This window comes from Carya illinoinensis, chromosome 8 (assembly GCF_018687715.1).
Source record: "Carya illinoinensis cultivar Pawnee chromosome 8, C.illinoinensisPawnee_v1, whole genome shotgun sequence".
NCBI classification, from domain to species: Eukaryota; Viridiplantae; Streptophyta; class Magnoliopsida; order Fagales; family Juglandaceae; genus Carya; species Carya illinoinensis.
The window spans coordinates 31505092-31577180 of record NC_056759.1 but is presented as its reverse complement, the minus strand read 5'-3'; the positions used below and the strand labels follow the sequence as shown (position 1 = coordinate 31577180).

Sequence of the window (72089 nt, the reverse complement as noted above, 5' to 3'; positions counted from 1 at the left end):
CATATTCCGGGATTAATAAGCTCACAAAACCACGAATCTATAATTTTCAAGCTTGTGCAAGGGATTCAAACCTGATTAACTTTGTACTAAGGCAGGCCTTCTGTTTCGAGCCCAAGACCACAAAGCGGACAGACCTCAAACCCAGGCCATCCACACAAAGAAAGCAAATACTTTTTACTTGAACAGATAAAGTAATAATTTATGAAAAAGTTGGGCATACAGTAGTTCGCCTTCTACCCTCGCAGGCCATGACTCACGAGCAATAGCGATTGCTTTTCATTTTATCTATATATTTTTGTTCCAAAGGGTATAGGTATGAAAAAGTTGGGTATAGGTATGAATTATGATTTTGTATACACTTTGGCTAAAAAATTGACAGACAAGTTGGTAGAATATTTTGATTTCCAAAGGGTCAATCTTTAGATGTGCAAAATTAGAATATTCTAGGTCTTAAAAGACACACAAAGCATAATTAAGGGGGCATTAGCGACATTTTTCCTTGATTTTATTTTAAGAACATGATCATGTAATAGCTGATGTAGAAGTTGCCATTGTCAAGTGTCAAACTACTTATCATCCTCACAGTTTTTCATGCAAAATCCTTAGCAATAATCCTGCCATCACTTTGTCCTTGGAGATGATGCAGGATGTAGTTATTAGCATGCCATATATCTTTGATTTTCAAAGCATCCGAAGGTTTGCCATGCATGCATAATACTCATCCAATGTTGAAATTTGACTTGGAGGAAGGATTAATTAATCATTGCAACAATCAATGATTGTCTTAACTTGATCTGCATCGTAAATTTATTGCTTTGTCTTATTGTTGTTCTATCAAATTAGTTATGTTCAACGACCAAGCTGGCAGGCTAGTTAGTATGAGCTGGTATTTTATAGTAGAAATTATTTGAGATAGTAAAATCTAACTTTTAGATCATGAGATGAGTTTTAGACTAATTGAATATTTTGAAGGTACTATGATAATGGGCTCACCATTAGGGCGGTAGTTATGGCTCAAACTAGATATTTTGTAACGAGGAGAGACTCCTATGATCACACTCAAAAAATATTGTTATGTTGGACGCCCCACCTTCCTTTTTTTGCTTAGAAAAGAAACAATCAGTTCATGAGCTAACAGTTTAATCTAAATTGGGGAATTTAATTTCATATTTTTCACCGCTCAGTTACAATATGCTCGAACTATTGACTTTTAGCCTATTTTAATTTGGTATATGCATTAAGGCCCTATATATCAAAAGGGAAGGAAAAGCCATGATCACTTCGATCCATTAGTTTGTTTTTCCATGATCTCTTTCGGCGGACATTCATAATAAAAAATCATGATCTCTTTCGTCATTCTTTTATTATGTTTTTCCATTCATGCATGATGCTTTCTTACCTTTTCTTCACTCTCACTTTTTCTTCTTCTTCAATATTAATCCAGCCAAACAAAACCATATATATATATATATATTCAAGTCTTTTTGTTTGGCTCAAGGCAGACACCACTCATGAATTGGAGACCATTATTAATATCATCTTTCACGATCCAGTTAATAAGTATGCATACACGTGCGCAGGCACTAACAACATGTGTTCGTGAAAGAGATCGCTCGAGTGGATGGGTCGGGTCTAGTTTTAGCTGTTAGGTAAATAAATAAAGAAAAATATGATCATAAACACGCATCATCTTGAATCATAATGACCTTCTATTGACTAGCTAGCTCATTATCGATAATAATCGACAGGATTAATCATATTTATTAATAAGATAAATAAGTGGTGATTTAATGGAGTAGAAACGGTACTGATTTACGGTCGTAAACTTTCTCTTTATATGGAACTCATCTTGATGATCCTACATCCGATCGATCGGCAGATTGTTGGTGCCTTGGAATACCTCACATTCACGTAGCTTCCTGGCCTCCTCACCAGCTTCCTCAATCTAGCCGTAGCTATGTCTTGTTCAGACCCCACAAACCACTGTATGTGTCTGTACTTGTGCAGAACATCAAGTCTAACTTCTTGCGATGGACCCCTTCTCTCTCTCTCTCTCTGTGATATTGATTTGTCGTTTTTTCCCAAGTCATAGATATGATTCATGAACAAATTTAATCTTACTTTATATATAAGTCCACAACTTAGAAAGTGATGATTGATTTGTTTAAATATATATATATATATATAAATCTAGTTATAAGCAGAAGTACATTAATATATGTATTAATTTATTGTGATTAATTAAAAAATAAATTTTATTAAAAATAATATTAATTTAAATTTTAAATATAAAATATCAATATTAATATATAAATTAATACGTAATTTTTGTACCTAACAAAACTATATATATATATATATATGAAGTCTTACTTTGGAGGCTTAGTGATCCATCCCACTTTTAACCGTGAAATATTAGATCGGACACCATCATTTCCCTTTCTAGCTAATTCTAAATTTCCATCTCTATCCGCCTTGCATGCATGGCCGCGTGTAATTACATTAGAGGTTACTCTAATTAACCTGATCACGAATATTATCTTATTAAAGAAGCAAACTTTTTATGGTGGGTCTGAATATAAAATCTAGTAGTAGTAGGAGTGGACTAATTTAAAGGTAAGTAGACAGCATTATTAACATCGCTATGGTGCTATCTTGCTTATGATGTTGGTCCACAGAATTTTATCTTTGTTACACAATTTTATCGGCTAGAATTAATGCACGTTTACTTGGTTCCAAGGCCTTGAGTTCAACTCATGAGGGCAAAGGTTTTTTTATTGATCTTTGTTTTTTTCTCTACCGAAAAGTTTTTTATTCGCTTTACAGCTTTCGTTTGTGTCTCCATCTACCACTTTGGCACCTTCTTACATTACTGAAATTTCAAAGGTTATCAACATGAAACGAGAAATCACATCTTCCTTTTGCTTTATCCAACATCACCTCAAATGTCTCTCTATTCCCACTCCCATGCCTCGCATGATAATTTGCACTAAATGCGTTTCAACCAAACAAACAGAGGTGGGCCGGCTTGATAAATAAAGTTTCCAAACATTTTCCTTTTTCCTTGCTATTTTTAGTAAATAAAATCTAATTTAAAGAGTCTCAATTTCAATAAAATCTTTTAAATAAAGTTTTCGCATGAATACTAGTTTCTATAGTGTGTCAAAGTAATTCAACCTACCAAAGTCATAATTAGTAATTTAGTCGGTTTTGTAACTTCTAATTAAATCCAATAATCTTTCACAATATATACTAATTATAACACAAAAAAGGGCAGAGGTTAAGGAAGAAGTAATCAAACGTCAAAAAACCCTAGGCACCTACTTTTCCCTCCTTTTCTCTCTCTCTTGTAAATGAAGAATTGAAAGGGGAGGAGGCATCGGTTTTCTCCTCCTCATCCCTCTCCTACCTCCATTTATAGATCTTGTTTATCAAGATTTCTTTTACTTAATTTTATTTTATTTTTTTCAAAGTCGGAAAAAAACATATCTACAATGTTCTGGCAACTCTTAGGAGACACATGCAACATAAGTAAATTTACAGGTTAAAAATTGCTGTGGTGGTTTTGTAAAAATTATCGAGCGTGGTTCTCACGTGCCGACCACATCAGCGGATGGTTTTCACGCTCCACCCTTTCCAGCAATTCTTCTTGACACACACTCCAAATCACCAGACTCACAACTATCAGATCTTTTTAGATTTGATCGTTGTAGCTGAAAAAAGATAAATATGTTGCCTTCACGGGTTGTAACAAATTTCAAAACTATTGGAGTTGGTCTAAATTGTAATCCGTCTTTTTTCACATCTTTTTTTATTGTTTTCCTTTTTGGTTTCCTTATTGTTAATTAAAATAAAAAAAGAGTTTGTCTCTTAGACATTTATTTGTAAAGGTTAAGTCTCTGTTTAGACAGAAAATGTTGTCTCTTGAATGTTTGTCTGTATAGAGTATCAAAAATAATAAAGACTAGGCCAATCACAATAAGAAATAGTATAATGATAGGGTTCCAAATGCATTATTTTGATTTATGATGTCATATTTGATATGAAGATATCTCAGAATGTATCTGGTCATGGATGTAAGTTTTTCTGATGAATGAATGATGATAATTTTCCTTAAAAAATGGCAGAGGTTAAGAAAACAAAGATATGTGCTAAGTATTGTAAAAGATTTTATTAAAAAAGTTCAATATATACCATGATAGTATATATATATTAGTATTTAATGAAATGACAATATTTAAGATATAATTTAAAATCATGGGAGAGAAGATGAGAATTGCTACAAAATGGATGAATGCTAAAAAAAAAAAAAATAATAAAAATAAAAAAAAAATAAAAAAATAAAAAAAGAGAGAGAGAGAGAAAAAAAAAAAAAAAAAAAGAAAAACAAGAAAAGCTAGCCAATGTTTCCAAAATGTAGGGTATAATGTATTATGAAATTATAATATTTGATGAACCCGACATGCATGGCTTAATTTGTAGAAGTACCAATTCCAAGGCCTTTTTTTCCACGCTGCAGGGCGGACATTTTGGACTATATATTTCTGCCTCAATCTCATCTTTTATTCACTTTTCCTCGATCTGATAAAATAATACCAGGCCAGGACGCTTTCAAGAAAAAGGCATCCCACTTTCTCGTGGTCTCTACATCACTACATGGGTCCTTCGCTCTTAAAGTTTAAAAAGAGAAATAATAAAATGACTAAAAAGAAATATATTCCTACTCTCTTTTTTTTTTTTTTTTTTTTTTTGATAATCTAATATATATATATATATATTCCTACTCTGAACTGAAGAAAACGATATTATTGGGAGTTGTTGGACAATCATGTCATCTGCACTTTGATCGCTCGTTGTCGTTGAAGTTGAATTAAGTTGCAAAAGTGTTTACAATTCAGCATTGACGACGAGATCATACAAAGCAAATAGCCATTTTAATTCTCTCTCTCTCTCTCTCTCTCTCTCTCTCTCTCTCTCTCTCTCTCTCTCTCTCTATATATATATATATATTAGATCACAAGTTATACAAATATCCCTTTTAAAGCTCAAATTATCCATAATTAGTGGGATCGTTCGAGAATACATGCCGCATGTAAGTTTGGCAACCACACACTCACAGCTGGCTGAAGATCATGCATGTTGACAATTCAACACCAATAATTCTAAGTTTGAACCAAAGTCTAGGCCGGGGATGCAGACTTCTGTGTATATTTTTGAAGATATTGGCATATAGATCATGTTTTATGTAGCATACATGCATGCATCGTACGTACGTACGTATGGATATTTATTGTTGTCAAGAGTCTAATAATATGATCCGATTATTTAAATAGAAAATTTGGATTCGAAACCCATCCCTATATATAATATAAATTACAGTTGTACTATTTTTGTTAAATCATATTATATATATACAGTTTTATTTTTTCTGTTGCATTTATGAATTTGGGTGCAGTGTTTTACAAGGCAGTTCTTAATATGTACGTATAAATATAGCTGACATTTTTGGGACCAAAACATTAATTTAAAGAAGTAAAAGATCAAAGCAAGAGATCATGGCAACATTAAATTTGGTCTCTGATGTGGGTACGATATCAAAGTTGCATGTACCTACATCGAGGACTCCAGCCATCTCTCCTATTATATGCCTTTATTGCCCAGACCAATTTCTTTATATTAACATTGTCCTTCAAAATTACCTAAATTTGAAGGTATCAGAGTAGGAAAGAAGCCCATAGAACCGACATTAAATATATATATTGTCCATAAAATTCATAGATCGAGTAACATAAATACTTCAAGAAATCTACTTTATGTTAATTTCCTTTTTACTTTGATACTCTCAAATTCACAGACAACAACTTAGAAATGATCTTTTCTCGATCCTTCTAATATTTGACATGCAAGCTCCCTCTCAATCAGTCACAACCCCAGTACTCTTTCTCTATATAGACCGCCGTCCAGCATCGACTTTCTTCAGCTAATTAATTTATTTTCTTGTGAGATGTGTGAAAGCTTTTCTTGGTTCAATGAGATCGAGCTGGTAATTAGCAGCTGCATATTAAAATGCAACCTTTCTAGTTGTCTTTAATCATGAACGCCAGATGATCTGCCACTGTTAATCATGAACGCCAGATGATCTGCCACTATTATTACGGGAATGGAAAGGAGTGGCAATGCTATATATGAAATAGTTGTGAAATTATTATTTGTCCTTAAAGTTTAAATTGATGGGAAGAGATATATTTTATTATTTATTTTATATCTTAACACTCTTTTTCACGTATGGGCTAGACTTACTCTCAATGGATGGCCCAACACGTATAATATTTAATTAAATATAGTAGAGTGTAGTACTACAACATAATTGGTCTTTTGTAACAAAGGAAACCGTCGTAAAAAATGGAAAAAATGTCACTAAATATATTTGGTGATGGTTTGAAACTATCACCATGACTATCACCTAATGTGTGTCACATAAAACAATTAGTACCCATTTACCGTGCAATTGTCACTAAAAATATTTTTAGTGACGGTTGAAGGTGCTTCATTTGGTGTAACGTTTGAACGTAGTATTTTTTTGTGACAGTTGAAATCTGTCATAGAAAGTAACGTTTGAACGTACAACTGAACGTTTGAATTTCAACCCGACCGATTGACATTTGAACAATAGAAGTTGACGTTCGTTGGTGATTGTTCGAACGTATCATATTAACGTTTGAACATTTATACATCCAAACTTTAACTGCATTATACACTCGAATGTCTGATCATACGTTAACAGACGAATGTTCGAATATAACAAGTATGATGTTCGGATGTTTGGTTCAATGTTAATGGATAAGCGTTCAAATGCAACTGGTACGTGCGAAGGTTTGTTCAAACGTTAATCATTCAAAGATTCGAACGTTTTGTTCTTTTTAAGGTGAGTACATTCGAAAGTTGAATTGTACATTCAGACGTTATATTATATTTTTATATAATTACGTTCGAATGTTGATTCGAATGTGAACCAATGTTTGAACGTTTCTTATTTACATTCGAATGAATAAATCAGAAATACTAATTTCATAAAATTAAAAAATATACAAATTATATCATATTATACCATCATTTAACAGCTAACAATATCTTATAAAGTTTTAAAATTAAATATTAAAATTTGCATACAATGATAAAATTGATAAAAAAAATTTCTTTCCTCGCACACCCCAATTCTATTGCAGTGACATAACACGCTCTATTTATACTATCATTTGCCGCAACACTTACTCTTGGACTTCACTGCATATTATTTCCTCTTGTTCTCTCTGTTGCTCTTGCAATCACATCTCTATATCAGACTGGCGTTCCAAAAAAGACTCTAATTTTTGTTGTCTTGACGTCATATACTCATTTTCTCATCGTGCTACTTTTAAATTTTTAGTAAGATTATTAATTTGTGAAGTCGAGAAAATTGTCGAGGATGAACCGGGATACTTGAAAGAACGTCTCAAACCTCTTACTATACTAGATTTGGTTCCAAGCACTTGCGTGAATATATTAATATCACTAGGAGAGGATTTTTCAAAAGCTGACTGCATATCTATCATTTTTGCTAGCAATTAGAAAGAAAATGCACAATTACTCTTAAAAGAAATACAAATAAAAAATAAATTATTCACATATTGTATAATTTATTTAACAAAATTAACACTGCTTATATAATTATCTGCAGTGACAGGATCCATCCACTCACTACGCTCATTAGTGTGAGCAGCAGCATAGACATGAATGAGGAAAAAATTTTCAGAATCATCACATTTCTAACTAAGCCACATTAGCAATTTTAAAAGATAATGTTAGTACTTAAATAATTTGCATATTTACAATATCTCCCTAGTTTAATAATATAACACTACTATTTGTTTGACATTGTTAATTTATAAAAAAAAAATTATTAGTTATGGAAAAGAAGCTTCAGATTTTTCAACAAGCAACAAAGTATTTTAATTAAATCTTGGATTGGCTAGGAATATCCTATGAGAAATATTTCATTTATTGATCTCGGATTAGTATATATCTTAGTTACTTATTATGTAACTTTATATAAGTTGATTTATTTTAATTACTTACAAGTATAAGCACATATTAATTAAAATTAGTTATTATGTCTAAATACTTATTAAATTCATTAAATATTTCTTATCATATTAAATGTTAATATTTTAATCATTCACATATTTATCCTTAGTCTTAAATTAAGTTCCTAAACTTATAATTTCCCTAAGAGGCCATATACAAAATCAATGTTATTGTAATTGATACCTATGTAAAATATAATTTTATATATTTTATTATATATCTTAGTTATTTATTAATAGATACCTACTGTTAAATATTTTAATTCATATTTATTTCTTATTATTTATAGTATAAGTTAGTATAAGCTGATTTATTTTAATAATCCCTTACAAAAATAAGCACATATTAGGTAGAATTAGTAATTATGTCTAAACTGTTTACTAATATTTATATACTTAATGGAGTGGATTATTTATTTACTTACTATTTTATTTTAAATAAGTATATTTAAATATAAGTATATATATAGTCTAATACTATATATATATAGTATACTATAATATATTATATAATGTTTGAACGTTTTCATCGTACATTCTAAACATTAAATGTTATGTATGTATGTCAACAGTAACATTCGAACGTTAGTTATATATATTATTTATATATAATATTATCTTATTTAAACACATGGCTATGTTCGAATTTGTCACGTAAATGTTCGAACGTTTGCATCATACGTTCGAAACATTAAATGTCACATTCGAACGTTCAGTTCAAACATTAAGTAATGAACGTTCGAATGTTACGTGTATAAAAGACAATGACAGCATTGCATTTCTCATTTCTCACATTCGATATCCGTCACCGCTGATGTCAAAGACCATCACATCTGTCATAAACCAGATAGGTCTCTTCTCTTTAACTCATTCGAAGCTAAAAACCCTAGTTGTAGGGGTAGTTTCGGTTTCCATTGGTAGCAGAAACTTTAGCTTGATTTTTTGACCACCATGAGTTGCCAATTGATTTTTTGACCACCATGAGTTGCCAATGGCCAAATGGCTACAACCTTCATTGAAGTCTATACTTCATTTCTATGTTGAATTTTGGCCAAATGTTGTGTATTTTGAAATTTGACTAAGTCATTTCTATGTCTTAACATTCGAACATTACACAGAAAATTTGAACGTTACAACCGTTGAGTTTCAAAACATCTTGGACGTTCGAACGTTGAAACTAAGTAACATTTGAACCTTTAGGATATACATTTGAAACCTAATAGCGTTCCAAATGTATATTTATAACGCTCGAACGTAAGACCTTTTACATTCCAAATCACAATAAACATTGAAATGTTTCGTAAAACGTTTAAATATTACTCTCATGTTCAAACTTGGTATAATATGCTCGAATGATGACCCTTGGGCTTCAAACGTTGTAGTATTCTTTCGAACGTTAACCTTTGAGTTTCGAACAATGCACTTACGTTCGAACGTTTAAGTAGGAATTGTTCAAACGTAACATTTCTCCTGTTTGCACATGCATAAATTCTCATTACGTTCAAATGTTTAAACGTAAACACGTTCGAATGTTTTCCAGTTTAACAATCAACCTTGAATGCTTAGTATTATACGTTCGAGTTTTACTGATAACGTTCGAATGGTTACGTCTAAACATTCGAACGTTATGAGTAACAGTTTTAATTTTATTACAAAATATTTATAATTATGGTTCTAATGTTTTGTTCTTATTAATCCATGATATGGCTCATCTATTGACAACAAGGGAACGAGGTTGGGAGGAAGCCAACTCAGACACTGCTCAGCTTGGAGCCCAAACAGTTCTGGCTGAACGAGAAGTATTAATCAATGAGTTCGATGAGCTCACCTGGGAGCAGACGAAGTTCAGAGACATCTTCGTGATGGGTCTTGATGTGCTCATTGATGGGGAAGGTTTACCCCTCAATGGTCCGGGAGTTTTACATGGAGATGTGCTCCATGCCTCAAGATGCATCCTCCCACACTGTGACTGTACGTGGTGTACTATTCGAGGTCTCGGCAGATGTTATCGCCGGCCTGCTTGAGATCTGTTAGGTAACTGAGACAGGTGAGATTAGACCAGTTGCTCAGGCTAGAGAACGGGACCTAGAGCAGCCACAGGTCGTATGAATGTAGGCACATTTGCATGATCTACTAGCCCAGTTGAGGTTGAGGACACTATAGACGAGCCTGATGTTGAGGACCGAGATGAGGACTTCTAAATCCTCATTGGTAGAGATCAGGAGTAGCTGGAGAAGAAGAACTCCTTCAACCAGAATCAGCTGATGCCTTTCTTCTACATGTTACAACTTATTATTGCAAACAATCTAGATCCTATGACATATAAGACCATGCTCAACAGGGCTCGCATGCAATTCCTGATATGCGTGGCACTTGGAGAGCTGATCTACTTTCCATGTAGGATTTTTGAGAGGATTCGTTATGAGGCGAGTATTGTCTCGATGGGTGCATCTGCAGGGGATGTCCGACCAGCTTGGATTGATGTAGTGATCTCGAAGATGACGATGCATATGGACCGACAGATTGATAGACAGATCGCGTATGTAGAGCAGGCCATCACACAGATTGCCCATCTTATCAATATCATAAATCAAAAAATTGAGACACTTACAGAGGAGTTTCATACATTTGTGAACAACATGACATTCTGAGTGTTGTTTACAAAATGTTATTATCTTTTGTATTTTGTTTACAAAATATGTATTGTTAATATTATTTAATGTATCTATTGTCTACAAATTTCAATTCTCAATTTTCTTTCATGTTAGATTATCCAACTTTAATATTAAATCACTGCATTTCAAATTTCAATTTTTTTAAATTTATAATAATTGTTCACAAAGTATGTACTAACAAATTTAAAAATTACATAAAATTTAAATTATATTCATATTTAGTACCAAATACTCTATCCAACGCTCGAACATCACTTACTAACGTTCGAACGTTTGTGCCAAAAATTTTTACGTTTGCACTTAAATATCTTTAATGTTCGAACATAAATTTGCCTACATTCGAATGTCAACAAAATTCTCATCTGGATTTAGTGAATGTTTGTATAAATCGTTACAAAAACTGATGTTTTGTGATGGTTTGGGGACTGTCACTAATTCCAAACCGTCACTAAAAGACATTTTTGTTATTGTGTAGAGTCATGGTTCAAACTCAAGATCTCTACTCAACTCAAAACCTTTGCTCTGATACCATATAAAATCACAACTTCTTTCAAAAATTTAAACTGATAAAAAGACGTAGATTTTATTATTTATTTTATATCTTGACACTAGTATGCTAGAAAAACTTAGATAGTTCCATGTATCATGTTTTCTATGCTTTCATTAATAATTTTATTCACATCTCTTTTGCTCTGTCATGAATATTTCTGAAAAAGATAACAAAAGACAAGTAAATATCTTTAGTGAAACGAGCTCGATCATCATTCGAATATGAGAAGAAACATGAGGCTATAATTTGATATGGGCATGATATAGTTCCAAGCAAAAAGATCATGTTATGTTTCTTTTGGACAGAAGACAGGTTGGAATCCCATGCTTTCACAGATTTTTCGTAAAAAGTTGTTTGTCTGTTGGGAAATATTTTGTTTTCTTTTCCTTTAGTTATCCAATAACTTTTTAACTTTAACCTATATATGTTTATTTTTACCCGAAAGTCGAAAACCTCTCAAAAGGAATTAAGTTAATGCAGTCATCTCTTACATTGGGATCACCTTCTAAAATATGTTGCTCTTTTATTTTATTTTGGTCATTTTGTATGCAGAGTTTCTTGGGTGAATTTTATGTCCCATTTCATCATGATCGATCACAAATTAAGGAAATGATAGATCCATGGAGCTGCTATTTTCTCATTCAAATTCAGGTTAATTTAAAAGATCGAGGTTGGACTTTTTGTTCAATGATTAATTGTCAGTGTACGTGATCAGTCAATAAGAGTAGGTCGAGTTAGGTTTTTCTTCTTTGATTCCACTTTTACAATGATAAGCCCGCGTTTAAAGGACAAAACCATAGACCCCCCAAAATTCAGATCCTAGACATGAGATCAAATTAAGGATAAAGCTTAGAATATAATATAAGATATATTCATTTATTTATATTATATTCTTAACATAGCTTATAGATATAGAACATGTCGGTTTTTTTGGAACATCGTCACATGAGTATAAAAATAAAAACAAAAACAAAAACAAATAAAACATTAACTAAAATAAAAGAAAAGGATCAAGAAAAACCCTTTTGAAAGGGAAGGGGTGGTGCAGGAATGCTGCTTTGCGTAAACCCAAAAAAGAAGTAAAGAAATTGTACGTGAAATGTACACTCAGTGCATCGTCTGCATGTGGTTGAAATTCTGTGAAATATGATTAGAAGATTGAAGATTCCCTCCCAACACAAAGACAGCATCAGTCAGAGACGACACCACAACACTGATGACTGAACCTCAACACAATTTTCATGAGCAAGTCCCCGAGCAGTCTCAGAGATGGGACGCGCCATCACCCTTATAGGCTTCTCATACCATGAAATCAAACATGGACCTTCCATCTTTCAGCTAGCCTTTGAATAAAAAAATTCATTTTTTTAATCTAAAAAGACAAAAGCAAAACCCATCATTTTAGAATTCTATATATTCTGATTCTAAATCCTTCTTTCTATATAAAATTTTTCATAATTTTAAGAAAAGAAAAATGGGTTGCGTTTTTTTATGAGTTGTAAAATTATGATAAATATTTTTATTTTAAAATTATAAGTAATTATCCAAACAATTGTTGAAATTCGAAAGTGTCATAGAAATATTCTAAAAATTATAGAAGATCTTGCTCTATAAATTAGAATATACAATTCAAAGAGATCAGAGACCTGACCCGTGAGGCTCATTGTATATTCAGTGAGCAAGTTGCCTCCAAAATATCGAATTTCTTCTCAAACGTCATTTTCTAGATAGTAATTATTAAAGAAAGATTACCAAATGACCTAAACACCCCCATATAGCCTAGCTGTATTAAAAAAGATAGGCATTTGTGACATTATTGGACAGGACAAGTTGCCAAGATTCAAAAGTTTCAAGGAGCGAAGACGATGGTGGGCCTGTGTCAATCCAAACGTTTTGCATTGCATGTGAATCACTGTTGGGCATATGCCAAGTCTCATTTGTGGGGTCTACCTTAGAAAACGTCCCACAGTACCTACAATTCCCATTATCATTGGCGGGTAGAAGGTTAGTTCAAAAGTTCCTTGTATTGACAAGGATCCATATGAGAATTTCTAAATAACATGAACTATTTTTTTACATAATAGGGAAGAAAAAGTGTAATGCTCTATGTATATTAAAAATTTATCTTTTATCGTTTTAATAAATATATAGTTCATTTAAAGTGATTTCATATATCGAAATTTATACTATTTTTGTACATAAAAATTCTCAAATTCAAATATAAGAGACAGATATATGAAATAATTCACTATTCATGTCCTTTTTTAGATAATACTAAATACTCAATAAATATTTTAATGGCTGATTTAAATTGAGGGAAGAGATGAATTGATTTTAAATGAATGATAAAAGTTAAATAAAATATTATTATTATTTTGAAATTTGAAAAAATTAAATAGGATTTAAAAAAATTAAATTATTTATTATATTTTATGTAAAAATTAAAGAAAATTATAATAATAAAATGAAATTATAAGCTTTCTGAATCGAAACGAAATGTAAGATTAACTTCTTAATATTCTAACTTTTGACAAGATACATACAACCCTTTTAATAATTCTTTACACGATTTTATTTTAAATAAAATATTTTATAATATAAGTTATAAAAATAACATGGTTATAAAGTGGTAAACTTTTACTGCCATTTTTTAATCCACTCCACGATGAAGGGCCCCTCGATTTGGTCAGACAGTCTGCCTTTCAGTTTCCACTCGGTATATATGCATCAGGAAAACCAGTCTCGGAGGACTGGCTTTGACTGCACCCATCGTCCACCCTTGGGGGCTTTCAGTTTATCATTCATATCGACGAACATATTTTCTATAATAATACCCAACCCATTTAAATCATCTTCAGTTTCCCCCACTCACACCTCACAAGCACACCTTCAGAACGCTCTGGCTCACTCCACTTGATGTTTACAGTGACGAAGAAAGAAAATTTTATGCACCATATTATCATTCTATTTTCGTTCCATTAAGATGTAACACATTTATCACTATTAAATAATCATTTATTATATACTTCTTTATCATCTAATGATAATGAATATGTCACATCTTTCTTAGTCAAATAAAAATAAGATGAAAGTATGATGAATAGCATTAGCCGATGAAGAATCAGGCCCAGAACAGTAACAGCTAATTGCCATACACAAAATAGCAGAGGATGAAGCGCCAGCTAGTACTACTACATGATAAGGAGTAGAGGTATAAGAAAAAAAATACCCACCAATTGCTACTACTATACACAAACTTTTAAACATTTTGTGAAAAAGTGAAAACTCCTTAATAGTTAAGACCAAACTGGCCAAACCCACCCTCCAGATAACAAAAATTAAAGAACCCTGAAAAATAAAAGCTAATAGCACAATCCTGGAATTCAGAACAACGACTCCCATCATCTCCAACGAACCAAAAGCACTTCAAATGCTTAGCAGATCAGGTGGTGGTGATCGAGGTGGTGCGTGTTGGCTGTCATTCGAGTCTATGGTTGTTGTGGTGGTTGGAGAGTGTAGGGCAGTGCCTGGTGGTGGTGGTGATAATTCTGTGATTATGTTGTTATATGTTGAGTCTCCCTGTTTAGAGCTCGGTGGTTTTGGAAGCTCGGTTAGGATTTGAACCACTTCGCGCATTGTTGGGCGCTCCACTGCCTGCTCTTCAACACACATCATTGCAACGTAGAATACGTGCATCACTTCTTGGAGAGGAACTGAAGGTAGCCTTGGGTCGAGAATTTTGAGGACTCCTTCCTTGTTTGAGTCTGTAATCTTTCGAACCCATTGGACTATGTCCACACCATCCCCGAATTCCCCAACTGGTTTCCTGCCTGTAACCAGTTCTAAGAGAACCACACCAAAGCTGTAGACATCGCTCTTTTCATCGACCTTAAGAGTATAGGCATACTCTGCATGAAGAAACATTGATTTTTGCTTTAAACAAAATACCAAACTTGAGCAATCTACCATTTAAAAAGAAATACTAATGACACTGTAACTCAATGCAACCCCAGAACATTGACATATGGAATTGTTTTTTTTTTTTTTAAAAATAAAAAATTACTTATGATTGTCGACAATAAACAGTCTCGACCATAAATAAGATGCGAGAATTATGGTTCTGTGGCTTAAAGAGTCAAAACTCGTATGAAACAGACAGCAACTATCACAATAACGTAGAAACTCAATCAAACCCCAATACGAGACAAAATAAAAAAGTCTTGTTTTTCACTAGCTGAACATAATTAAGACTTTGAAACAAAAATTAGTACGTATATAAAGAAACACGATCACAAAAAGAAAAAGGAGTGCACCAAAACTTAATTGAAAGCATACCTGGGGCTATGTATCCGTAGGAGCCAGCAATTGCAGACATGCACTCGGAAGTGCCCGAATCTTGCAGAAACTTGGCCAGGCCGAAGTCAGCAACATGTGCTTCGAAACCGGAGTCGAGCAGAATGTTGTTTGATTTCACGTCTCGATGGACGATGAGTGGCGAGCAGTCGTGGTGAAGATAGCAAAGACCTTTTGCAGCCTCCACAGCAATCTTATACCTAGTATCCCAGAGCAAATGACCCCCTTTCTTGCCGTGGAGAACTTCACCCAAGCTCCCATTTGGCATATACTCATAAACCAGAAGATTGGTCTCGTGGTTTGAGCAGAAACCCAGTAATCTCACAATGTGACGGTGCCTAATCTTCCCCAGGGTCTGAATCTCCGCATTGAATCCATGGTCATGGGAAGAACCCCTGCTCATTACCGGTAGTCTTTTCACGGCGACATGCTCACCATTAGGCATCGATCCCTTGTACACGATACCAGCACCACCTTTCCCTATAATGTTATCCTCCTTCAAGCAATCCAAAACATCATCGGCCGTGAAGTCCAGCCGTTGGAATGCGGTCAGTTTCCACGCGCGAGCCTCGCTGGCCTTCTTCAACGAGCGGGCTTTGAAGATTGCCGCCACTGCGAAGATAATCGAACAAAGAAGCAACCCAATCCCAAGCAATAGCTTCAAAGAACCAGAGAGGGGGCCTTTTCCGTGCGCCTGGCCGGCAGCATTGGTGACCCCTTCCTTGCAAGGGCCCAAATAAGGACCGCAGAGGTCAGGGTTGCCCACAAACGACGTGGAGTTGAAGTAGCCGAATTGGCCGGTGGCCGGAACCAAACCAGAGAGGTTGTTATACGAAAAATCAACAGAGGTCAAGCTTTGCATAGTCGCTATTGAAGCAGGAACGCTACCAACCAGATGGTTTCTCGAAATGTTCAGGTAATTTAGAATCCTCATACCAGTCATCTCGTTCGGTATCTCGCCGGAGAGCTGGTTTCGGCTAAGATCGATGAAGGTCAAAGATTTGCATTGGCTGAGTTCGGGAGCAATGGGGCCTGAGAATTCGTTGTGGCTGAGGTCCAGCTTGGAAAGCTGCTGTAACCTCCCAATTTGGGGTGGGATTTGACCTGAGAACTTATTACCATCAAGGGAAAGCTTCTGAACACCGGAGAAGTTGCCAATGCTAGGAGGTAACGGCCCAGAAAGTCGGTTGTTGGAGAGGCTGATCTGGCCAAGACTCGCCGGGATCGAATCTGTATCCGGAAACTCCCCTGTAAGATAGTTATTCTGCAGCTCCACTTGGGTCAGATTGGGTAACCCGAAAAGCCCTCTTGGTATTGAACCGTTGAGAAAGTTGCCGCCCATTCGGATCCGACTCAGAGACTGGCATTTCCCGAGTGATTCCGGGATTGGACCGAACAAGAAATTCCCCAAAGAAATCAGAGTCTCAAGACGATTCCCAAAACACATATCTGGAGGCAGAGTCCCAGTCAGTTTATTCGTTGAGAGATCGAGAAGCTGAAGCTTCCCGTTCTTTCCCAGCCCCTGAGGAATCATCCTCGTAAAGTTGTTCTCCCACAACTGTAACACCTCCAGCTCCGGCATGTCTCCAATAAACTCAGGAATCGCGCCGTGGAGTTTGTTTCTAAACAAGTTCAGCAGCGTCAAGTTCTTTAGCTCCGCAAACGACGCTGGAATCTCGCCTGTAAAAACGTTATTCGACAAGTCCAAGGATTTCAAGCTCACCAGGTTCCCGAGCTCGACGGTCAAAGGCCCGGAGAGCGCATTTACTTGCAAAAATAGAGTGTCAAGCTTCTGGAGCCTGCTAATCTCTGGTGGTATCTCACCAGATAAGTTACAGCTGGCGGCGTCGAAACGAACTAGTTCCGATAGGTTCCCGATCTCCGGGGGTATGCCACCTTCGTACATATTGAAGTATCCCATGTAGAGCTCCCTGAGGTTGGTCAAGTTTCCGATCTCGCGAGGAATAGGACCTTGGAGCTCGTTACCGGATAAAGCCAAGTATTCTAGGAACTCCCATTGGCCGTACTGGGACGGGATCCGACCCGAGAAGAAGTTACCGCCGAGATGCAAATGGCGTAAGTTGGGCATTTCAGTGACGGCCAACGGCAAGTCACCCGTCATGTTGTTGTTGTAGAGATCCAACACCCGAAGGTTCTTGAGAAGGGAGAGCTGGGATGGGAAGGTGCCGTTGAAGCCATTGCTGGAGAGATTGAGGACGCGGAGGGCGGAGAGAGAAGAGAGCTCGGCAGGGATGGCCCCGGAGAACCGATTGCCGGCGATGGAAAGGTTGGAGAGGAAACTGAGGTGAGCCAGGTCCGGGGAAAGACTACCGGAGAGGTTAAGGCCGGAGAGGTCGAGGACGGTCACCCGGCGACGTGAGGGTTGACATGTGACACCCGACCAGGTGCAGTGGCTAGTGGAGGCGTTCCAGGAAGAAAGAGCTGATAGTGGGTCTTCGGTGATGGAGGACTTGACGGAGAGGAGGGCTCTGTATTCCGGAAAGATGTGGCCGCCGGAGAGGGCTGGATGTATGTGGAGGTGGAGCAGAAGGAGAAGCAAAAGGAGGAGTTGCATTTTGGCTTTCTCGTTGGTTCCCCGTTTTGGTTGAGAGAGAAGAAGAGAAGTAGATGGAGAGTGGGAGTGAAAGAGGGGCCGGAGAGTGTGATTTTTATTGTTCTTTCTGAGTATTGAATAAAGATTCGAAAATAAGCTAAATAGATTGATTGGCTTTTAGTTCTGAGCAGACGTGAGATTAGAATATGTCCCTTTTATTAGGATTAATTATCATTTATAAATTTTTTAAAATGATAAGTATATACTTTTTATATATTTTATTATTATAAGTAATCAATACATTTATTTTATATTAAAAGAATATATAAAAATATTTAATATAAAATTTTTAAATTAATAAAAGTGATATGGTTTTATATAAATATTTTTAATTTAAAATATAATTAAATAAAATATTATAAAAATGATTATTATTTTTTAATTTTTTTTATTAAAATTTATAAGAGAATGACCAATGAGAGAGATGGTTTAGATTTTGGGGAGTGCCATAGAAAATGTTTCTAACAATTTAAAAGGAGAAGACATATATAGGAAATTAAATAGAGCAAGATTAAGGTAATTAAACTTGAAGTAAAATAAGAAATTTTATATGTGGATAATGGAGGAAAAAGTATTAGGTGAGTTTGTGAATTGGGGACTACATGTTTGACTGTCATGATCATGTTGAATTGATGGTACCAAAATCCTCTGCAAAACTTGGAAAATTAACCCCAAAAAACTACTTTAGTTGAACCAAACTTTGGATCCCATTTCTCTCTTTTTTTTTTATTAAGAATTTTCTTTACAGCTTTTACCTTAATTATCATTTGATTTTGCTTTTGGTGTGTAGTAGGGTCAAACAAACTATTTACCAGTCTAATTTTTGAGGTCACCATGTAGACAATTCACATTGCAACACAACTAAAAGACACCAAAAGAACATAAAAAAGGCTTTAGCTTCCTTAATTAAACACGGTTATGAATAAAGCTTTGCTTGATTAATCATGATCAAGAGGTCACATATGGTTTTTCTCTCTCCAAATGCTACACATTACCCAACTGAACCGGAACACACGAAATGGATGGACAAGAGGCTTACCCCACTTTCACCCATTTTTCAAAAATCTTAGCTAAGGGGTGTGTCGGTCCAATCAATCTTGATGGAGAATTTTGAGCATAATCAAAATTTTCAGCTCACCAAAAGTTCGGATCCGACTAGATTGATAAATCCTTTGGGTCAGATCGAACCAAACCGCTTTAATTCATTCAATTTTTCTTATCGAGATGATTTAGTATGGTTCCTTTTTTCATTTATTTTTCTTTTTAAATTTTTCAAGTTTTTAATATGACTTATCGACTATTCTTAATCAGTTCGATCGAAGCGATTCAATCAAGTTGATATTTTCAATCCCACCCAAAATTCTTACACCCCTACCCTTATTATTACTATTTTGAAAACCTAATTTTATTTCTTTTTAATCTTCAAACATATCTCATTTATATATAGTTATTCATTTATTGCAATTCTTTTATTCGCAAGATGTTTAGATAATCCAGTATTTAAATATGGTGATAATAGGGAACATAGGTATAAGATTCTTTTCCAATAGTATTGAAAACAGTAATAATAGGGAATTATTAAGCATTATAATTTTGTTTGGTGGTTGGATAAAGCTGGTCAAACAATGTTGACTGACATGGAGAGAAACGAGACGGAGTGTTTTGGCATTATCACCGTTAAATTACCTTATCAACCTCCAAATGTTGTAAGATTTACATATATTCCTGGGTTGGACCCAAAGAATTGTATTGTATTGTACTGTAGGGGGGCTCAGCGGCTCACACTGCACAGTGACAGAGCTGGCTAATGAAGAAGGGTGAAGGCAGAGGCACGCGATATGATGGTCCCGACCGGAATAACCAGTGAAAAGAAAAGCAGATCAGATGGGTGAAATTCAAAATGACGAAGCAGTGCTGTTACCACTCCCTCCCCAAAAGAGGTCGACACAACGCAGTCGATGTCGTGGGAAGGGTTGTCGTTTAATGTGGTAAGACCATAGGACCCTTTAAATGCAAGTGTCTTTTCTGGTGGTAACGGAGAGCATTTTGTCATTTGGAAAGCAAGCATCCAGTTGGCAGGTCTTTATCAACATCAACACCGCTATTCGGCTCCTCTTCTCTACTCTGCTCAACACTACTCAAAACTACTAATAGTATTAGTAATGGTCTTAATAAATTTTAATTAAAAAATTTATTTTTATAAATTTTAGTTAGTCACTTTTTACAATAATAAATAATAAACTCAATAAATTTTTCACCATTCTGATTTTTAACTTTTTATTATTTTAATTCTAAAAATTCATTTTCACATAAAACTTAATCCTAAAGAAAAAAATGAAATTCTGAAATTCTAGGAAGGAACCAAATACTTTTCACATAATAATAAATTGCGACACGAAAATTTGAAAATCATTTAAAAACAGTCGCATACTACACCAATAGAATTATAAGAATTATCAATAGAGTTTTGCTACGTACAAGTAAAATTACATACTAATCTACATATCAATACTAATTCCTTTATATTCAAAATTTAAATTACCTATGTTTCAATAAAATTTACTTTTTGACCAATCACATTAGATTGGTGCACATATTAGTACACAGTTGTACTTGCAACTAGATTTTTCCTTATCAATGACCATGCAGACATCAAAATCCAATAAAAAAAAATTTATACATTGTACAAGAAACTAAAATGGAAAAGATGTTTTGAGCAGTAATAACGTTTTATGGCCAGAAGACAGAAAACTAATCCTGAGGACACCCTATGAAAGAACTCAATGGGAATATCATTTTTTAGTCCAAAAAAATATTTGATCAGCCCCTTCAGCTCAATAAATTTGGTCAGCCGTATGATTTAAAGTTAAAAATATTGTTCATTTGTTGAGCCCACTACTTCACTTTATTTGACACTTTAATTATTCTTTGACTAAAATTTAACTTTAGCTAACTCACTACTAGCGCTCTAAGATGCCAGTGAGTCCTTAAATTATAGTTAAAAAATATAAATGTCAAAATTGATCTTAATTGAAATAGCCAAACCTTTTTGAGCTACAATATTTTTGTTTATTTTTTTAAATTTAATCGGCCACTATTCATTTTTTAAATATTAATTTATTGATTAAAATACTCTCAAATATGTTTGTTAGAAAATTAAATTAAAAAAAATAGTTAAGAAATAATAATTTTAAGTAAAAATTAAATTATTAATTAATATATAAAGTATATTTGCAAGATATTAATTAAAATTAAAAGAATTATTATTAAAATATATAATATTATATTATTATTTTGACTTTAAAATAACTAGTCCAATATGAATTAATATCTCTATTGATTTTGCTAATTTTTGTCAAATTTTGAACTTGGCAATAGAAAATACTCTTATTTCATCATATCTCTTATGTTCATGACTAATCATATTTGGTGAGTAGATGAAATGAGATGAGATTAATAGTTGAATAAAATATCGTTAGAATATAATTTTTTTAATATAATTTTTATTTTTGAAAATTTTGAATTATTTTTTGTGTTTTCCTTTTTTAAATTTGAAAAATTTTTAATGATTAAATAATGATTAGATAAAAAGTTAAAAATTTGAAAGTAAAAAATATATCTATTTAAATGATATTTAGATGTTGAGATGTAATTAGATAAGATAAGATTAGATGAGATAATTTCAAAAGTTTGTGATACCAAACCAAACCTAAACCTCAGTCTGTTACCCGTTATAGACAAAGACAATATTTTTTTCTCTAGCATGTATTCAAAATGTTTTAACCGTAAAAAGATTATATAAAAATAAATTTATAAATTGGTTTGTCTTGATATAACATATTAGATTATAAAGTTAATTTTTTTTATTATTAAAATAGATCTAACAAATCATATAAAACTATATTAATTTATAAATTTATTTTTATAAGATTTTTTTTTAAAAAAAAATTGTAGCACTCCACTTTCAATAAAGGAATTATGTATTACAATAATTTAAAAGAATGAAAAGAAGGTGTGTGCTCAACCAACGTATGATATAGTACATGTAAGACAACTTTTCATTTAAGTTATTTCATATGTAATTTATTTACATTGAAGAAATTTGTTCAAAATATATAAAAGAAATATAAATAAAGATGACAAATAAAAATTATTTAGGAAATATCGGTCTTGATTGACGGATTGCAATATCAAGATTGGAGAGGGAATCTGTTGTGAAAAACGATTTAAAAAAGTAAAGTAAAACTAGAAACAGAAAATCTACACAGCAACTTCATACTTTTTCACATTATTGAAAAATCTAAATTTACTATTTCACCCTCTATTATTTTACACTGGTGTGTTGAGTGTGGGGCTGCTGTGTAGCAGTGCTCAACTAGAAATAGGCTATAAAGATTTAGTTAAACGATGTGTTTACATTCGCGAAGCTATAGTAAAGTTTATTATTTTAAGGTTAATTTACGATGCTAAACAGTAAACGGTCATACTGTTTATAATAAATATATATATATACACACACATATATATATATGTTTATAATAACTTTTTAGTCTGTTCTCTGATAAAATAATCAAAGGTTTTTCAACTATTTTTAAACTAATTAAAGCAGGTTTTTCTAAAACAGATTTTTCAACTTTTTCCTCTATACGGTCAAGTTGTTGACCTATTGTATGGAAGATCTGGTTGATCCAAAACATCGTTTTTCGGATCAAGATCCGAGATTTTAAAAGGTGACACCTTCACTGAAACAAGGATGGTTTCTAAAGGAGGGTAGCTGGTTTTAACAATAGTCCTGCTTTCTTCTTTAGTAAAACTTGTTTTTAAAACATTAAAACTGTTTTTTGAATCATCATTTGAAGCATAATGATTTTCTAGGAAATCAAAAAAAAGTATATGCTTGTTGAGTGCATACATCATTTCTTTTCATTTCCTTCGAATCTTCTATTTCTCAAGAACTGAAAAAGTCACATGTTAATTTTTTTGCTTATCACGGTTTTCAGCTGAATTGAACTCATTAAACAGAGAAACCATATCAATATCAAGTGCTTTGTCCAGCACTATTAATTGGTGATGAACAGGAGCAACCATATCAGAAGCGGTTGGAGATAAAGACTCAGTGTCTTCTCTAGCTCCTTCCTTTATGGATTTTCCATTTGGTTGAATAATAAGCCGAAGTAACTTGTGAATCAGTTGAAATTCCTTTCAACTTTAAATCTGAAATAGAGGGATTTTCCTTCGCAAGAAGTTCCCTAATCAAGATCGGACGAGTAGGATTTTCATGATCCTTCAAGTATCTTTTAAGATTATCATCTCTTAGATCTTGGTCCGAATTGAAGGAGGATCTGGAGCCAACAAAAGAATTTCTTCTTTCGTTGGTAATCGAAGGTCAGTCAAAATAAATCTTTACAATAACATCAAGATACTGTTGAATATAACTAAGATTGGGGTCTTCTAAAAGAACTTCAATAGGAGGAAGTTCTTGTTTAAGGATCCATTCTTTTGGTAGGTCAATATCTTTCCAGAAGAGCATCTTAGGGGTTCTAATATTAGCGTTTGAAGCTGAGCTATGCATTAGAAGGGTCTGGTTCTTCGGAGACTTATCTTAGCCTTGGGCTCAAGGCTAATGCTTAAGACTTGGTAGTGAATCCGATAAACTAAGGCAATATGTCTGCTACCTTTTACCATGTCAAAGCCATAAGTCAGTATATTCAGAGTTAAAACAAATAAAACATTATCATCAAACAAATCAACAGTTAAATTAGGATAGCAATCAAAATGAACAGGTCCTTCCATAAGAGAAGTTTGAACTACCTCTAGAACAATGTCATCAACCTTTTGAATCTACCATCTCGTAAACATAAAAGAACAAAAGCATTAATACCCTTCCTAATTAAAGGTCGGATAATATGCATAAACTTAAATTCTTTTTCTTTAAAAGAATGAATCATTTTCTTTTGTGCTCAAGAACGTGATGATGGAAATAGTTGTATGAAATATTGAAATGAAACTTTCAAAAGATTATTAATGAAAATAAATTAAAACTTACAAGCCTGGGGGAATCAAGGGGAAGGAAAGTTACAAGCTTTATAGTTGTATGACGGAAATAATAATTTTACAATTATCATTTTATTTGTTAGAGCAACGTGTCAAACTTGAGTTTAACTCGAGCGAATTTTTTATCTGATTTCTCAAGTCACAAAACGAGTAAAAAATTTATATTTCCAAGCATGCGCTCCATGGCCCAAGCCTCATGGAAATTCCACCAAAAAAATTGTAAAGAATTCTTGTCGAGTAATATTATCAAATTGGGCTATAACAAAAATAAACCAGACTCCACAAATAAAATGTCTGTCCTTGCCAATGAAGATGACTCTATTTCATAGAAACTCTTCAAAGGATAACCTCTTTGATTTGTAAAATGTATATTATGATTTTATTTGATAGTTTAAAGATGTTATGTGTCATAATGTGGAGAACTATATATATTATATATATAGTACAATATTTTTTCTAACAGCTCCTAATCCAAGGATCAACGTCATCCCATGTGTTGACATTTAGAATCAAGGGCCCATATTTGTTTGGACGTAGTTAGGCCGATAGCATTAAGAATTTGTAATTTTCTATTATAGTGAGAGTATGAAATAGGGTGACACCATTATTAATTTTGGGGGGAGGGAAGGGAGGAGATGACACAAATAATTTTTATAATCTCTTCTTGTTTAGTTTAGCAATATGTTTTTATGGGGAGTGGGGTTAGGAAGTTGGACAGAGTTAGTTGGGTGGAGACAGATTGGCTGGTTGTATCTACTTACCATAGTACTTTTTCAAAACAATTTCACTCTTATAAGTTAATAAAAAAAAGGAAATGAGCAAACCCCCCAAGCTCCATTCTCGAAGCTCTAATTCCCACCACATCTCAGAAATCACGTTGCATGAATTACTATTTAATGTATTGGGTGGTGTTCCTTTTGTGACTTTGTCCCTCCCTCCTTACCATCCGGACTCTCTTTAATTTGATCTTTACGATTCAGATGATCGAACAGTTTATTCTCCTGTTTTGCCCTTCTTCTAATAAAAAATAATACTTAATTCCAACCTACACAAAATAAATATATAGAATACATGAATTAGATGCACCGATAAAATAATTGTTTTATGAATCTGATCTTAAAACTCAGTGCCATTACAGTAGTCATCTTCTTCTTCTTCGTTTGATTTTAGAGTGCTAGCTAATAATGGTGCCTGCATGAGGATGTTGAAGAATAAGAAAAAGAAGAATGTGGTGAGAGGATGTATAATTATGATGGATGCTTACAAAAAGCACTAAAACAATAAACACAACATATACGTGGACTTCACGACTAAATTAAATGCTGTCAGTTATAAGTAATGCTTAGCTTAATAGTAAATACATAAAGATTTTATATGTTTTCAGGAGCAATACTGCTACGGGCAACCGAGGCGCGAAACTGTGAGAAAATCGGCTGATATATTAAATTTAAAAAAGAAAAAGAAAACATGTAAACATAACAGAGATGAAAACGGGAAGGAGGGAAGCTTTCAGAAGCTTTAGCGATCGCATCTAGATTTTGGGTCTGGAAGAAAGTGGAGATCGTCGCGTGGTCATCGTCTTCAGGTGCCGAATCACCTCGGTGACATTCTGGGCTCTTGTGGGATCATAGCCCCGAAATTGTCCCAATCGAAGATCCACTGTCATTTGAGAAAGGTTTCTTCATTGTAATTCGTGCATGCTAGTTGCTGACTCAAAAGAATGGGCTTGGGCCTTTTATTTTATTTTCTTATATGTCTTTCGGTGTGTTAGCCCGGGCCCATGTAGGGGTCATCTTTATATACGAGCCAAAGGCTCTAGGTTCATCATCCATAAGTTAATGAAATTCCTATTTCTTTATCTTTTCTTCTTCTTCATTTCTTTTGTGAAGACGCTCTCTTTGAAGTTAGCAATTTCAATCTATTTTTCTTTTAAGTAACTAGATGTGTGTTACAAGTGGTATCCAGAGCCATCGATCTTGAAATAGAATTGAGTATTGAAGAAATATATAGAGATACTGGAGAAAGGGTGCTTACAGTGAAGTCTTGCGACGGGAAAGATTTAAAAATCTTAGTTGAACCTTCCTACATTATTTACGACGTGAAGCTAAATATTGAATACGCGTATGGAAGGCATATATACCCATTGGAGCAACATAAATTGATGTACAGGGAATTGCTCTTGGATGATGATGTTACGCTGAGAGAAACAACGATATTTGAGGATGGATATCTCTGTCTCGATATCAATATGAGTAGAAATTTGGACGCTATCTAAGTAAGGGAACAAATGAAAGGGGCTACAGATTCAATGGAAGGAAAAGGAAAATCAGTAGTGATAGAAGAGATTCTAATTCTTGATGGTGAAATCTCAGTCTTTGAAGAACCTGGTCGAATTTTCTGTAGTCTCTAAGGTGGTCGGCTCTAATCATAGTAGGAAAGTCTCAGAGTCTTCGACAGAATCACTCCTTGTTTCAAACCTTGCTCCAACTTCCACACGCACAGCTGAAATGGACGAACTGAGAGCCAGGAGGGAGTTTGACCCGGGTGGTATAGGCCTCCATTGTCTCTGCTCCTCACCCTCCTCCCTCTTTCATTACCGTCGCACTCTCTGCAGCTCTTCATCCTCATCACGAAAACCACTCCCAAAATACGATTTCTTCTTCCATTCTCAGAAATAATCGAAGACTCACTTTCATTTGCTGGTTTTCCCCTCAATCCCATTTTCCTTTCGACAACCTTGTCCCATTTCCATTTTCTTTCACCCCATCAACCTTTCTTTAGCTTGGCACTCCAAAAATCACAAGCCCTTGTTTGCTTTGGGACTCCTCTCGCCTTTGCCTCCTGTAGCGGCGACAAGTCCGCTCGAATCTGGGAGCACACTCCCTCTCCATCTGCTACTTGGACCTGCAAGGCAATTCTAGAAAACACTTATAGTAGGACTGTCCGATCTTGGGCTTGGTCACCGTCGGGGAAGCTATTGGACACCGCGAGCTTCAACGCCACCGCTTCCATTTGGGAAAATGTTGGTGGTGATTAAGAATGGGTCTCCACTTTAGAGGGTCATAAGAATGAAGTAAACAGTGTTTCATGGAAGGCATCGAGGATGTTTCTTGCAATGTGTGGCCGAGATGAATCGGTTTGGACATGGGAAATGTAGCCTGTCAACGAGTTTGAGTGTGTTTCGGTGTTGCAGAGACTTACTCAGGATGTTTGGTTCCCTTGTAGCTACGATTGTTGTGCCTCTGGCCTGTCCACAAAAATCGCACAAGATGATAGAGAAACAATATTTAAATGGTTCGGCAACTTGCCTACGTCCACTAAAGCGGAAACTCAGTATTTTCAATATGTTTGTATAAAATTACAAACATTCAAAACAAGTTCTCTATCTCTCAAATGCTCTCTATTCTGGGTTTCCCCAGAACCTATATTTCGCCCTCAGCCCTGCCTTGATCTCTCACCTCAGTGAGGATGAATTTAATCTTCAGCAAATGACCTCCTTTTATAGGAGAAGCCATGGGGGACAAAACACCCATGCTTTTTGACCAAGATGAGGCTTCTTTCGGTGTAGCAATTTAGGTCAATATTTGCTGCTAGAAACTTTCGGTGGGTGGCTTGGCTAGCTGCATATTCAAATAGCATTTCACACTTGGGGGTTTCCAACAATCAACCCCTTCATCCAAGTGTGCCATACTAGGATGCTACAAACGGTTGCATCCTTCAAATGATTGCACTCCTTCATTGGAATGCTTGTTAGCCATGAGAGATTTCTGCTATCAAATGCATTTGCAGGTACGTCTTCAAATGGATGTTCAGATGCCTCTCCAAATGCATCTTCAGATGCATCAGCATCGTCTACATCCACGGAACTTGTAAGGGATTTTCTTCAGAGGAGATTTACAAGTGCTCAACTGCACAATCTCAACTCCCTAGGATTCTTCTTTCGCTCGAGTTCATGAGTCCACAGTCATGCACACCTTGAGCGAACTGAGCTTCGCTCGAGTCACAATCTAGGAAACAATCTACCTAGTGTCTTTACAGCTTTCAAACCAGGTTCAATAATCCTACAATCACACCAATCTCTAACTTGGAGACTGATTCTCAACATGTTAGACTCTATCTCCAGCATGATCTCTTATCATCTTTGCAATTTTACAGCTCATGTCTTCAAGTTAGAAAACTAACTAAAGTGATGCATAACTTTAGTTCATCACGTACAATGCCCTTAATCAACATATCTATATAGGGCAACACATCTCCCATTACACTGGGAATCAATGGTCACGCATGGACCTTGACACATATTAAAGAACCTGTTGCTGAGGTCTCCATCTCTGACCTGGGCGACTGACTCCTCATCTTGTTGCTAACATATCCTGTCTTCAGTCGATGTGCCCATCTTGTGTGCAGTCTCTGCTAACTTCGACTTACATAATCTCCATTCTTGCAAGATACCGTAGTTCACTACCTTCATTTAGCAAGATATAGTTTAAGGTAGTAACCACCATGGAGGTCTGATTGTCTTGGCAGTCATGCGATCATCAACTTTAGGTGTAAATATTCCTGGAACATTTGACATTTTTTCCATCTCTCACACCTTTGCTTCATGTCGTGGTCTAGGGAGATTTCTTTGGTTTAGATGAGGAAAAATAAAACTGAGTTCCTTTAACTTCCTCATCTAATTCACACGACCATTACCACGAGTCAAGACCAAAGAATCATTCGTGACCTTCCACGTCATTTCGAGAAAACAGTACTGAGTAACTGTTGTCTTCAAGCTGTCTTTAACAGCCTTGTGCACTGCAAAAATTATGATGTCATGTATTTCTTTAGTCACCATATTCACAGCATCATTCTCAGTTTTCTCCTGATTTTAGCAGTCTTTTGTGGCCTGTCTTGCCACAATTCCTAGCGAGTCATCTGTTATCCAAATCTTGACCTGCCTCTGCCCTTATTCATGGACTTTGACTAATCCAAGCTTCTGCCTTGATTATCAACATTCAGGACTAACAAACTCGAGATCTTGCCAGAATCTCTTCTGCACACCTCCTCATCTAGGATAAGATCATTTACATTAAGAAACTTTAACTTCAACTTCTTTACAGAATTACTCATAGTCATTCTCATGACCTCCCAACTTTCTGACCACAATGCCAAATACTATTGGGCAACAATAGTACCTTCTGCCTTTTCTGAAGTTGAACTGTTTCTTCATCTGTACTTTGTTATTTGCAATTGGATTTTCAAAGAAAGCCACAATAAGATCCATTTCGGTTCTCCTCTTAATAACATTATGCTCCATGAGTTTGTATGACTGCCAAAACCTGCTGATATAACAAGCTAATCAACATTGTCCTATGATCTGAAATTTGCTCCTCAAACTTCACGATCCCAACTGGCTTAAATCAAGCCCAAAAGAACTGAGTCCGGCAACATTGGACTCCAACTGGCTGACATCAAGCTCAAAGCCAATGAGTCTAGCACGACTCCATCTGGTCGAGATCAAGCCCAAAACATATGAGTCTGGCATGACTCCAACTGGCTGCAATCAAGCCAAAAACAAATGAGTCCGTCATGACTCCAACTGGCTACGATCAAGCTAAAAACAAATGAGTCCATCATGACTCCAACTGGCTAAGATCAAACCCAAAACAAATGAGTCTGGCACGACTCCAACTGGCTGCGATCAAGCCCATAACTGATCTGAAGTATGAACGGTCCAAATCATTAGTACCAATGGCAAATCTCAACATTCCCACCGTACGAGATGAGTCCAGAATGATCCAAATAGTTTTTTCAACACTATTTGATCATTGCAATTGAACTCCAACTGGCGTAGATCAAGCCCAAAATGATTTGCAACTCTGAACAGTTCAGATCAAAAGTACCGATGGCGAATCTCAACATTCTCACCGTACAGATGAGTCCAGAATGATCCAAATAGTTTGACATCACTATTTGATCATCGCAATTGAACTCCAACTGGTGTAGATCAAGCCCAAAATGATCCGCAACTCTGAACATTCAGATTGAGAGTACCGATGGTAAATCTCAACATTCCCACCGTACGGATGAGTCCGGAATGATCCAAATAGTTAGAAAATACTATTTGATCGTTGAAATCAGACTTCGAATGGCTTAGTTCTAGCCCAACAAAGATTTGAAAAACAGATAGTCCAGATCGTCTGGCACAAGGCATACATGCGTTGCAGTAGGGCGTCTGAGGCGCGTGTGGCGCGTGGCTAAAATGCGCCGAGTGCTCCTAGGGTGCGTGAGAGCATGCATCTCACGCGTCTTCATCCCCTGGTGCGCGTGAGGGCACATGGGAGCATATCTCTCACGCGTCTTCTTCCTCCCACCGCGAGTGGGGCGCGTGGGAGCATGTCACCCACTCATCTTCTTCCTCTGGTGCGACTGAGGCATGTCTTTGCACTCTCCGACTTCTAAGGGCGCTTACGGGCTTCTCCGGCATCCGTTTTTTTGCCGTTTGCTGCAACGGATTCGTCTTGATGCGAGGAACATCATAGTGTGGTCAAAAGTTGATTTCAATCAACTTAATTTTTCTAAACAGCACAAACCAAAACTCTTATACCAATTGTTGTGCCTTTGGCCTATCCACAAAAATCGCACAAGATGATAGAGAGATAATATTTAAGTGGTTCGGCAACTTGCCTACGTCACTGAAGCGAAAACTCAGTATTTTCAATATGTTTGTACAAAATTACAAACATTCAAAACAAGCTCTCTATCTCTCAAATGTCCTCTGTTCTGGGTTTCCCCATAACCTATATTTCGCCCTCAGCCCTGACTTGATCTCTCACCGCAGTGAGAATGAATTTAATCTTCAGCAAATGACCTCTTTTTATAGGAGAAGCCATGGGGGACAAAACACCCACACTTCTTGACCAAGAGGAGGCTTCTTTTGGTGCAGCAATTTTAGTCAATATTTGCTACTAGAAAATTTCGGTGGGTGGCTTGGCTGGTTGCATATTCAAATGGCATTTCACACTTGGGGGGTTTCCAACAACGATAACACCATTAAGGATGAAGCTGAAGCCATAGAAGAAGTTGGAGATGCTTTCAGTGGTAAGCACATGTACCTTATCTCAATTTTCAATTTGTGCCAAAAATCGAGATAGCATACTATTGAAGGTAATTTTTAGGTATATGATGTGTTTTACACTTTGTTGGTAATCACCGGTGGAGGGCAATGGAAAATTACATGGGAGCTGATAGGCCACGTAAGTTAAGAGAAGCCTAAAGCCAAATCCCAAATATTTGGGATGAGTTGGGACGTGAAAGACCGTTGCATGCAGCATGAATGCAACGTAGACAGTGGACGGGGCCATTAAGCACGAGAAGAACAACACAGGAATGGACTGGGTCGTGGCAGTCGAGAGTTTTACATGCAGAAGTGGAATGGGTCATCGTGTAGAAGTGGAATGGGTCAATAGTAGTTGAGAGTTTATTTCCGTTAGTTATGCTCTGTTTTTTACATGTTTTTGCATGCTCTATTTTTTACATGTATTTGCATGCTCTATTTTTACGTGTGTTTGAATTCAGTTGTTAGCTATTAGTTTTCCTTTTATGTCGGCATTATGTACGTGGGCTTGCTTATTTAAGCAACCAAGACTTATCAATGAGTATCATCAAAAATATTTATCCAAACTGTGCAGTACTTTCTCACCCGAAGAGAAAACAATTTACATTAGCATTGTAATATCTGTGTTTGGGACCTAACAGGAGTTGTTCGATGAAGTGGCTGAAGAGACTTGTGCTCAAGATTGTCACACTTGCCTGTGTAAGTTCGACTCGACAACACCACCCATCTTCGGACATCGATCCATTTTATTTTAACCATTCTCATTAGAGCTTCGTTTTCGTCTCATGTCCTTCAAAGATTCTCATATTCTCACAGGGTTTTTATGGTGGTAAAGTTTCTTATAGAATATGGTGCGGCAACTAAACTTAAGCTTGCATTTGAGACTGGAATCCATGAAAATACTGGGATTGATTGGGTTGCAATGAGTATTGATGATATCGTCACTTCTGGAAGAAAGCCATTATTTTATCTAAATTATTTTCCATTGACCATGAAAAGAAACTAAAGCTTATGAAAGAAATGGCTGAAGAGCATTTGGGTGTTTGGTGTCATGCTGCTAAGGTGTATAAAAATTCCCTTGGTCGAACAATGAGTTCTCAGTACGGGGAGATAAAGGGAACAGAAAGCATTCATGCTGCCGTTTTAGTAGATAAGAAAAATCTCATTGTTTTGCAAGTTTTAGTAGATAAGAGAAATCTACTAAAATCTCATGGTTTCACAAGTTTTAGTACATATGAAATTTACTCAGTTGCTCGATAAATTGTTACATAGAGCTATTTTTGAGTGGCATGGGATTATTGGGACCGTTGTGCAGAGAAATTCCTTGAGAAAGAGTCGAAAGACATTCGGCCCTCCTTGAGCACATTATGTTAACATGATTTGCTTATGGGTATAATGCCACCTCATTGGCCCTTTGATAGAGGAAGAGAAAGAAATCATGTGGGGATTCATATAGATGGAATGGTTCTTTCGGGTAGAAACGTTGATGAATCCATGATTTTTAGGAAAATCACTTCCTATACATAATAAAAAAGGCCTCACGTAAGGTATCTGCTGGGACAATAAATTGGGGTGGTCCTTTGAGGATTGAAGCCTCTTCCGCAGGCACCAACTCAATGAGGTCCAAGATTTTTCACATGGTTGAGGGTATTGCAAACAATCTTGCAACTTCAGTAAACATTGGCATTCCAACTTCTGAGCCATTACTGTGTCAAAGAGGAGAGATTTATGAAGTTCTTTGTCACCCTTGGGTTCAGGTTGATGGTGTTGCTTTGAATAAGCCTCTTGAATATGCAGTTATAACTTGCTTGAAGCAATTTTCTACCATGAACAAGTTAAAGAAAATGGTTGTCAAAGTCATTGTCGAAAGCTTGTTCGAAGAGAAAATTAGTGGATTGATGCAATCCGCATATATTGACAACAGGGGTACCATATACTATGGGGAATTCATAGCAGCATCGCTCCATCTAAATAAGATCTAGAGGGAGGATCATTGGCATGCAGCCTTCTCACACTTTGACTAAGAAACGAGTGGATTCATCACTCAAGATGAACTCCCACAAGCCTGTGAATGATTTGGCGTAGAAGACACTCAGCTAGAAGAAGAGAAGAGGATCCTAGAGGAAAGAAAGAAACTGAAACAAGCGGGAGTCATAGGGAGTATAAAGAAAATTCTTGTTTTTAACCCAGGTGGTGGGACAATTGTTGGCAAGGATACTCCACCTCGTGGACAAGGTGCTTCTATGGGGGATGGTTTGTCACAGTCCATGAATGAAGTGCTTGGTCCATGGACCTTGGGCCAGTTTAATTCTATTTACAATTGCTTTTATTGTAATTTAGCAGGTTATTTATACTACAATGTAGTTAGTGGGCTTGTGCCCTTAATTTTATTTTCTTGTATGCCTTTAGCTGTGTTAGCCTGGGCCCATATAGGGGTCATCTTTTTATGTACTAACCAAGGGCTATAAGGTTCATCCATTAGAAAGTTAAAGAAAAATTCTATTTCCTTTCTCCTATCTTCTTCTTCATTTCTTCTATGGAAGTGCTCCCCTCGAAGTGAGCAATTTGAGTCTATTCTCCTTTAAGTAACTAGTGGTGTGTTACATACTCCAGTCAAATTATTGATGGGAACTATGATAGTAAAGTTGAATCTCTTCAGATTTATTACTTGAACTTTTATAGTGGAGTGATCAGCATTTTTACTTCTGTGGATTTTGAGTATGGGACTCTTGAAAATCCTTACAGGCATCAATTTTTCTTTAGTTTCTCAAGCAATGGCATTTTTCATTCTATCGGATTCCCTTTGAGAAGACGAGTGAGCGAGTGAGAACCAATGATATGCTGGTCTGGAAATAGGGGAAATGGGGATTTCGAGTGGGAAGGTGGTAAACGGATGGAAGAGGAGAAAAACTCTTAAATGAACTAAAAAGGAGAAGACGGTGGAAAGATTAAACAAGATGAAAAAAAACTAAAATGAAATGAAAAGATGAAAATGGCGTCGTTTACATTTTACCACGCGGGACGGGATTTCCACGCAGCTCCCCTGACCGGTTTCCCCTCACTATTTCATGACTTTTTATCTTTTTTTTTTTTAATAAAGAAAATAGTCCTCCTTTGTAATTTACTTTTTGATTAAAGTTTTAACTGTGTCTAATCCTAGGATTGAGGAACTGCCGTTTTAATTAAGGCAATGCTAGGGATCCCCTAGCGGCCAGTCCCGTTAGGCTATTTTGTATTTTACTGTATTTTAATTTTTTTATATTATTTTTTTATTACTTTTAAATATATATATTTTTAAAAATATATATAGTATTATTAAATAATATTTGCTTAAATATTAAATAAAAAATTAAAAAAAAAATTAAAGCAAGAGCTTCAAGCGAATCCTTAACTTTTTCCTTTTAATCATGCAAGTACACATAATGGCAGATCTCGAGCAAGCCACCTTATGGCTACCTGATTACGGGCCTCCACAAAGTAGGACGCAACTATTGTATATAGGCCTCTTTTTATATGTTATGGAATTGGCCACTTTAAGTACTATAATGGCAATGAACATATGGGAAGGCTTGGATGGTGGCCCGGATCTGACCAATCCGATCCTCCTCCTTATAGTTCTCTTTTCTTTAAAGAAAATAGTTGATAATAAAAAAGCTCAAATGGGTTGGGATCCATTTGAAGGAGCAAAAGAGCTATAATTTTATTTATTTATTTATTTTGTCTTAATGCTTAATTACAGTGGCCGTTAAATAATCGACAAATTAAAGAACAAGGTGGGATGTTTAGCAATTAGGATACTTGTTGTTAGGTATTACTTATCCTAATTGTCTTTGCTTCGCATTTCCAAGCTCTCTCACTGCATATTACTATTCGCTCCCCCTACCTATACATGAGCACTTCCCAAGTTCACATTGTGAAAGAGTGGGACCTTGCGTAACACTTCAACCCCACATCACAATATGAACAATATTCCAAATAGAGTGGCTAAACTTTAGAGATAGTTATTACTTATAAGGGTTAAACTTAACATTGACTATGTATTAGATGTCACATACTTGCAAAATTATATCCATACAAGAGATTTTATAATTTAATTGAATATACATGATAACATACCGATCGTAAATTTGAGACGAAATAATAAATTTAATCATTTAGTTATTATTATTAGTTTTAAGTTTTTATTAAATATTATTATAAATATTTTAATTCAAATTAGTAATAATTTTATCATTTCACTATAAATATATCAACGAGATTAAATAGGTAGTTAAGACCTGAAGTGTTTGATCGTAACACTACTAAGAGCATTGATATTGGCTAGCAAAATCTAGTGGCTCATCAAATTATAGCCAATTATATCAAAATTGGTCCATATTAAACTAATCAAAGCTCAATAACTTGAATTTTAAGCTACAGTATTTCTACCCCTTGTTCCAAATTTGGTTAGTTAATGTACTTGAACCAAACATTATTTTATTCATTAAACTTATCCCAACCTCTCTTTCATCTCTCTCTTGTCTCGAGCATCTCAACGTCTTTCGTGAACATCCCAATGTTAGTTTTTGTATTATAAATTGTTTTTAATGCTGAACATTATTTTTGTATTAATTTGTATTATAAATTATTTTTTAAATAAAATCCTTTCATGATAAATTGTTTTTTAATTAATCTGATTTTTCAAACTGATGTCAATTTAAAATATATTAATGTTGACAAACAATGATTTTCTTAATTTATTAATTAATATATAGAGTGTATTCCTAAAATATTAAAAAAATTTTAAAAATTATTATTTAAATAAATAATAATATTATATTATTATTTTAGTCTAACGTAGAGCACTATTTTTATTAGTTTGAACTTTAGCTAAAAACTTTAATTTTAGTCCGAATTTAGACTTGCTAATAAATTGCCAAATACTCTCTACTTGGGTAAAACATGCTCATGTTTGTTTCAGCCAGACCGAAACATACGTAGTCCTGTTTGATTATACATATTAGATGAGATGAGATGTTTTTATTAAAAGTTAAATAAAATATTATTATAATATAATTTTTTAATGTTAGTTTTGTTTTGAGATTTGAAAAAGTTAAATTGTATATTATATTTTGTGTGAGAATTTGTGAAAGTTATAATGATGAGATGAGATAAAAAGTTTTTGGAAACCAAACGTTGTTATCGACTTAGTTTGTTTTCACAAACCATCTCAACTCAACTCATCTCATCTCATTTAATTATTACAATTTTCTTAAATCTCCACACAAAATAAAATAAACAATTCAACTTTTTCAAATACTAAAATAAAAATAACGTTAAAAAAATATATTCTAATAATATTTTATTTAACTTTCACCTTTAATCTCAACTCATTTCATCTTATATGTGAAAACAAACTAGATCTAGTCATGAGCATATGAGAGATGCTGAAATAAGTAGCTTTGAGTTGTGTTGAGCAGAGTAGAAGGGCCGAATAGCAGTGTTGACGTTGATAAAGACCTACCACCTAGATGCTTGCTTTCCAAATGACAAGATGCTCTCCGTTACTCTTAAGGGTATAACTGGTTTGGTTTGGTTTGTTTTTTAATAAAATCTAAGACCAAATAGATAGTGTTGGTTTTGTATTTTTTAAAACTAATTATGCACCGGTTACCCCTTAAACCGATATTTTCGATTTTACCGGTTCGGTTCAATTTTTCGGTTTTAATATATTAAGTATATTAGTATTACTAATGTATTTATAAAAAAAAGTATATATTGAAAATTTATTAAGCAATAAAATGTATTTAATATATATTTTATATTTATAACATATGATCTAAAAAATATTCTTGTTTAATATTAAAATGTTATGTTTTAAATTATAATATATTATTTCATACATAATTATATATAAACAATTATATATAATATAAAATATATTATATATAATATTAAAAATTAATAATATATATATATATAAGATGTTATCCGATCCGGTCTGGTGTTGGAAAACGTAAAATTAATTTCGGACTGGATTTGACCAGTTTTTAAAATGAGGGTACCCATTCCGGACTGAACCAGTCAAAACTCAAACTGAACCAACGAGTCAGGTTTGGTCCGGACCAGTTTTCTGATTTTTCGATTTATTTTTGCACCCCTATTTACCACCAAAAAAGACACTTGCACTTAAAGGGTCCTATGGTCTTAGCCTACTTCACTTTCACAAAATCTTTTATCTTATTTTATCTCATCGCATTTAATCATTATAATTTTTTCAAATCTTCATACAAAACAAAATAAACAATTCAATTATTTAAAATCTCAATACAAAGGTAATATTAAAATAATATATTTTAATAATATTTTATTTAACTTTCAATTTTCATCTCAACTCATCTCATCCTCTGAAAACAAACGAGACCTAGAATCTTATCACATTAACAACAACCCTTCCTACCATAGCGATTGTATTGTATCGAACTCTTTTTGGGGAGGGAGCGGCAAAGGGTGATGGTAGAGTAGTACACCTATCATTATTCTTCTTCATTAGCCTACTCTGTCATTGTGAGCCGCTGATCCCACTAAAGTACAATATGATACAATACATTGGGTCCAACCCTGGAATATATGTAAATCTTGTAACATTTGGAGGTTGATAAGGTAATTTTGAACAGTGATAATGCCAAAATTAGGGGTGGTAATATGTGACACGACCCGTTAACTCAACATGCATACGACACGATAATAGCGGGTTTGGGTTTAGTTTTAATAGGTTCGGGTCAAAACAGATTAACCTGTTAAAACATGATTGTTTAACGGGATGATAATGGGTAAATCGTTTTGACACATTATAACTGTTGAACCCAAGGTTTCAAATTTCGTGTAATTATATATCTACACATGAATTTTGATGATAACAAATGAATTCAAAGAATTAAGGAGTCTCAAGTTCAAGTTGTCTACACAATGGAGTCAAACACATCAAGGAACCAAGCATGAGCAAGAAGGGGAATAAGTTCACATTAAAGTTATAGAGTAATGTTGTAAATCTCTTAAAATTTGAAATTAAGATTAAGGCTCAAAATTAATATTTTATCATAAATCATTAAAATACATTTTCAACATGTGTAAGAATATTTTGAAAATTAAATTTGAAAATTTTGAAAAATGATTGATTGTTATCTTTTACATGTGCATGACATGATTAAAGGTTTGAACTTTCAAAATATTAAAAATGATTGATTGTCATCTTTCACGTGTGGATGCTTTATTTAAATATTTTCAATGATTGATACTTTTTTTGACTTATGCAAAAAGTAGATGATTTTGTTTGAAAAATTTGAAAAGTAAAGTGTGCTCTTTTTGTCATATACAAAAAGAAAAAAGATTATGTTTGAAATTTTTGAAAAGTAAAGTGTACTCTTTTTGTCATATGCAAAAAGTAAAAAAATTAGGTTTGAATTTTTTGAAAAGTGAATGATGTTGTCTTTGACATGTAAATCTTTTTAAATTTGAGTATGAAATCTCATATGCCTATAAATAGATCATTTGAGAGTTTCCCATTCACAAACCAAGGGCATACAACATTCATTCAAAACTTTCATTCTCTATTCTCTAAGCATTGATCCTTAATCCTTGTTCATTTTGAGAGAGATATAGTTTGCGCTGTACTGTTCTTATTTCACTCATTGAGGAGTGTTTTCTAATAACCTACCCACTATCAACTCTTGTATCAGTAAAAGGGGGTATACAACCCTTGTGTATGTAGAAAGTGTTCTACACAGGGAATAGTTGAATCACCACATGTAAGGTGATTGCAAGTGTAGAGGGTGTTCTACACGGATCCTTTGTAGCGATGTTGTTCAAAAGTGTAATAGGTTTCTACCTCCACCTGAAGGAGGTTGAATTGTGAATTTGGGGATCCTCAAGGGGTAGCTTGAGGCGAGGACTTAGGCAGTGGAGCCGAACCTCATTAATATACTGAATTTGTTTCCCTCTTACCTTTACTCTTTATATTTATTGTTGTTTCGTATTTTGTTTATATTTTATATTGTATATTTGATTTATAATTGTTATTTTTTTAAATACAACTCAATTCACCCCCTTCTTGTGTTAGTCATCTGGGCAACAATAACTCATTATGACCCGTTAAAAAAGTTAAAATAACCATTATATCCTTATACCTAAAAGTAACATTTTTAGAATTTTAGTTTTGATATTTTTATTGTTTAGATTATAATTTTGAACTTGTAGTTAATTTTATAATTTTTTTTATAGATATAATGATTTTAACATTTATATAAAATTATACTAAATTTAGTTAGGTTGAACCAGTTAATTTTAGATTATTCAATTCATTTATATAAATAGGTTGAAACAGATTGACAGGACACAACACATTATATTAATGGGTCATGTTAGGGTTTGATATTTCAACATGATAAGCATAATGGGTTGGGTTTATATTTACTTATATAATATAATATACATATTTTGACACGACAGAAATACAATCTGTAACACGATTTGATACCCCTAACCAAAACACTCCGTCTCGTTTCTCTCCATGTTTGTCAACATTGTTTGACCGGCTTTTTATCCAACCACCAAACAAAATTATAATGCTTAATAATTCCCGATTATTACTGTTTTCAATACTCTTGAAAAAGAATCTTCTATGGTTTTACCTATGTTCCCTATTATCACCCAATTGAAATACTGGATTATCTAAACATCTTACGAATTAAAAATTTTTCATTAAATAAATAACTATATGTAAATGAGTTATGTTTGAAGATAATTAAAAAAAAAAAAAAAAAAAAAAGCAAGCTTAGGTGTTCAAAAAAAGTAATAATAAGGGTAGGGGTGTACTAATTTTGGTTCGGATCAAAAATATCAACCCGACCGAATGGTTTTGATCGAACTGATTAAGGATCGTCAATAAGACAAATAAGAAACTTTAAAACTTGAAAAAAAAAAAGGGACCTAGACTGAAATATCACCATAAAACAAATTGAACGAACCAAAACAATCTAGTCCAGTCCAATCCAAAGGCTTTATCAATCTAGCCGGGTCTGAACTTTTGATGGATTTTGATTATGTTCAAAATTCTCCATCAAGAATGATCGGACCGACTACACTCCTAAGATTTTTTAAAGATTGGGTGAAAGTGGGGTAAGCCTCTACGTTGTCCATCCATTTCGCGTGTTTAGGTACAATTGGGTAATGTATAGCATTAATCAAGCAAAGCTTTTGCTCGAAACCGTGTTTAATTAAGGAAGCTAATGTGCATGATGTTCAAAAAGTGGTTATATGGCCCTTTGTAATTCTAATTCCTGGATTGTTTTACGCGATGCATGATGGTTCTTAAAGTAATTTATGAACAGTCAACTTTATGATTGTATCCCAACAGATAGATGAACTCTAGACATAAATATAAATATGTGTCTATATGAACTAGAGAGAAACCGAGCCTATAAATAAAAATGGATTAATGAATTATGTTTAGAATTTGGATTGGGATCCCGTAACTGAAATGTTCCAACTTGATAGGTACACCAAGTCTGCCTTTAGTGCTGCTCAACTTAGAGCAGCAGTGGTTTTCGTAAAATATTTAGGTAGTGAAAGTTTAAAGAATATCATGGATCAAATTTCATTGGCATTGACTACCACTGTTGCACAATTAAATAATATAGTAATATTTTTTTTTCTCTCTTCCTTAATTTGATTGCCCTCAACTTTATCTCCTAATAAAGAGATGAATTAATAATAAATAAAAAAAGAAATAATAATTTAATGGTATAGTGGAAAGTTAGCTAATTCAATGTGCAGAGTATTACGTATAGGCCAATATGCAAACCAGAAGAAGTTGCTTCATATATTTTGCTAATTTAGACTAAATTCTTACATAAAGTAACGCCAAAACTATTAAAAACTTATACAAATGTAATTATGGGTACAAAGCCCTGTGCTTCATCCCCATAACGCTTTCTGCTACATGGTGGGGGGATCGAGGCCATATTACTTCCTGATATTTCATATTTTGTGCAGCCTGCCATGTAGGAGATGATGCCTTATGAATTTCAATAACATTGCTAATTTATAATACATCACTTTCGACAATATTTAATTGCATACCAAAATATCAATTGGGGACATACCTGACAGCATTGAGCATTACCTCCCACCTTGATTCTTACGTGCTTGCCGTCCTTCATTCTTGTGTACTCCGCTTCGATAATTTTCTATTCTTATGTATGTCCGAGGAAACATTTTAAAAACAATGTCGTCGACATGTTTGTAGTAGCGTTTCCTCCACCTCGTCCAAAATATAAGAGGTCCAATAAAAATTCCAAGGCCAAAAACAAATCCCAATTCAACACTTAGGAAGTCCCAATCAATTGAATTCACAGAATATGGAGGAGCAGAAGGTCCCAATTCTTCATGTATGCATTTTTCTTTCATAGGAAAGTCACATAATCCTATGTTTCCTTCAAATGAACTTTCCGAAAATGTAGCAAATTGCCTTATTTGTGGAATCTTTCCCACCAATTGATTGAAGGAAAGGTTAAGAGTTGACAGGAAAGTAAGACAATCTGCAAGTTGGAGAGGAATCTCTCCGATGAGCTTGTTGCTCGACAAGTCTAGTGACTCAAGAGCTCTCAAGTTTACTAAAGCTTGTGGAATTTGACCCGTAAAAGCGTTGTGAGATAAGTTGAGGGCATATAGGACTTTGAATTCTCCTATTTCTTTAGGTATATCTCCGTCAAAACTATTGCACGACAAATCAAGTGAGGTTATGATAGTTAGGATCTTCTCAAACTCCAAATCTTGACCTTTTAATGTAAGATTTACCCTAATTTGATAGGCAAGCGAAAAAGAATCTTGGGAAAAAGAATCAGCTACAATATGATCAGATCCACCCTTACTTTCCATTTCCTTTTCGGTTCCCATCATTGCCTTCCAGCTAGAAAAATAACATATTGGAAACTTTCCAACAAAATGGTTCGAGGCCAGGTCTAAGATTTGAAGTTTGGACCAGGTGGTATTAGCGTCTAGACAATTAATAGACCCATGAAATTGGTTAGATCGCAAAATAAGGACCCTCAACGTGTCTATATTCTTCAAATAACATGGGAAGGTATCCTGAATGAGGTTGTTCCCAATGTCCAAAACCCCCAAGGTTGCATTGCACCTGTCCAGGGATTTTGGTAGCTCTCCTTCTAGTTGATTTCCATTCAGAACCAAAATTTCTAAATTACAATTGAATGGAAAGGAGTCAGGAATTACGCCAGTAAGATTGTTTCCCATCACGCTTAAAACTCCACTCATTTCAATTAAGCACTGGGGAATCATGCCAGTTAAGTGATTATGGGACAAGTCTAAAACATTTAGAGTTGTAGCATTGCACAGTGATGTAGGAATAGCCCCGTCGAATTTATTCCTCGAAACAGAGAAAAAAGTGAGCTCCAACAAAGCCATTTGACTGGTGTACAGAAAATGCAGTGGGAGAGTTGAAAGTTGCCCTTGGAGCTGGTTGGATTGAAGGTCTATCATTTTCAACGAGGATTGGGAAGTGTTGGGAGAGTTTAAATTCTCATCTAGAGTCTCTAGACAATTATGAGAAAGATTCAAAATCACAAGATAGGGAAGTCTCCAGATCCAACTAGGTACCTCCCCATGAACCTTGTTGTCAGAAATATCTAGTATCCCCAATTTAGAATCGTTTCTCGAGAAAATGGGAAACTTCCCGGTCAGACGGTTATTCTGCAGCATCACGTAGGTGAGATTGGGCAAACCGAAAAGGTCTCTTGGTATTGAACCGTTGAGAAAGTTGTGCTCCATTACGATTCGAGATAGCGACTCGCACCTCCCGAGTGCGTCCGGGATTGGACCGACCAATAAATTTTCCCTAGTAGACAGAATCTCAAGCTGATTCCCAAAACACATATCAGGAGGTAGAGTCCCAGTCAAATTATTCGATGAAAGAATCAGAACCTGAAGCTTCCCATTCCTTCCCAGCCTCTGAGGAATGATCCCGCTAAAGTTGTTCTCCCACAAATACAGCTTCTCCAGCTCTGGCATGTCGGCAATAAACTCAGGAATAGCGCCGTGGAGTTTGTTATCAGACAATTGCAGCAGCCTCAAGTTCTTCAGCTCGGCAAACCACGCTGGAATCTCGCCGGATAAGTTACAGCTATTGGCTCTGAAAGAAACTAGTTCCGATAGGTTCCCGATCTCCGAGGGTATGCCACAGTACATACTGGTGTATCCTCCAATGTAGAGCTCCCTGAGGTTGGTCAAGTTTCCTATCTCCTGCGGTATAGGACCCTCGAGGTCGTTATAGGATACATCCAAATATTCCAAGAATTTCCATTGCCCGAACTGGGACGTTATCCGACCTGAGAAAGAGTTTTCACCTAGATTCAAATGGCGCAAGTTGGGCATTTGGGTGACGGCCAGGGGCAAGTCACCGATCATGTAGTTGCCAGAGAGATCCAAAACCTGAAGGTTCTTGAGGAGGGAGAGCTGGGAGGGGAAGGTGCCGTTGAAGCGATTATATGAGAGATCAAGGACGCGGAGGGCAGAGAGGGAAGAGAGCTCGGCGGGGATGGCCCCGGAGAGATCATTGCCAGCGACGGAGAGTTCGGAGAGGAAACGGAGATTAGACAGGTCCGAGGAGAGAGTACCAGAGAGTAGAAGGTTTGAGAGATCGAGGGCGATCACGCGACGACTAGAAGGGTGGCACGTGATACCCTTCCAGTTGCAGTGGCTAGTGGAGGCGTTCCACGTAGAAAGAGCTGAAAATGGGTCATGAGTGATGGAGGACTTGACGGAGAGAAGGGCCCTGTATTCTGGGAGAATGTATCCGCCAGAAAGGGTTGGATGAAAGTAGAGGAGGCACAGAAGCAGAAGCGAAAGGAGGGATTGCACTTTCATTTTTCTCTTGAATTTCTTGATTTGGTTTGGAGAGGTAACGAAGAAGTAGATATGGAGCGAGAGTGAGAAAGATGTTTGTAATAAGTGAAGCGTGAAGCCTTATAAAAGGTCATTTGAAAAAAAAAAAAAAATTAACAGTTTTTTTAAAGAAGACTTTTTCGTGGACTTTTGAATTTGAAGTTTACTAAAAAGATAATGAAAACTCTTTTGAATAAATTATATGTTATTATATTTAAATAAATTAGACTCATATTATAATGTTTCATTACATATTTTTATACTAGATATTATAGTATCTAATTACATGTTATTATATTTTAATAAATTAATATTTTGTGTTATTAACTTATTAAATATATTAGACTTATCTCAATGCTAATGTCTAACTCATTTCTATATTTGATTATGAATACTATAATATTTACAAATATTATTATCAGTTTATTTATATTAAAATATAAATATAATAATTTATAGTAATTACTTCATATTAATACATTATTGAATTTAATTTTAATTATATAACTATATAACTAATAAGGTAACGTTATCTGATGCCACTAGGACGGAAGCTCACCCTTTTTCTTAAATGAAAATAAATATTTAAATATAATATCTAAAATAAATATGACCCACGCGGATACTTTATTTCTTGAATCTTTAACATTTATTGATTGGACTTAAAAGTTAAAAGTTTTGGGAGAAAGATTGAAAAATAAAACGCGATTTGTATCTAAAGTAATTCAAAGGAACTAAATCCGAGTCTCACAAATCATGTCGGGTTCATATTCTTTTTAAGAAGGTTAATTGTTGGGGGAACTTCCTGGTATTATTCTTGCTTGACAAAGTCTAGTGCCTCCCAAGAGTCAAGACAATCAGTGATATCTTCGTAAAGCTTGTTTGGATGATGGATTAACTAATAAAATCAGAACTACTTCACCCATCACAACCTCTATGCTCTTACATTATTTAAGAACAATGAAAATTAATATCTAAGATATATTTTTCATTGATGTTCCTAATAATCTTAGAAGATGGGTCTTACGATTCTTTAATTACTTTTATTTTTTAACTTGTAACTTTCAAAAAGCATTAGATTGGATCTCATTTCTATTGGAACTAAATCCGTGTCTCACATTCAAGGGGTCCAGTTCCAACAGAAAATTAAACCCAAGGTTATAAAAACATGTGTAAGTTAATGTTACCTAAACAAATCACCTCAAGTTCATGAACTAGAAGAGAATTAGTCTTCTCTCTCTATAACGGCCTGAGGGCGCGAAAGGAGGAGAAGTTCAAAGTCTTCACCGTGGAAGGTGAGGTTCCCGAGTGCTGTTCACGTTCGCGGTACAGCGGTTTTCGATGGAAGATTTGGAAAGCATTTGGAAGAGGTTGAGTCTGAATGAAGAGGAAAATGAGGCCATCAGTGTGCGGATTGGAGGCTCGATGAAACTGAAGAACAGAGGAGAGTGCAGCTTGATAGGGAAGGTGTGTTCAAATCGCACCAAGGGAAAGGAGGTGGTGAGTGCTACGATGTCCAAGATTTGGAAGGTAAGTCGACCTCCTGTGTTTACTGAGATTCGTACGAACATTTTTATAGTTACCTTTGCAACTGAGGGTGATAAGAAACGTGTGTTGGAAGGTTGCCCTTGGTTATTTGATAATTTGATGTTTGTACTGAAGCCATTTGATGGATTGACACAGCCATCTCAGATTAACTTTGATCTGGCATCTCTTTGGATGCATATGCACAACTTGCCTCTGTCGTGTATGGAGTATAATGTTGGGAAAGAAATTGGTGAATCCATAGGGAAAGTGGAAGAGGTGGATGCACCAAAGGATGATGTAGGGTGGGGGAGTTATCTGAGAGTAAAGGTGGAGATGGATTTAAGAAAGGCTGTGGCGAGAGGGAGAACTATAGAGGTGGAAGGGAAGAAGCTATGGGTTCCTTTCACTTATGAAAAACTTCCTAAGTTGTGTTTCAAGTGTGGTTGTATTGTCCACGGGGAAGAGGGATGCACAGGGGGTAAATTGTCACAGGCTATAGAGGGGGAGAGGAAAACTCAATTTGGCCCCTGGCTTAGAGCTAGTGAAGGCTCTCGGGGGAACTTCAAGGGATGGGAGGGGAAGGCAGAAGGTGAAGGGTGTAGAGAGGGAAAAAAGGAGAAAGAAGTGGAGAAGGAGAGGAGTGAGGAAGAGGGAGGGGAGGTGAAAAAAGATCCTGTAATCAGAGAGAAGAGTGGGAAGATCATAATGAGGGAAGGTGGAGCTATTGTGGAGGGGAATGAAGGGAGGGATGGAAGGGACCGAGGGGAGAGGAACACTCTGGAGGATGCACAGGTGATTAGTGAGGATGAGGGAAGAGGGAATATGCTGGAAAGGGAGAGGAGGTGGAAAAGAAGGGCAAGAGGTAAACAGAAAGAGGGAGGGATTGAGGGGGACCAAACTGTCAAGAAAAAAAGAGAAGGGGGGGAGGTAAAGGAAACAGAAGCTAAAAGAGTAAAGAAGGGAGAAGAGCTTGTGGAGATTGACACTTACAATGTAGAGGTGGTGGCTGTGAAGCAGCCCCACCTATTACAATGAATATCCTATGTTGGAACTGCCGAGGGCTTGGGAACCCTCGGACAGTTCAGGATCTTTGCTCCCTAGCAAAGGATAAGAGGCCCAAGATCATGTTTCTAATTGAAACAATGATTGTTACAAAAAAGATTGAAGGAATTAGAAGAAGAGTGGGGTATGAGCAGAGTTTTGTTGTGGATCCTATAGGAAAGGCAGGAGGGTTGGCTCTACTATGGTTTGATGAGATGGAAGTAGAAATTATTAGCTATTCTAGATGGCATATAAGTGCATGGATTCTTGATGTGGAATTGAGAAAGAGGTGGTTATTCACTGGCTTCTATGGCCATCCGGAATCAACCAAGAGGAAGTTATCTTGGGATTTGTTGAATATGTTGAAACCAGAAGCAGAAGTTCCTTGGTGTGTGGCAGGTGACTTCAATGAGATCATTTGCCAATCCGAGAAATGGGGAGGTGGTCAAAGGGAAGAGAGTCAGATGAGGATGTTCAGGGAGGCTATGGAGGAGAATGAGCTGTTTGATTTGGGCTATAGTGGAGGTAGATACACTTGGAGCAATGGCCATATGGATGGTACTTTTGTAAAAGAAAGGTTGGACAGATGCTTGGCAAATGGCAAGTGGAATGAGCTGTATAAGGAGGTGATGGTAGAGGTGTTACCTGCTAGATGTTCAGACCACAAACCAATTGTGTTGCATTTATCTATGAATAGGGTAAATGGTCCAAGGAAAAGAATATTTCGGTTTGAAGCTTGCTGGACTAAGGATGTGGAGTGTGAGGAGGTAATAAAAGGGGAGTGGAGGATGAATGAAGGGGGAGATTCTTATGTTGAAAAAATGAAGAGAGCTTTAAAAAAATGTGGTGCTGTCCTGCAGAATTGGGGCAGAGTTAAAAATAAAAAAGAGGGAGAGGAGTTGAGAGAAAAAACTAAGAAATTAATGGAGTTACAGGAGGGAGAGGATGGAAGTATAAGTGGGGAAATAAAAAGGTTAAAGGGGGAAGTTGGCTTGTTGTTGGAAAAAGAGGATGTGAAGTGGAAACAGAGGGCCAAAAGAAACTGGTTCCAGTATGGGGATAGAAACACAAGGTATTTTCATGAATGTGCAAGTCAAAGAAGGAAAAAAAACAGAATCCTTCAAGTTTCTGATTTATATGGCAGAGTGATGAAGGACCAGGTAGGGATTGAAGGGGCTTTTAAGAAGCATTTTGTAGAAGTCTTGTCATCAGGAGAACCAACTTTGGAAATGATCCAAGCTGGTACAAAATTTATTAAAGTTAAGGTGAGTAAGGGTATGAATGATTTCCTAACTAAGGAAGTTATTAGAGAGGAGATAAAAACTGCAGTGTTTCAGATGAGCCCTTATAAGTCCCCGGGAAGTGATGGTTTTAGTGCTTGCTTCTACCAGAAATATTGGCATGTAGTAGGGGAGGATGTGTGTTTGGCTGTGATGGAGTTTATGAAAGGGAAAGGGGATCTGAAAAGTATAAATCAGACTCTTTTAGCTTTGATTCCCAAGGTTAAAGAGCCTGTTACAGTTGGAGAATTCAGACCTATAAGCTTGTGTAATGTCTTATATAAGATAATGGCCAAGACACTAGCAAATAGGCTGAAAGTGGTATTGCCTGATGTGATTTCTTACCAACAAAGTGCATTTATTAGGGGAAGATTGATCTCAGATAATATTTTAACAGCTTATGAGCTGTTGCACTCCATGAGAAATAGGCAAAGGGGGAAGGAGGGGAGCATGGCGGTCAAATTGGACATGTCCAAAGCCTATGACCGTGTGGAGTGGAGGTACTTGGAAGAAGTGATGAACAAGCTAGGCTTCTGTGATCAGTGGGTGCAATTAATCATGAGAACTGTCTCAACAGTATCATATTCCACACTAGTTAATGGCAGTGTTGGTGAGTATTTTGAGCCTTCAAGGGGGATCAGGCAAGGAGATCCATTGTCTCCATTCTTGTTTGTACTTTGTGCTGAGGGGCTGAGTAGTCTGATCAATGAAGCTGAGAGGAAGGGGGAGGTGAAAGGGGCTACTGTAACTAGAGGGGGAACAGCTGTAACCCATCTAATGTTTGCAGATGACTGCATCTTATTTTGTAAAGCCAACTTGGGAGAATGGAGAAGACTGAAGGAGTTGCTGAAGATATATGAGGCAGCCTCTGGTCAATGCCTCAATGATCAGAAAACCTCAATCTTTTTTAGTGGTAACACAAGAAGGGAGGAGAAGAGGCAATTAAGGGCAGTAATTGGGGCAAGGCTATATAGTGACAGTGAAAAGTATTTAGGCCTACCTACAATGGTTGGAAGGTCGAAATACAATGCTTTTAGAGGTATTAAGGAGAGGATTTGGCAGAGACTAAATAATTGGAAAAATCAGTTTCTATCTCAGGCTGGAAAAGAGGTGCTTCTAAAAGCTGTAATCCAAGCTATCCCGACATACCACATGAGTGTCTTTCGTTTTCCTAAGAGGTTGTGTTCTGAAGTATCTTCATTAATGGCAAGGTTTTGGTGGGGCCACAAACAAAATGACAGGAAAACACATTGGAAAAGTTGGGGAAGAATGGGGGCTGCAAAACACTCGGGTGGTTTAGGCTTTAGGGATATGGACAGCTTCAACTCAGCAATGCTGGCCAAGCAATGCTGGAGAGTATTAACTGATCCAGGATCCTTGTCAGCCACAATTCTTAAAGAGAAATACTTCAGAAGCAGGGATTTGATGTCATCAAAGCTTGGTTGGAGTCCTTCAGCTATATGGAGAAGCTTATGGGGTGCTTTGAGATTACTCAAAGAGGGAGTTGTTTGGAGGGTGGGGAATGGCAAACAGATAAGCATCTGGAAAGATAAATGGATACCCTCATGGTCCTCTTGGAGACCATCTCAAGCTCCTGTACAGACTCTTAGTAGGGAAGCAAAGGTTGCTGAATTGATGGGGGAAGGTAAATGGAAGATAGAGACAGTGGAAGCTGTGTTGGGAAGTGAAGAAGCTAATATTGTGAAAATGATCCCTGTAAGCAGAAAGGGTGCCAATGACAAGCAAATTTGGGGCTACACAAGAAATGGGATCTTCTCAGTAAGAAGTGCATATCATTTAGATATGGAACTGAAAAACAGAAACAAAGGGGAATCCTCTAGTAGGAATTATGGAAGTGGTAGATGGAGAGCTTTATGGAAAATGGAAGTTCCTGCAATGGTTAAAAACTTCATGTGGAGAGCTTTGGACGACTGTCTTCCTACTAAACAGAACTTAGTCAAACGAAAGATGGTGGAAGATGATTCATGTCCCATCTGCAATAAAGAAACTGAAACTGTGGGCCATGCTATATGGAGTTGTGAAGCTGCAAGGGATGTATGGGCAGAAAATGCTAGTCCTCTAAGGAAATGGTCATGCAGTGATGAAGGCTTAAGTGAAGTATGGGAAAAACTAATTCAGAAGCTGCCTAAAAGGGAAGTTGAAATGGTAGCTGTGTCCATGCGAAAAATCTGGTTGAGAAGGAACAAACTGATTTTTGAAGAACATTTTACAGGGCCAAAGTGCTTGATTAGTCAAGCTATTGCAGATTTGGAGGAATACAGAGAAGCTCAAGCAGTGGGAGAGGTTAATAAGTTGTCAGCTACAGCAGTTGGCAGAAATGTGAAATGGAAGAGGCCTGGAGAAAATACAGTGAAGATCAACTGGGACGCAGCTTTTGATCAGAAAACTCAAAAGATGGGAGCTGGTGTGGTGATAAGGGATGAGGAAGGTGAAGTCCTTACATGTTTGTGTATGCCCAGAACTAACATCTGCAGTCCAATAGTTGCTGAATTACAAGCACTATGGCGAGCTGTTGAGGTATGTATAGAACTAAGGTTTGTAAATGTTGAATTTGAGGGTGATGCCCTGACTATAGTAGACTCTGTAAACAATAGAGATGAAAACTGGGCCTGGTATGGTCAGATAGTAGATGATTTGAGAAGTATTTTGTCTGATGTAAGTAGCTGGAAGTTGCAACACATATACAGAGAAGGAAATAAGGTGGCACATAGCTTAGCCAAGAAAGCAATCGGATTAGATGAGGAAATAGTTTGGATGGAAGATTGCCCAGAAGAAGCGTTTTCTCATGTACTCTTTGACAAAATTGTAACAGATGGTTATAGTGAATGAAATGAGATATGAGGTTCTTTTCAAAAAAAAAAAAAAAAGTTCATGAACTAGAAAGATAATTTCAATCTACCACCGATTGGGGCTTTTTTCTAGTTGCAATAGACATTTGAGCTCTTCTCCCCGTACCTTAAACAGAATTATGATCGAAGAACGTAAAGGAAGCTCAAGATCGACTCGTAAAACTTGATTTTGCTCAATTTATTTATTAAATGAGATGTTTGTTAACATAAATTATAACCAGTTATTAATAATACGACTTGTATACAGATAAGCCCGACTCGTATAACCTTGTCTAAATTTGTATAATTTTGTATTTATTTTTTATAATATCAATAATCTCCATAGTTAATAAAAATATTTACAAAATTAGAAGAAATCATGTAATTCGATACTAATTAATATTAAACATGTCATTTGAATATTTATGAATCTAATAATTAATATATATATATATAAACTATAAATTAAAGTTATTCGTAAAAAGTTAAAATTTATTTGTCAACAGTGTAGATAAAATTATCAAATAAAATATAAATAATCTATTTATCTATAATATGAAACAACTCGTGAAAAGTTCGAACTTGTTCAAATATAAAAGAATTTGTTAGACGTTTTCAAGACGTTGGGTCGACGGAGTAATAGTATAGCCAACCTAACGCATGCAACTTAATTGGTTGGAAATTGGAACCTCATTGCTCATCATCAGTACGTAGCTCCGTCCTTAATTTCAAAATGGTCTTGTTAATGCTCATTCCACATCAATATTTACTGTTAATATTTAATTATAGAAAATATGGAAATAAATACATGCAATATATGTATGCTATATTAGTTACTAGTTTCTAAATTATTTATAACATATTTGTATACTAGACTAATTTTTAGTGTCTAATTATATATTATTATAATTTAGTAAATTAGTATTATGTGCTATTAACTCATTATACTAGACTTATTCGTTATTTCTATTACCAGTGTCTAATTTATTTATATACTTGACTTATACTATAATGTCTAATTTCATGTTTATATTTATACTGATGTTTAATTTATTTATAACTTAATTATATACTAGACTTTCTAGTGTTTAATTACATGTTATTATATTTTAGTAAATTAATTGGTATTATATGTTATTAAATGATTCTACTAGACTTATTTCAATACTATCAATACTAGTGTCTAACTCATTTCTATACTTGATTGGATGTACTAATACTATAGTGTTTACAAATACTATTATTAGTCTATTTATATTATAGTATAATTATATTATTTTATAATAATTAGCTCACACTAGTATATTATTCAATTTAACTATAAAAGTTTTAGTTATATAACTAAATAACTATACTAGCATATATGATGAATATATATATAAATACATATTTTTATAACATATGTACAATATTGGAGTCAAATTTGGAGTTAGAGTCGGTTGGGTAATGCCTCTGAGTCTTACTCCAAATCCAACTGAAAATTTGAAAAAAAAAAAAAAAATTCCAACCTCGACTCTTTTTTGTTGATGCGGAGTCGGATTTTGTTAATATTTGCTCATTCATATCAGGATCAACAATTATGACTGTTTTAATCTAATTAATTAGGTCGATCTCATCAGATTTTGTGAATTTGTAATTTTTAAACCTTTTCTTTCCAATTACAAGCAAAACTCTACTAAACATATTCACAACTTATTTGACCACGTTTTGTTATATTAATATGCAAATATATTATTTATAGATCAATACACCCAAATAACCAACAATAAATAAAGGAAAATACCTTAACCACAAATGAATTACACAAAAGCAATTCCAGAAACTGATGTGGCTGAATGTGGTTTGTCAAATTATAAAGTTAATTTTATTATGAAGTAGATATATCAGATCAGATGAAACCACGTCAGTTTGTAAGATTATTTTGTAGATGTAGCAATAAATAAGTAATTAGTTACATGAATCAAACAACAAAAATAAATAAACAATAATTCACATATATTTTTGTGGGGATTAACACGATTCTCTACTTACGCGATACAATTAAGATATTGAAGTTTTAATTATTTTTTGGACGGTGCTACAGTCACCGTTGGTGGCTCCCGCTGGGAGTCACCGCTAGGCAAAAAAATTTTTTTTGTAGTTTATAATAATATTAAAAAAAAATTCTTAATCATTAAGAAAAAGAAAAAGGAAAAAAGAAGAAGAAGGGAGCGGTAAGCTCCAGCGGGATCCCCAGCATTTTCCTTATTTTTTTGGTTCTTGTCTTCTATGTTCATTCTCTCTCTTTTTGTTATTTCCTTATTTGGTCCTCCTCTCTTCTCTTTCCCTTACTATCTTCCTTCACTATCTTCCTTTTCTTCTGTTCTTTTATCTCTTCCCCCTTTCTCTCTCTCCCTCCCTCATCCCCTTTCCTTCTTTTCTGTTTTCTGCACACTCTCCCTTTCATACTTGTCTTTTTGACTCACTCTGCCTATCTCTTCATTTCAACTATCATTTTTGTTTTTAAATCCACAAAGTGGTATAAGGGAACATTTTCTGATAGCACCCGCTAGGACGGAAGCTCACCTTTTTTCTTAAATGAAAATAAATAATATAAATATTTAAATATAATATCTAAAGTAATTATGACCCATTTGTTAAGGACAAAAGAAAGATATCACTGGCCTCTTAATTAGTATTTAGTAAATTGTACGGACAACCATGTACAAAATCTAGTAGAGAATTATGTTTTATGGGAAATTACGTACTCATGTTTGAATTCATGCATGTGATTTTCACTTTACTATATATGTATACCAGTATTGATGTTTAGAAGGTATAGGTGAATTTTCAATAATGCCCTAACATTAACTGCACGGCTAGCTTGGGAAAAAGAATGGAGTAGAATAGAAATTGGTAGCATATATATATAAAAGAATTTGTTAGACGTTTTCAAGACGTTCGGTCGACCGAGTAATAGTATAGCCAACGCATGCAACTTGGTTGGAAGTTGGAACCTCATTGCTCATCATCAGTAGCTTCGTCCTAAATTTCCACGATCGAGCATCACGTTATTTTCTAGTTATATGTCTTTCTTTCACACTGATTCTACTTTATGCTAATTTCTAAGTCAAGCATTCTCTTGATTAATTAACTATCGATGATCTCTACAGCCTAACCTAATAATCGGGGTTATATATACCTCGCGGATACTTTCTGCCAAAGTTTCTTCATTATATATGTTATAGTATAGGCAACGATCGAGCATCACTTTATATATAATTTTCTAGTTATATGTCTTTCTTGCACACTCACTTACTTTATGCAAATTTCTAAGTCAAGCACTTTCTTGAATTAATAATTAACTAGCGGTCTCTACAGCCTCACCTTATAATCAGGGTCATATATAAGCACTTGCTGCCAAAGTTTATTCAATAAAGTTGCTTTATTTGTTGAATCTTTAACATTTATTGATGGAATTAAAAATTAAAGGTCGATTAAAAAATAAGACGGGATTTGGGAAGGAATCTTTCTGGTATGCTTTGTGCTTGACAAGTCTAATTAACGACTCCGGACTTACATGCATCTTCATGAAGTCTTCTACACTACAACAAAGCAGTCTTTTGGGACAAACTTTTTGTCCCAAAAGAAAGTGAGTTCGTCCCAAAATATATCTTGGGACTAAAAATAAAAAGCGTCTCAAGGTCGTTCCAACATTACTGTCTCAAAAGATATTTTGAAATGAAAATAATAATTTCGTCTCAAAAAGTATTTTTTAGGATAATTTTATAGAAAACTGTTCAAACACATTCGAACGGCCATTTTTTTTTTGGTCCCGATTGAATTTCGTCCCAGCATCTCATTTGAACAGTTCAAATTCACACGTTCGAACAAGTTGGCATGATGAAGCGTTCGAACGCTTCATGCATGAATCAATCAAACGGTATCAAGTAATGTTTGAACGAGAAGAAAATAAATTGGATTATATTAATGTATATACCGTATCAATTTTTGGATGATTTAATACTTGGTGTTTGAACGGTTTATTGGTTGTTTGAACGATGTATATTTTATTTAAATCCAATAATAAAAAACCAAATAGACATTCCTTATAATTAAAAGAATACATTACAAATTGTTTAATACTTACAAAAGTAATATAATAAGTGCAAACTAAATAAATAAAACGGTACTAGCATACTTCATACAGAAATAGATCCCAAAATCTTTACGTATAATGTAAAGCAGTTGCTTGGAAGCCTGAACTGTTACATAAGCTGCTGCATTTGGAGTTGCATCTCTCTCCTGAACTCTTCTTGTTGTTCTTCATGTTGTTTCATGTGCATCTTCATGTCTCATTGTTTCGCCAATTAAGCCGCTAACTCAAGCTGCATTGCAGTCAATTCTTCGATCTTGGAATTGGCATTCTCTAACGATATAGAGGTTGTAGAGGCAAACCTAGGCGAAGAGAAAAGGGTGGAAGGCTTTATACAGTGATCCAAACCCCTCAAATATCCTGAACATTGACCCATAACTTGTGTAAAAATGTCAACATCACCTATTAAGGAATTTTGATCTGACTTAGATTTAACACGTAGGGCAACCATTTTATCCTACACACACTACAAGAAATAAAGCTTTTATTGACGAAATATTTAGCGACGATATTAAAATCGTAGCTAAAGGTTTATATTTAGTGAAGAAAATTTTAAATTCGTCGCTAATATTATTTTTAACGACCAAAATTGTATCGTCATTTATATTGGTCACAAATATATAAGCGGGAAAATTTCCCACCAAATGAAAAAGTAATTGTGACGACAATTATAGAACTAGCAACAACTATAATTGTCGCTAATAATTTTGCTGTAGTAGAGTATTGCCAACTAGTTTGGTTTCGTCGTAAATAATAAGTTTTAATGAAACCGTAATTTTTTTTCAGTTTAAATCTTATAGTCAACCTTTTGCGACCCAATTTATTTTCGCAAAAAGTAATGTTTTAGTGACGATACAAAACTCATAGCTAAAAGTTTATCTTTTGTGAGAGAAACTTTAAATTCGTAGTTGATATCACTTTTAACGACCAAAATTATATCGCCATTTATATTGGCTACAAATACGTAAGCGGAAATTTTAAATTCATCGCTAATATTACTTGTAACGACCAAAATTGTACCGTCATTTATATTGGTCGCAAATACATTAGCGAGAAAATTTCCTACTGTTGAGGGAAAAATGAGCGTGTTAGCATATTCTTGTGAAAACCTGTGTAAAATGGGGTTGTAACAAGTGTTGTTGCGGAAGGATTGAAGTGGGCTTGAAGTGTGCTCATTATTGGTCAAAAGAAGCGACTTCGCTCGACCCTCGCTCGACAGAGCGCTCGAGCGAACTCAGGCAGATTCAACCGCTCGACCCTCGCTCGACATACGGCTCGAGCGAACTCAGGCAGATTCAACCGCTCGACCCTCGCTCGACACTGAGCTCAAGCGAACCCAGGCAAAGTGTGTCGCTCGACCCTCGCTCGACACTGAGCTCGAGCGAACTCAGGCAGAGTCGACCGCTCGATACTCGCTCGACATGGCGCTCGAGCGAACTCAAGCAGATTTCGGCGCTCGACCTTCGCTCGACCCCTCGCTCGAGCCAATGTTCCAGATCACTTACAATGTAGGGTTTTGAACGCCTCATTTGATGGGAACTATAAATAGAACATGTTAGCTTCTGTTCTATGTGTGGAGAATCAGAGCAAAAACCCTAAGGGCCTCCAAGAACATCTTAGAGCAATCTCTTCCCCATTTGATTGATTCTTTCTTGGAAAAACATTTCTCCACCACAACATACACAAAAATCAGCTTTTACTTGAGTCCATTGAAGTGGACATTTTTGTTGGCCGGAAGAGTCCGGAGCTGCCGTTGATGCAGAGATCGAGAGGTTCTCGTGGGAAGCTATAGGAAGGTCGGAGTTCCGACACTACATGCGTGTAGAGATCGAGTGGGTCACTCGTGGTGTTGCAAGCCAAGTTTAGCTACTACAAAGGTTTTGTGAGTGTTCTAAATTGGTTGTAACAAACTAAAGTTTCTATAGTGGATTTGAGGTGGTGTCTTACACCCGGAGTGGTTTTAGATTTTGAAGAGGTTCTTCAAATGAGTTTCCACTCCGTGAACAAAATCATGTGTTGATTATTTGTGTTATTTGTTTCATTTATTATCTGCTTGTTTGATTAATTTTCAAAAGGCCATAAAAATTAGATTACACCTATTCACCCCCCCTCTAGGTGTAGTGTTGTGTAGAACCACTGCTTTTTCAATTGGTATCAGAGCGGGTTCACTCCGCTAGGATTTAGTTCCTGAGTGTGATCCTGCTGTAGTGGTTTAAATGGATAGGTCTCAATCACTCACATCTCCACCATTTTTTGATGGAAGTAACTATGCGTATTGGAAGGTTCGAATGAGAGCTTTCCTTAAGTCTGTGGATGAACGAGTGTGGACCTCTGTAACAAAGGGATGGAAACAACCGGTTGTATTCATTGAGGGAGTCGAAACCCCTAAGGGTGTGGAAAATTACTCTAGGGATGAAGTCAACGAGTGTATTGGAACAGCAGAGGCCTGAATGCGATATTCATGGCCATGTCCCAGGAGGAGTTCAAGAGAATCTCCATGTGTGAAAATTGCAAAGAGGCATGGGACATTCTTGAGGTTACCCATGAGGGTACCAAGGCTGTAAAGAACTCTAAACTTCAAATGCTGACCACCAACTTTGAAGAACTTAGGATGAAGGATGATGAAACGTTTGATGGCTTCTATAGCAAACTCAATGATATTGTCAACTCTCGTTTCAATTTAGGGGATAGAATTCCTGAGGACAGAATTGTGAGAAAAGTCCTTAGATCTCTTCCTGAGAGGTTTCGTCCCAAAGTCACTGCAATAGAAGAAAGCAAAGACTTGGACAACATGAAAATTGAAGAGTTGGTGGGTTCCTTACAAACCTATGAACATACTCTTCCTATGGATAAGAAAAACAAGTCCATAGCCCTCAATGCTATTAGAGAAGAGTCTAATGAATCTTCTGATGAACTGGCCATGAGTGACAAGGAGATAGCATTTTATGCTAAAAAATTCAGGAAGTTGTTTGCCCAGAAAAACCCAAGACAGGAGAAAAGAAGGTTCAAGGGTTTCAATGAAGGTTCTAGTTCAGAAAACCGAGAAGGGAGGCATAAGCGAGAAACTAGAGTTGTCAATGACAATATTCAGTGCCATGAATGTCATGGTTTTGGTCACATTCGATTTGAGTGTGCGAATTACAAAAGGGCCAAAGAGAAAGCTAATGTTGCTTCCTTGACTGACAGTGAGTCTGAGCAAGTGACTCAAAAGAGAGTTCTCCCAAGAAGAAAAATTTCAACTACATGGCTTTCACTTCCTCTGTTGGAGGAAAAAGTCATAGAAGTGAATCTGTGGTTGAAATTGAGAGTGTCTCTGAAAATGAATCCGAGGATGAAGATGACTTGCAGGAAATCTATGAGAAGCTGTATAAGGAATGTGTGAAATTGAGGAAACTCAATAAAGCACATACTGAGGAAATAGATTTATGCAAAAGAGAAAATGAAGGGCTTCAGGGCAAACTGAGAGAAGCCATTGGTCTAACAGATGAGTTGCAAAAGAGAAATGTGACTTTGAAAGATAAAGTGACAACTCATGAAAATGAGCTAACTTTGTTAAATACTAAGTTGCAGAAATTCTCCATTGGGACAAACCAGCTTGACAAAATCCTAGGTTTAGGAAAGTCATCTAGTGATAAAAGTGGTTTAGGCTATTTTGAAGAGAATCCTGATGCTCCCTCAAGCTCAAAAGCCTTCAGTAAAAATGTGAGAACCACAGTGTTTGTTCCAGAAATGACTGAGAAAAAGAAGGCTCATCCATCTGAAAAGGGCAAGAAGCCTGTGCAAGTGCAAAAGTCTGTTCCTCCTCCCAAAAGACAAGGAGCTCGCAACATGAGCCCCATATGTCATCATTGTGGGAAGCTAGGCCATATTAGACCAAACTGTTTTAAATTAATGAGTCATTTTGTGCATGCTCCTGCATTTGTTAATAGTAGAACTGCTTATCCTTCTGGAAGGGGTAAGAATTACATGAATGACTCTAAGAATGTCTCAACCTTCTTGAGACAAAGAGCTCACAAAGCAAGCCCCGTGTGTCATCATTGTGGTAAGATTGGTCACATCCGACCAAACTGTTTTGAGCTTAAGAGGCACACCAAGAAAATTGAAAAGCCTTTCTCAAAGAAATGGATACCAAGGTGGATCATCCAAAAGGGAAAGACGCGAGCCACACATGGTTTTGGTGCTGTAGACTGACAGGCATGCATTACATACATTACATGCATTTTTGTTTTATTTTGTTGTTGTTTATTTTTCTTGTTTGTTGTTGTCTAGTTTCTTTGTCGTTGTTTGCTGCCCCTACATGCACTTCATGATTGGGCTATATGATAGTGGGGTTGTTAATTCTAAAATCTAAGTGCATGTGTCTTTTGAGATTTGTATCATATTTCTATATTTTACAAAGATTTGGAACATGAGTATCTCGTGTAATCTGTGACTGGCATCACACACTTCACTCCAAACTCGGTCAATTGACATTTCACCACTTGTGAGTTTATTGGGGAGGCAATCAAAAGTGGTAGGAAGCTCTATCTTCATACAGAATTGACCACGGGCTAGATGACCTCATCATGGTTCATTTGTGCAAAAATATGTATCTCAAAAGGAAAAGAAAAAGTGAAGTTGAAATAAAAAAAAAAAAAAAAAAAAAAAGGAGGGTGAAAAACAGAATAAGTTTTCTGTTTTCTTGAACATACTGAGACCAGTATTTAAACAGAAAGATTCAGGTCCTAGCAGCATTAGGTTTGACTTTCTGTGTATTGAATGAGCTTCCCAAGCACCTATGGTTTCATGTTCAGCCCAACCCCACTCACGCCTTACGGTTGAAATTTCTTGATTGAGCAAGGACCGTTTTAAACACGCACGTCTATATTACTTGTGATACTTTGTTTTAAACTGCGTGTTGTATGGGAATATGATGTTTCTCTACATTTGATATGTACTCTTGGTGTGAAAATTGACATTCCCAGTATTTGTCCAAGTCATGTGAGTGTTGTGTGCCTCAAAACTGGGCAAAATGTGTTTTTCTGGAGGTCTCGCTCGACACTCGCTCGACCCCGCTCGAGCGACAACCGCTCGACAGCCGCTCGAGGGTTTTAAGTTCGCTCGAGCGAACGCCTGGTATAAAAACCCAGCGCCGCTCGAGCCGCTCGAGCACAGTGGCCTCTTTCTCCCTCTCGTGCGATTTTCTTCCTCCTTTTCTCAAATTTCCTCGGTTAATCGAGTTCTTTCCTTCCGAAATCATTCCAAACCAAGGTAAATCCCTTTCTCTTTAGTTTCTTTATGATTTGGTGTATTTCTTTTGGGTGTTTTTCCGAATGTTATGCATATGGGTTTCGGATTGGGTGTTTGAGAGTTTTCTTCGATTGTTTTCCATTTATTTTGGTTTGTTGAGGCTATTGTGCAGCCATTGTTGGGTTTTTGGTTGTAATTAGGAGGCTTTTGAAACTCCCATGGGTCTATACCCGAGTTTCACACTTGGATGCACTCCAAGTGTTCGGTAAAATGCCTCAATGAAGTGTCTTTTCTCTTTTTCATCATGCATTGGCTTAGTATTGTTCCCATATCTATTTCATGTCTATCCTAGGTTTGAGACATCGTTTAACTAGGATTGCATTATGTTTTGAAGGTGTTTTGGTTTAGAATTGGCATTGGTTTGCACATGGGTCATGCATGAGGTTTGGCTTTCGCTTGCCAATGGGTTGGAATTGGCTTGTAAATGGCTTGGCATTGTCATTGCATAAGAGTCATGCACATGGGTTGGCATTGGCTTACATGTGGGTTGTCATTGCATATGTGTCATGAATGAGTAGGCATTAGCATGCATATGGGACACTTTGACCTAGGCATTTGTTATTGTTTTGAAAAATGAGGAGTGACATCGGGCATGCACCGAGTCTTGCATTGTTAGTTGGCATTGTTGCGTCAGCATGCATGCATCCATCACGTCTTTGCATTGCCTTAGCCTTGTCTAACGTCTTTGACTCTGTCTACAGCCGACACCATGTCTCGACGTGTTCGTCCTCGCCAAAACCCTCCTGCACCCGTTCAAGCTCAATTCCATAGTGCCCGAGCCCAAGAGTTATACTCTCAGAACTTCTCGCATCGTACTCCCATAGTCGAGCGTGAAGTGACATTAGGTGAGCTTACCGAGACTATCATTCCCCGTATTTTTGAGTCTCGTCAGTGGCAGGCTTTGACCACTGGTCATCCTACTCCTTCTGTGGAGTTGGTTAGGGAGTTTTACTCCAATATTCATGACATATCTGTTAATGACTCATTTGAAGTCAGTCTCAGGAATGTTGTTTTCCGAGTCACTCCGGGCATGATAGCGACTCTGCTAAATGCCCCTCGTGAGCTCTATCCTGAGTTTCCCTACTCACAGACATCTCCTCAAAGTCCACAAGTCATTGCTACTTGTCTTTGTGGCCGACCTAGTAGTTGGGAAGGGACAACCCCTATTTCAACTGCTCGTTTTACCCCCGATCACCTCATTCTTAGTAGGATTGTTCTTACGAACTTAGATCCTACTGGTCATAATAGTGATGTGGGTCTTGACCGTGCCCGTCTGCTGTATGCCTTGATCAATGGTGTCTCCATTGATTTAGGAAGTCTTTTGTGTCGGGTTATTGTTGAGGCGTATCGGTCCTCCAAAACACGGACTGGTTTGCCCTTACCGTGTTTAATCACCCGAATAGCTCTCTCCCAATCTGTTGCTTTCCATCCTCAGGAGCCTAGAATTGCCCTTAAGGCTCCTATTGGTCGTAGGACGGTTCAGCTGAGTCGTGCTCACACAACTCCACAGCCTATCCGTGTTGAGCACCCTCCCGCTCCCTCCTCTCAGCCTTCGAGCTCTCGACCATCTAGCTCTCAGCCGTCTACCTCGGCCCCATCCAGCTCTCAGCCATCTTCCTCAGCCCCCGGTTCGTCGGAGCCCAGTCTTCAGCAGGTACTTGAGTATCTAGCTCGCCTTGACGCCCGGTTCGACAGCCTTGAGGTGAAAGTTGACAACCTGCAACAACTTGTGACTCAACGCTTCAATGACATCGAGAGGCAGCTCAATGAGGATGATGAGGATGCCGATAGTGATGATTGAGACCCTTGGCTTCTTGTGACAAAAAGGGGGAGATTGATTGTTGAGGGGGAGATATTGTTGAGGGGGAGTAGTACAGTCTTAACTCAGGGGGAGTGTTACTTGTACTAACACATTTTTTTTGTTTTGGGGGAACAGCAGCTTTTGGTTATTTCTGTTAATTTATATTTCTTGTTAGCTGCTGATTGTCTGACAAATGTTTCTTGAACTCCTGATTTGTTGCTTAATGAAGTATTTCTTTTCTAATTATGATTTGATTTGAGAAGTATGATTTGAGAATTGCAAATACGTTTTTGTGCATATGTGAATGGGTATGTTTAACCGTTTGCTAAGCATGTGCAGAAAGTTTTCAACATGTTCAAGAATATGGATCTAATTGGGTGTGCTAGGATTAGGTCATATGTATAGGTTAGAGGTTTTGTCACAGAAATGCCAAAGGGGGAGATTGTTGAGGGAAAAATGAGCGTGTTGGCATATTCTTGTGAAAACCTGTGTAAAATGGGGTTGTAACAAGTGTTGTTGCGGAAAGATTGAAGTGGGCTTGAAGTGTGCTCATTATTGGTCAAAAGAAGCGACTTCGCTCGACCCTCGCTCGACAGAGCGCTCGAGCGAACTCAAGCAGATTCAACCGCTCGACCCTCGCTCGACATACGGCTCGAGCGAACTCAGGCAGATTCAACCGCTCGACCCTCGCTCGACACTGAGCTCAAGCGAACCCAGGCAGAGTGTGTCGCTCGACCCTCGCTCGACACTGAGCTCGAGCGAACTCAGGCAGAGTCGACCGCTCGATACTCGCTCGACATGGCGCTCGAGCGAACTCAGGCAGATTTCGGCGCTCGACCCCTCGCTCGAGCCAATGTTCCAGATCACTTACAATGTAGGGTTTTGAACGCCTCATTTGATGGGAACTATAAATAGAACATGTTAGCTTCTGTTCTATGTGTGGAGAATCAGAGCAAAAACCCTAAGGGCCTCCAAGAACATCTTAGAGCAATCTCTTCCCCATTTGATTGATTCTTTCTTGGAAAAACATTTCTCCACCACAACATACACAAAAATCAGCTTTTACTTGAGTCCATTGAAGTGGACATTTTTGTTGGCCGGAAGAGTCCGGAGCTGCCGTTGATGCAGAGATCGAGAGGTTCTCGTGGGAAGCTATAGGAAGGTCGGAGTTCCGACACTACATGCGTGTAGAGATCGAGTGGGTCACTCGTGGTGTTGCAAGCCAAGTTTAGCTACTACAAAGGTTTTGTGAGTGTTCTAAATTAGTTGTAACAAACTAAAGTTTCTATAGTGGATTTGAGGTGGTGTCTTACACCCGGAGTGGTTTTAGATTTTGAAGAGGTTCTTCAAATGAGTTTCCACTCCGTGAACAAAATCATGTGTTGATTATTTGTGTTATTTGTTTCATTTATTATCTGCTTGTTTGATTAATTTTCAAAAGGCCATAAAAATTAGATTACACCTATTCACCCCCCCTCTAGGTGTAGTGTTGTGTAGAACCACTGCTTTTTCACCTACCAAATGAGAAAGTAATTCTAACGATAATTATGGAACTAGCAACGACTATAATCTTCGCTAATAATTTTGATGTTGTAGAGTATTGCCAACTAGTTGGGTTTTGTCGTAAATAATAAGTTTTAATGAAACTATAATTTTTTTGCCAATTTTAGTCTTATAATAGATCTTTTGCGACCCAATTTATCTCTGCAAAATGTAATGCCCTGGCGACGATACAAAACTCGTAGCTAAAGGTTTATCTTCAGTGAGAAAAACTTTAAATTTGTTATTTATATCACTTTTAATGACTAAAATTATACCGTCATTTATATTGGTCACAAATATATTAAGAGGAAAATTTCCAACTAAATGAAAAAGTAATTGCGATGACATTTATAGAATTAGCAACGACTATAATTATCACTAATAATCTTGTTGCAGTAGAGTATTGCCAGCAAGTTACATTTTATCATAAATAATAAATTTTAGTGAAGCTATAGTTTTTTGTCAATCATAATCTAATAATTGACTTTTTGCTACCTAATTTTTCTTTGCAAAAGCTAATGTTTTAGCGATGATATAAAACTCATAAATAAAGGTTTATCCTCAATGAAAAAAACTTTAAACTCGTCACTATTATCACTTTTAACGATTAAAGTTGTACCTTCATTTATGTCGGTCACAAATACATGAGTGAAAAAAGTTCTTGTTAAATGAGAAAGTAATTAAATTTTATATTTATTTCCAATAACTGATATCACATTTCAATCCAAATCAAGCCTTAAAAGCCATTTTTTTTTTATTTAAGGACTATACATTGGTTTTTTACGATGAGTTCCTCTTTGGAACGGAACTTCCGATGGAATGAGTTTAATAGAAGCGAGTAATAAGTTGACACATCACCACCTTAAGTACATAATAAACTTCTGCACTGCATCACACCATAGCAAATTCTACCCGGGCATCTTCTCCAAATCCGTCCTCCTACTTCTCTCTCTCTCTCTCTCTCTCTCTCTCTCTCTCTCTCATGAAAGGCAGTGAATTCAGCAAGCCGGCGGGGCTCATCCTCGGCGGAACCGTAAAAGTTTGTAACGTTAGTAATTCTACACTGATATAATGAGACGCATCACACCCGATAAAAAAAGCCAAAACCATGAAAGGCACTTCCATCTCCATCCCAAAAGCAATTCCATCTCCGAGAAGAAAGAAACTTCTCTCTTAGTACTTCCACTCCTATTTTTCTCTCTTTATTTCTGTTAAATGGGTTGCTTCGCTATCTTTGGGTTTTGGTTTGTGTTTGTAGAAACTCTGTTTCTGATGATGAGAATCCTGCGCCAGAGCTATACTCTTGAGGAGATTGAGGTTGAGTTGAATAGCACAAAGCTATGAATACTCTGATTCTCCATCCAATCTTCGATCATGACCGACCGACGAAGCTTCTTTACCTCACTATCCTCTTCTTATACCCAACTGCCACGCTTAGACCTCCAGATGCTCTGTTTCTTGAACACGGCTGTTTAATTCTCTCTCTAGCACAGTATTAATAATCCTCACAGTCCAACCGTTCCCAAGCTTCTCATTAAAGACAACTGGAAATACCTCAACCTCAAGCACACGGTTGAAGTCAATCCAATAATGGAGATGGAAGTGCTGGTGCCACTCCCTCCCGCGGACTTCAACTTCGACAGCAGTTGCTCCTCTCCAGCTGAGATTGAAGAGAGAGAGAGAGAGAGAGAGAGAGAGAGAGAGAGAGGGAGTTTGCCGAGAAGAGAGAGAAAGAGCTTGCAAGGAGAGATAGAGAGAGTTTGCTGAGTGAGGAGAGAGTTTCCTGAGAGGGAGGAGAGAAAGAGAGAAACAGAAAAAATATTTTGGCCAGAGGAGAGAGAGTTTGCTGAGAGGGAGGAGAGGAAGAGAGAGAAAAAAAAGTTCAGTATCGGGCGGCTTTTTCCTTCAAGGATTTTTTACTCTATGCTACAGACGTATAGTTAGTCTTATGAGCGGGCAATTTGGAAGGAAGATATTGGAGGCTGTTTTCAGTCTTCAAATAGCATGATCGGCATGAAGATATACTCAAACTAAAAAGATACAAACGTCTATTAATGAGTTTTTTACTTATCCGTTAAAAACAATATAGAAGATTTTTATCAGATTTGTTCGGTACATGATGATTTTATTTAAAACTTCCTCAACAAAAAAAATCTTATCAACAAATACAAATATATAAATGGATCACTTGTAGCCGAATAGGAGGACTCACTCTGCACGCCGAACGAATTTCACAAAACAAAAAAATAAGGCTGCGCCGCAGGAGTATTACTGATTTGAGAACAGAAAATTTGGGTTCTGCAATTACGTTTACGCGGTAAGTAATTTTTATTTTTCTTATTTTCTGTTAAATATTATTTTGATTTTTTTTACATTTAAATTTTAGAATTTAATTTTATCAATATGTCTAGCTAAGTTTGAGGATGAAACCTCATTGATGATTATATAGTTGTAGTATTATTTATAAGAATGATTTTTTTCTCCAGTTATTTATGTATTCAATGATCTATTATTTTTTCTTCGTATCAATTGAGAGATAGAGTTCTTGATATGGGTTCAATCATATTTTTCTCATGATACAGAATAATCTTAATCAATTGATAGCCTGATTTATAGTACACAGATTCTTGCACCTGCAAGTACAATTAAAATTTCAAAACAGTCTTGCTGCTATATTTAAGTCCTAGAAGCACTGTAAGTGTTATTTTTATTTCAATTAATTATTTTAATATTTATTTATGTTCAAATTTTTTAATTTATTTTCGTGAACATGCCTATTTGAGTTCTTAACTAAGGTTGCAGATGAAACCTTATTATTATGAGATGTGATTTCTTCCCAATTATTTGTGTTCAAAGATTAATTGTTTTTGCTTCATGTCAATTAATAGAGATAGAGTTATGGATATGGGCTCAATCATAATTTTCTTATGATCTTGAATCATCTTAATCAATTGAGAGTGATAATATCCAAATATATTGTGCATAATTTTACTACTTTAAATAAAGATTTATCACAATTACGTAGTGTTAATCATTGTATTTTTATTAGTTTTGAAATAATTATTTTTTTTTCATCTAACTTTAAATTTTATTTTAATGAAGTAATTGAAATAATTATTTTTTTCTCATTTAATTTTAAATTTTATTTTAACAAATATAAATAATGATTTGACTTTATTATTTTATAAGAAAAAGAACGTACCTTAGAATTTTTCTTTAAAAAATGGTTTTAACGGTATTAAATTCCATAATAATTATAACTGATTTCTAGATTATAATGTAATTGTTAAGAGATGGTAGGTTTTTAATTTTTCACACATACTTTTCAATGATGCATTTAATCTTAGTTGAACTCGATTTGTTTGTTAAATTTTTTATAGGTACAACAAAATGGATAAAGGTTGGATGCATCTTACTAATAGATTTTCTACAACATACGTAGAAGGGGTAAACCAATTTATTAGTATTGCACGAGATCATGCGGACAAATTGGGTAGGATCAGGTGTCCATGTGTTAAGTGTAAGAATGGGTATTATAGGATTATAAATGTGGTGGAAGATCATCTATTTATTAAAGGAATTGATAAGAATTATACGCAGTGGATATTTCATGGAGAAGATGAAATATGGAATGAAAGTCAGGTTAATGACAATGCTAATGAGAATGACGGGCCAGAAAATGTTGACGATATTGAAGAAATGTTAGATGATGTTTACATGGGAACATTTATGGATACTAATATAGGAGAGTCTTCCACTAGCCAAGATCTTGCGTTGCCAGAATTAGGAAATAGAAATTTTGAACATTTGTGGGAAGATTCTCAACGTCAACTTTATCCAGGTTGTGTGAAGTTTTCAAAATTGGCTTTCATTGTGAGGTTGCTCCATTTGAAGACAATTAATAATTGGAGTAATAAGTCCTTTGACATGTTGATAGACTTGTTGAGACAGGCGCTTCCCGATGGAGAGACATTGCCAAAGTCATACTATGAGGCAAAACAATTGAGATGAGGTTTGGGCTTTAAATATGATAAAATAGATGCATGCAAAAATGATTGTGTACTTTTTTGGAAAGAACATGCTAGTAGTCAAGAGTGTCCTATATGCAAAGAGCCAAGATGGATTGACAATGAAAAAAAAGACAAGAAAATTCCTCATAAAGTGTTGCGGCATTTTCCATTAAAGCCAAGATTGCAAAGGTTATTTATGTCAAAAAAGACAGCTGAAGATATGAGATGGCATAGAGAAAAACGAGTTCAGGATTTGAATAATTTGAGACATCCAGCCGACTCTGTGGTTTGGAAAGAATTTGATAAATCGCATCAATGGTTTGCTCAAGAATCTCGCAATGTTCGACTTGGATTGGCAACAGATGGTTTTAATCCATTTGGTAACATGAGTACATCTCATAGCGTGTGGCCGGTAATACTTATGCCGTATAACCTACCTCCTTGGAAGTGTATGAAAGATCCATATTTCATGATGACCTTACTTATTCCTGGACCTAGGGCATCCGGAAATGAAATTGATGTGTATTTGAGACCATTGATTGATGAGTTGAAGCAGTTGTGGGAAGAAGGCGTAGATACATTTGATGCATCAGTATCACAAACGTTTCGATTACATGCAGTATTATTATGGACAATAAATGATTTTCCTGCATATGCAAACCTCTCCGGATGGAGCACTAAAGGAAAATTAGCATGTCCAGTGTGTAATGACGAGACAGAGTCTATGTGGTTGAGATATGGACAGAAGCATTTTTATATGGCTCATTGTCGTTTTTTGCCACCAGGGCATATTTGGCGAAAAAAGAAGGCTATTTTTAATGGTAAAGAAGAGCACAGATTGGCACCTCATGAATTGTCGGGCAATGATGTGTTAGAACAACTTACTAATGTCAAAGATGTGCAATTTGGAAAATCAAATAAGAGAAAACGTGCAGTAGAGGAGTTGAATTGGACAAAAAAAAGTATATTCTTTGAGTTACCATATTGGTCAACACTGAAGTTAAGACATAACCTAGACGTCATGCATGTTGAGAAGAATATTTGTGATAATGTGCTAGGAACGTTGATGAATATAGAGGGAAAGACAAAGGACACAATCAAAGCACGAAAGGATTTGTGTCAAATGGGTTTCAGGAAGGATCTACACTTAAAAGAAGATGGTGGTTCTTATTTAATGCCACATGCACCCTTCACATTATCAAGTGAAGAAAGAAAAAGTTTTTGTGCTTGGATAGAATCTGTGAAATTCCCTGACGGTTATGCTTCAAATATTTCTCGGTGTGTGAACGTTTCTAATCGTAGGATATCAGGAATGAAAAGTCATGATTGTCACGTCTTTTTACAAAGGTTACTCCCAGTTGCAATTCGTGGGTACTTACGAAAAGATATAAGGATGGCATTGATTGAGCTAAGTTTTTTTTTTAAAGAGCTATGTTCACGTACGTTAAACTTAGAGGTTTTGAAGCAACTAGAAAGCAACATTGCCATCATTCTTTGCAAGTTCGAAATGATATTTCCACCAGCTTTCTTTGATATAATGATACACCTAGCCATTCATCTACCACGTGAAGCATTGCTTGCAGGACCAGTGCAATTTCGATGGATGTATCCAATTGAAAGGTTTCTCGGCAAACTCAAAAGGTATGTACGAAATCGAGCACGTCTAGAAGGGTCAATTGCAGAGGCATATATTGATGTCGAATGCTTAACATTCTGCTCCATGTATTTTCATGATGTTGAGATAAGATTTAATCGTGTAGAGCGAAATAATGATATTGAGCAAGGGAATGAATGCAAAGATTTTTCCATTTTTTCTCAGAATGCTCGTCCTTTGGGATCCTCAACACTTCACAGTTTAGATGAACGACTTTTTGAAATGGCACAATGGTATGTGCTAAATAATTGCATAGAAATTGAGCACTATCTAAAGTAAGTAAATCATGTACTTTTTTTCTTTAAAGTAAATCATGTATGATTTGTTTAATTACACACGCATTTGAGTTACTAATTATGTCACGTATTGATATAAATTTTATATGTAGTGAACACTATGAGGAGATCAAAGCAAGATGCACAAATAATGTATATCGTAGACATGAAGCTGAATTTCCAAAGTGGTTCAAACAACGTGTAAGTATGTTTTTTGGCAACATAGCGATATTTCTAACATGTCGAATACAATCCATAAAATATTATTTTGCTAATTGTTATATTTTGTTTGTTTTGCATTATTTTTAATAGATTAAACATTTGCATAGCCAGAATGCACTTGAGATATCTGATCAATTATATGCACTAGCTTGCGGTCCTGATCCACAAATTGCATTTTATAGTGGTTGTATCATGAATGGTGTTAGATTTCACACTAAGGAATGTGAACGAAATCGCCGCACACAATGTAGTGGTGTGGTTGTTAAAGGGGAACACGAAGGAAATGATGTTAACTTTTATGGAGTTTTAAATGATATTTTGGAGCTACATTACCTGGGAGGTCATCAAGTATACATTTTCAAATGTGATTGGTGGGATATTGGAAAACGTAGAACAGGAATACAAATAGACAATCATTTTACAAGTGTAAATATATCTCGTGTTTGGTATAAGGACGATCCTTTTGTCTTAGCATGCCAGGCATCACAAGTATTTTATCTCAATGATACTGAATTGGGAGGTAATTGGAGAGTGGTAGATAAAATTACTAATAGGAATATCTATGATGCACCCCTGATGGTAGCTGAAGAAGATGGAGAAGCGGTTGATACCAAAGCATATCAAGAAAATGAAGCTTTCGGTTTTAATGCATCTGTGGAACTTGATGAGGGGGAATTGGCTCCACCATTGGGAGATAATGTGACATCTGAGTATGTTGATGTGTTTCCTGCCAACAATACAGGTATTAATGAGTATCTTAGTGATGAGGACATGAATAACAACACCGACGAGGAAGGAGACTCTGATAATCAGTTCTACGCAGAGGAAGAATTCTTGGTCACTCAAAGTAATACAGATACTGATGATGAACTGTAGTGAATATGTTTTATTGTATACTAAACTGAGGTATTTACTCTCTTTTATAAAAATAATGTTTGGATGTGAAGCAATGCAATAGATTTAGTTTTTTTGTTATTATTTAATTATTGTACGGTTTAGTCTATTAGAATATATGGTTTTTGCAAGGGTTTTGGTTTAGGGATTTATGTAACCCCCAAAGCTCTTCCCCCAATTGTAAAAGGTGTTCCTCCGCCATAAAAGAGGGTTATCAATAAAATTGGAGGTACCGTCCCTCTTCTTAAAAAAATAATTTTATTTTATTAAGAGTATTAATTGTGTCTCTAACTTCATTCTAAAAGTTAGAAGTGTATGTAAATATACGTGCACTTTTAATATTTAATTAAACATTTATTATCTTTTTAATCAATATAAAAAAAATGTATGCACACTTTTAATTTTAAATTGGACACATATTATCCTTTTAATCAATATAAAAAATAAAGTGTACATACATTTTGTAAATTGATTAAAATGATAATATGTCTCTAGCTAACTTCGTTCTAAAAGTTAAAAGTGTACGTACCATATGTATGTACACTTTTCATTTTTAATTGGACACTTATCTTATTAATCAATATAAACGAAATATATGCACATTTAATTTTCAATTGGACACATATTATCCGTTTAATCAATATAAACAATTATATGTACACTTCTAAAAGTTGGAAAGCTTTATCTTTTTAATCAATACAAGAAAATGTACATACATTTTTTAAATTGATTAAAATGATAATATATCTCTAACTTCATTCCAAAAGTTAGAATAATAATGTCTCTAATTATTTGGTTAATATTAATAATTTTTTAGTTATAAAGAAATATTAATATATAGTAGATGAGAGTTTTTTAAAACCATATAATCCACTCTCCACAAAAAACACACGAAAACTCTAGTCTTTTTACTTTTATTTATTTTTCTTGCTTTGCTAGTTTCTTAATAATGATATCTTCATATTTATTCTTAATCAGTTTTCTTTATAGATAACAACCAATAATGCATTTAATTTATCACGTACTCCACTTTCTCATCAGATGAGTGGGTTGAGAGGGTCAACATACAACGCTAGAATTCACCAACGTCATTCGGCCGCCCTCAAATATTTTTTTTTCCCTCAAATTTTTCCCTCCAAATCTATGCACGCTTTTAGTCATCG

The 72089-nt window shown here is 35.8% G+C and overlaps 2 protein-coding genes across 2 annotated transcripts; both read right to left on the bottom strand.

Annotated features, from left to right (window-relative positions):
- Positions 1-14429: 14429 nt before the first annotated feature.
- On the bottom strand, positions 14430-18393 carry LOC122318343 (leucine-rich repeat receptor-like serine/threonine-protein kinase BAM1). The gene is made up of 2 exons (XM_043135616.1): positions 15684-18393; positions 14430-15256 (listed from the first exon to the last, which is right to left on the bottom strand). The coding sequence occupies exons 1-2, from the start codon at positions 18274-18276 to the stop codon at positions 14775-14777; spliced, it is 3075 nt and encodes a 1024-aa protein (XP_042991550.1). The 5' UTR covers positions 18277-18393; the 3' UTR covers positions 14430-14774.
- Positions 18394-41292: 22899 nt separating this feature from the next.
- On the bottom strand, positions 41293-44464 carry LOC122318344 (leucine-rich repeat receptor-like serine/threonine-protein kinase BAM1). Its single transcript, XM_043135617.1, has 2 exons — positions 41611-44464; positions 41293-41501 (listed from the first exon to the last, which is right to left on the bottom strand). The coding sequence occupies exon 1, from the start codon at positions 44387-44389 to the stop codon at positions 41627-41629; it is 2763 nt and encodes a 920-aa protein (XP_042991551.1). The 5' UTR covers positions 44390-44464; the 3' UTR covers positions 41293-41501; positions 41611-41626.
- Between the last annotated feature and the right edge of the window lie 27625 nt (positions 44465-72089).

Excerpts from the sequence above, each read along its gene's own strand:
- LOC122318344 (XM_043135617.1), bottom strand. The coding sequence starts at position 44,389 with ATGAAAGTGCAATCCCTCCTTTCGCTTCTGCTTCTGTGCCTCCTCTAC.
- LOC122318343 (XM_043135616.1), bottom strand. The coding sequence starts at position 18,276 with ATGCAACTCCTCCTTTTGCTTCTCCTTCTGCTCCACCTCCACATACAT. Across the intron at positions 15,257-15,683 it reads CTACGGATACATAGCCCCAG|AGTATGCCTATACTCTTAAG; the intron begins GTATGCTTTCAA and ends TTCTTCATGCAG.